Here is a 65,305-nt window from a genome sequence, read left to right on the forward strand (position 1 = left end):
CTGACACCAAGAAAAATTTCAGAAATCTCTCTGGAGACTTCTGTCGAACACTTGGTGAGCGCTACGTTACCAGAGGTCCGTGGATTTCTGAGCTTCCACACACAGTCCAATCTCTTGATGAAGAGAGGATTCCTTTTCCACGAAACTACCATAAAGCCAGGACGAAATCAACACGAAGGAGACATCACGAGTTCGTTTCGGCGATTAAAATCAGAAAACATCCCACGAAGAAACATGGTAAGCGAAATCGTTATCCCTTGAGTGACTCTAGGTTTCATGCTGAAGCTAGTGTTTTTAGACAAATGGTCGCTTCCTCGGATTATGATGCGTCACAGGAGTTTGATGATAGAGTTGATGTTAGAAGTAGATCAGGGAAAAGTCTCCGAGACAAAAACAAGGCTGAACCAACTGAGGAACTATCAAGATTCCTGAATATTCAAGAAAATTTTGGAGCTGTTTCTTGAGCTAATCCTACCCATTGTCGAGTTGGTAGTATAAGACTTCGGGGTTCAGGGCCGGTGAACAGATATGGTAGAGCATGGAATGGTTCAGTGCTATGGACAAAATCCGCAGAGGCTAGGAAACACATGGGGTTGAATCCTCTAGGGTTGAGTGTTGATGTTGATGCTACAAGAACTATTTATATTGGGTTTCAAGGATCTGTTCGACAAACGCATCATGGTGGCACACCCTCGTCAGATCAAGAAGAGAGGACAAGGCATCTCGGGATGGAGAAAGTGCAGCAAATACCGCTGGGGAAAACAAGACTTATCAGGAACCTGGGTTGTTCGAGAGCTCTAAGGAAGACTTAGTCAAGTGGATCAACAGCTTGTAGGCTCATTTTGCTGCAAGTCAGACTCCACACAATGAGTGGATGAGGATTGTGTATTCACTCTTAGAAGGAGAACCAGGTCACTGGGTCAGGAGATTATGGGAAAAGAATTCTCCGGCGAGTTGGAAAGAATTCAAGTGGATGATCAAAGAAGAAGCTATGGAGCCTGAAAGACCCCGACCCCGGCCATCTATGGCCGGAGAGGTTCTCTCGTCCCATTTTCTACTTAGACAAATTTTTGGGCCCATTCTTTAGACAAGGTTCATTCGCGCATTCTGAGATTCGATATTTAGAGTCTATATGATATAAATTTAGAGTAAAGTAAATATTCGATATTGCATTAAACATCAAAGGATTCGATACAACTTATGAGTTTGCATAATAAGCTAGTACAAGTTGTATAATCGATCCTAGCTACCCTTATCACCACCACTCATCTTCCCGGCCATGAGTCCCGCGCCTAAGCCTTTCCTTTCCCGCGATCACCCTCCTTTCCTGAAATGCAAGTAGGCATCAATAACTTTTCCCTAAGGCCGTACACTGTCATGCAATGCACGCTAAGTTCTATACATTCGTCCAGTACGGCAGTTGACCGGTAGAGAGTTATCCCGCGCATCAGTCCGACGGTGTACCGAGGAATCTGTACCGATCCCACGTCCAACCGCCGAGCCGCGTTTACTTTTCTCCGTTCGAACCGTCCATACTCGGACACCCCGGATGATACGCTGATCGGTAGGGAGGTAGCATGCGTATCAGTTCGGTCATTTCACGGCAAACCTTGCGGTTACCGATCCACTTCCGAGCCGCACCCCCTTTCCTCCGACCAACTAGACCAACCGAAGCTTATACATGCTTATGCTCGATGATGCAACTACCCAATTCCCCAGATCCCTTAGAGACGGTATTTTACCGTACCTCCATCGATCAAACCTTTCTTGGCCTTAGAAACCCTTTTTCTCGATCTTTTCTCTCGATCCGCACCAAGAGTTTCTGGGTATTTTTCCTGGTTTCTGTCTGTCCAAAATTGTGCGTCTCGCCCTTTATTTATAGGGTCTGGCCGAAGTCTAGGCCCGAAAAGGTGCCTATCGTCGAGACCCTTCGGTCACACCCGTTCGATTGCACGCGTTCCATCGCACCGATTCGGTCACCGAGTCCGATAACCGTCCGCGAGCTCCCAGCTGGCTCACTTATCGTCTACTGTCGAACAGCTGATCGAGCTTGGTCAAGCTGGTCGACAGCTGGTCGAGCTTGGTCGAGCTGGTCGACAGCTGGTCGAGCTTGGTCGAGCTGGTCGACAGCTGATCGAGCTTGGTCGAGCTGGTCGACAGCTCCCGAGAGCTGTCCGCAGCTGACCGATCCTTCTCCAATACTTGGCGCGTTTTTCCTCAATGTCCGAGCTAACGAATAGCTTTCTCTCGACTTGTCCGAGATCCCCCTTCCTTCTCGGACTAAGTCTCGGCCTACGATCCTATTCAGGATCGCGGGCGTTACAAGTCTCCCCCCCCCCCTTGAAAGGGATTCGTCCCCGAATCCGGATCAAGTTGATCTTCACCCATCTCCTTAAACAACTTAGGATAATCGGCCTTCATCTTGTTCTCGGTCTCCCAAGTAGCTTCTTCGCGTCCACCGCAGTTCCACAAGATCTTTACCATGTTAATCTTTTTCCTGTGCATCCCTTTTTCCATTCGATCAATGATCCGAATAGGTGTTGCTTCCACCGTTAAGTTTTCCTGCAACTCGGGTGGAACATCTTCGACTACCTCGTCCGCTTCACTTAGACATTTCCTTAGTTGAGATACATGGAAAACCTTGTGAAAAGCGTCTAACTTAGGTGGTAACTCCAGTTTGTACGCCACCGCACCTACTCGTTCGATCACCTTGTATGGACCAACGTACCTTGGGCTCAACTTTTTCCTCTTAGTGAACCGCCCTTTTCCCTTATAGGTCATTGCCTTAAGATACACTAGGTCGCCCACCTCAAATTCCAACTCCTTCCGACGTTTATCCCCATAACTCTTTTGTCGGTCGTGGGCCTCCTTCATCTTAATTTTCAAGAATTTTAACTTCTCGGCCGTCTCGTCCACAATCTCAGGTCCGAACAGCGTCCGTTCCCCAACCGGCGTCCAGCACAGTGGCGTCCGACATGCTCGGCCATATAGCGCTTCATAAGGCGACATTCCAATACTAGCTTGGTAGCTATTGTTGTATGCAAATTCCACCAAGTTTAAGTACTTTTCCCAGCCTCCGCCCCATTCCAATACACAAGCTCGCAACATGTCCTCGAGTGTTTGAATTGTTCTCTCGGACTGCCCATCAGTTTGTGGGTGGTAGGCCGTACTTAGGTTCACTCTTGTCCCCAGCGCTTTTTGAAACGCTTTCCAGAACTGTGCGGTGAACCGCGTATCTCGGTCTGAGACGATGCTTACCGGCACTCCGTGCAACCGGACAATTTCCTCGATATATCTGACTGCGATTACCTTGGCCCCATCGGTTTCCGCGATTGCTATAAAATGTGCGGATTTAGTCAGTCTATCCACCACGACCCATACCGCATCATGCTTCCGATTACTCATAGGCAAGCCGGTCACAAAGTCCATCGTCACATGATCCCATTTCCATTCCGGCATAGGCAGACTTTGAACTAATCCGCTCGGCACCTAATGTTCGGCCTTGACGAGTTGACAAGTTTTACACTTAGCAACCCACGCGGCAACATCTCTTTTCATTCCTTTCCAGTGATAGTATCTTTTCAGATCGCGATACATCTTGGTCGAACCAGGGTGGATCGAGAACTTAGACTGGTGCGCTTCCTTTAGGATTTCCTCCCTCAACTCCTTATTTTACGGCACACATACTCGTCCATTCACCACAATGGTACCGTTGTTCGATGTTTGGAACTCGGTCCTATTATTCTCTGCCCAACCCTAAAGTTCCTCGTCCTTTTCCTGAGCCAATCGAATCCTACTAAGTAGGTCCGCTTGATCGGCTGCTCCTAAGCCCAACGACTCAACTTCTCTCGACAATGCATTCAAATGCAAGGTCCCCATCATGAAAACCAACGCTTCTTGGTTCTTTTCCGCCTCTACATCGAAGCGTCTCCTACTCAAGTCGTCCGCGACTTGATTTGCCTTTCCTGGATGATAGGCAATATCAAGGTCGTAGTCCGCGACAAACTCCATCCACCGTCTTTGCCTTAGATTTAACTCCGGCTGGGTGAATATTTATTTTAGGCTCTTGTGATCGGTGAAGATTTGAACTTTGGCTCCATAGAGATATGAACGCCAAATCTTCAACGAGAACACCACCGCGGCCATTTCTAAGTCGTGCGTCGGCTAATTCCCTTCGTGCTTACGCAATTGCCTAGACGCATAGGCGATCACGCTTCCCTTTTGCATGAGCACACAACCTAGCCCGGTTATAGAGGCATCGGTATAAACCATATATGGCTCGTCCGCCACCGGCAACACCAGTACCAGGGCACTCGTGAGCATCGCCTTTAACTCCGAGAAACTCTTCTCGCAAGCTTTCGACCATTCGAACTTTGTATCCTTTCCCGTCAATCGTGTCATTGGCTGAGACATACTTGCAATGCCCTTGACAAATCTGCGGTAATACCTGGCCAATCCGAAAAAGCTCCTTATCTCGGTGGCATTCTTCGGACGCGGCCAGTCCTTGATCAATTTGATCTTTTCCGGATCCACGGACACTCCTTTGTCCGAGATGATGTGTCCAAGGAATCCGACACTCTTTTGCCAAAACGAGCATTTGCTCAATTTCGCGAACAGCTTTTGCTCCCTTACCGCTCCAAGACTGCCTTCAAGTGATTTTGGTGAGTTTCCCGATCCTTCGAGTAAACAAGTATGTCATCGATGAAGATGATGACAAACTCGTCCAGGAATTCTCGGAACACACCATTCATCATCTTCATAAAGGCTGCCGGTGCATTGGTCAGTCCGAACGGCATGACCACAAACTCGAAGTGGCCGTACCTGGTTCGAAAAGCTGTCTTCCGAATGTCCGATTGCTCTATCGGAATCTAATGGTACCCCAAGGCCAAGTCTATCTTCGAGAACCACTTCGCACCTCGGAGATTATCCAACAATTCGTCTATCCGGGGCAATGGGTACTTATTTTTCACCGTAACCCTATTCAGCCCCCGGTAATCGATGCATAGTCTGAAGCTACCATCCTTTTTCTTGACAAACAAGACCGGTGCACCCCATGGTGAGCTACTCGGTCTGATGAATCCTTTTTCCAACAATTTCCCCAATTTTTTCTTTAACTCCGCCATTTCCGCCGGTGCCATCCGGTAGGGCGCTTTAGATATAGGGGTCGTCCCTGGTTCTAGCTCGATGGTAAACGGATCGGACCTATCCGGCGGTACTCCCCGTACCGCTTCGAACACATCGGCAAATTCGTTAGCTATTGGAATATCATCCAATTCCACATTTTCCCCAACTTCCTTGGTTGTGATCGTGGCTAAGTAGGCCTCACAACTTTTCTCCAGCATCCTTTCCGCCTGGATTGCAGAGATAATCAAACTTCCCGAAGTTGACCTTATTCCCTGGAATCTTAACATTCCTTCCTTTCTCTCAAAAGTTACTCGCCCTCGGTGGCAGTCAATGTGCGCCTTGTACATTCCCAACCAGTCCATCCCCAAGATAACATCATGTTTCATGAGTGGAACGATGATCAGGTCAGTAGGCATGTCCACATCATTGACAATGACCGAGATCCCTCGAACCATACCGTACGAGTGCATCACCTGCCCGCCGGCTGCTCGAACCAATCCAAATCCATCGTTTGGCTCTCGACTGAACCCAACTTTCCCTATCATTTCCGGGCTCACAAAACAATGTGTGGCCCCTGAATCAAACAAGGTGTGCGTTTCCACACCACCTATACTTAATGTCCCTACACATTCCTCTAGAATGCTAAGTACCCATATCCCCCTTTTCACATGCATTATGATGCTATGTAATGCACGAATTCAACTTAGAAAAGTTTTCGCAACATACCAGTAATCGCCCTGAAATCCCCAGCGGCAGTTTCCTCGGACAGCTCATACACACGCGGTGCGACGGCCTGTCTCTTTGGTGGTGGAGGTAGAGCATTCTTGCTACGGTTCTGTCTTCCCTCATCAAGCTTCGGACACTCCCTTTTAAAATGTCCTTCTTTTCCGCACAGGAAACAAGTCCTTGGCCCATCGCCACTTTCCATTCTCGGACAGTTCTGGATAGCATGGTCCATGCTTCCGCAACGTCCACATGCACCCACGGCCTTCCAGCAAGTCCCGCTGTGGAGCTTTCCGCAAGTCTTACACTCCGCATACTTAGAGTCAGACTTTGCGTTATCCACCTTGTCCCATTTCCTTTTTCGGTCGGCGGTTTTGGCTGAGTGAGTCGAGCGCGAAGAAGTTTTCTTGCGTTTAAGCTGTTTCTCTTCCTCCAGCCCATCTTCGATCATTACCACCCTTTCCACTACTTCCACGACCGAGTTGAAGACACCGTTCACGCAATGGTTGCGGATATCGACCCTTAGTCCGCGGATAAAACGACGGATCTGTTCTTTCTCATCCTCGATTTCTTTTCCCACAAAGCGCCTAAGGCGACTGAATACAGCATCGTAAGCACGCACCGTCAGGTCCCCTTGTACCAAATTCAGGTACTCAGTTTCCAGTCTGTCCCAAGCCTCTGGTGGAAAGAATTTCTTGTTGAATTCTTTCTCAAAGTCCGCATAGGTTAGGACTTGACCACTTCTCCGTTTCTCAACCGACACCCACCAGTCATGGGCTTCCCCTTCCAGGAAATGGATGGCAATTTCTTTTTGGTACTTCTCCGGGCAGCGAGTGGAGTTGAAGTTTCTTACAAGTCGGCTCCTCCACTCGTCAGCCACGATCGGATCCGTACTTCCCGAAAAATGCTTGGTTTTCAGTCTCATGATCTGGTCCAACGCGTCCAAGTAATCCCTTCTCTTCCTTGGAGAATCTTCAGGATCCATTTCAATGGTCTCCGTAACAACTTTGCTACGTACCGCTGGTACCACAGGATCCGGTACCAACGCCCTAGTGAGCACGTCCAACTGCGCCATCATTGCCTTCATCGTTTCCCACTTTTCCTGGGGCGATGGTACGGCATTTTGTTGCCCATTTACATCCGTTGCACCACTACTTTCCGGCTTATCATTATCCGGTTGTTTATCTCCAGCCACAGGTCCGGCTGGATTCTCGGTGTCCGTGTTCCTTGCCTTCGCGTCGACTAGTGTCTCCGCGGGTTCAATGGTCTCATCGGCCACCTCCTTACCCTTTCGCTTCTTTTCCTTGCTGCTCTTACCCATCTGCAAAACTTATGCACTTTAGTCACGGTTTAAGATAAATAAACCGCTAAACAGTAAAAGCAACTACCGCGAGATCCCATAAGCCGATGAGTGGTGATACCCCAAAACCCTCACTACCGGTCCTAGAACCAAGCATGCTCTGATACCAACTTGAAAGACCCCGACCCCGGCCATCTATGGCCGGAGAGGTTCTCTCGTCCCATTTTCTACTTAGACAAATTTTAGGGCCCATTCTTTAGATAAGGTTCATTTGTGCATTCTGAGATTCGATATTTAGAGTCTATATGATATAAATTTAAAGTAAAGTAAATATTCGATATTGCATTAAACATCAAAGGATTCGATACAACTTATGAGTTTGCATAATAAGCTAGTACAAGTTGTATAATCGATCCTAGCTACCCTTATCACCACCACTCATCTTCCCGGCCATGAGTCCCGCGCCTAAGCCTTTCCTTTCCCGCGATCACCCTCCTTTCCTGAAATCCAAGTAGGCATCAATAACTTTTCCCTTAGGCCGTACAATGTCATGCAATGCACGCTAAGTTCTATACATTCGTCCAGTACGGCAGTTGACCGGTAGAGAGTTATCCCGCGCATCAGTCCGACGGTGTACCGAGGAATCTGTACTGATCCCACGTCCAACCGCCGAGCCGCGTTTACTTTTCTCCGATCAAACCGTCCGTACTCGGACACCCCGGATGATACGCTGATCGGTAGGGAGGTACCATGCGTATCAGTTTGGTCATTTCACGGCAAACCTTGCGGTTACCGATCCACTTCCGAGCCGCACCCCCTTTCCTCCGACCAACTAGACCAACCAAAGCTTATACATGCTTATGCTCGATGATGCAACTACCCAATTCCCCAGATCCCTTAGAGACGGTATTTCACCGTACCTCTGTCGATCAAACCTTTCTCGGCCTTAGAAACCCTTTTTCTCGATCTTTTCTCTCGATCCGCACCGAGAGTTTCTGGGTATTTTTCCTGGTTTCCGTCTGTCCAAAATTGTGCGTCTCGCCCTTTATTTATAGGGTCTGGCCGAAGTCTAGGCCCGAAAAGGTGCCTATCGTCGAGACCCTTCGGTCACACCCGTTCGATCGCACGCGTTTCATCGCACCGAGTCCGAAACCGTCCGCGAGCTCCCAGGTGGCTCACTTATCGTCTACTGTCAAACAGCTGGTCGAGCTTGGTCAAGCTGGTCGACAGCTGGTCGAGCTTGGTCGAGCTGGTCGACAGCTGATCGAGCTTGGTCGAGTTGGTCGACAGCTCCCGAGAGCTGTCCGCAGCTGACCGATCCTTCTCCGATATTTTGCGCGTTTTTCCTCAATGTCCGAGCTAACGAATAGCTTTCTCTCGACTTGTCCGAGATCCCCCTTCCTTCTCGGACTAAGTCTCGGCCTACGATCCTATTCAGGATCGCAGGCGTTATAGAGCCACTAAGACAGAGCTATGTACGCCGTTCATTATACTCGGGACTGCTACAAGAAGGTTATGTGGCTAGTTATTGTAGAGAGTTTGAAGCTAAGCGTCGAGAGTCAATGAGTATTCCAGAGAAATATGTGTTGCAAGTGTTTCTACGAGGTCTGGCTCAACCACTGCAGACAGAGGTCAGGAAATTGCAACCCAAGCGACTTCAAGAAGTAATGGAACTTGCTGTTTGTCTTGCGGAAATGAGTGGATATACTAGACACGAAGTTTCAGTTGATTTTGGTGAAAGGGAGGAGTTAATGAGTCTCACCATGCTACAAGAGGGTGCACAGCTAAGAATGGATAAGGAGAACAGTGATATCAAGCCACAAGTTACCAAGAGCAAGAATCTACGGTTATGGGGCTCTATATCAGGTCAAAAAGTGTTGGTAGAAATAGACTCTGGAGCGACACAGAATTATATTTCAGAGGAGTTTGCTGTTCGACTTAGGCTTTCCAAGGAAATAGCAAAGCGTATGTCCAAGGGTCCACTTGTTATTGCAAGGAGTTGAAATCATTGAGGATTTTCTCACACTTGATTTGACCAGTGCGGAAGCGGATTTGATTTTGGGTTACAGTTGGCCTTCAAAATTGGGCGAGACTAGTGTTAACTGGCAGGAACACACCTCCTCTTTCCTTAACAACCAAGAATGGATCACTCTGTCTGAAAAGGATGAGGCATTGAAGCGTTGTACTAGAGAGGTTGATAGACAAGTTTTCACCCAGGGTATCAATTCCCTATGCAGTTGTAGTACAAAGGGTTATCAATCCAAATGGTTGTCTATTGCTAGCAAGAAGGATATAATCAGTACAATACAAGTCAAGCCAAGCAGATAGGATTTTGGTTCTAACAATCCTATAATAAACAAAAGAAAATAATATAAACAGGAAACCACACGACCTAAGCACTCGATGCAAGCAATCGAGTACAGGATCGAGTGGGGTGATCGAGTATGCAAGTGAGATATGAACAGCTCGAGGTATTACACGAAACAGGTTATCGTGTACCTGATCGGGTAAGTAGTCGAGTAAGTAAAGGAAATGTAAACAATTAAAATACGAAAGTTCCTAAGGATGGGGGTAATCAAATCCTAAGTATTCTAGACCAGTACAGATGCCTTACATGCCTCAAGCAACTATTTCCTAGACAATCAACCTCTAAAACCTTGTCACCACACTCTCGCACTAGCAACAATCAACCTTGAACACATTACCACACTCTCGCACTAGCAATATGAACAAGCAGGCATTAAGATCGATTCATTATTGTCAGTAAACTTAAACTCATCTAATTTCTTACTCAGAGTCAAGTAGACCTCTAGCATTGGCTAAATCAAGCATTTCAACTACTCCTTTCGGCCTGTAGCATTGGTATACGCCCTAGATCTAATCTCAACCTCTCGGTCTGTTGACAGCATTAAGAACACCAACCTAGAAGGAAATCTATCAATCATTTACAATCAACTAAGGCATCCTAACCGATCAAGAACACAAAATCATCTATCCCATCCCTAGAAACTTTACTACACTACTCGGACATAGAAACGAATAACAAAGCAACAGAAATGAATGAAAATGACATTGTATTAAAAGATAGAGTAGAGTAGAAGGAGTACAAGATAGAAATCTAAGAAAACTACAAAATAAAAATGCAAAACAAGAAGAAAATGTTTGAGTCGCTCAGTTCTCTCACAGAAGCTCTCGCTCTCTGGTTTGAGGGTCTGCGGCGTGCTCGTTTGCGAGCTAGGGGAAGAGGGGGTTTATATATGGAAACCCTTTTGTCCTAGCTTCCCAGACCTGCCCGATGGTCTACTCGATGCGGTACACGAGGGTGTAGTCGGGTTACTCCTCGGGTGGATCTTTGGGTTGCTCTTCATGCTCTTGGATACTCCTCGATCGTGTTGGGGTTTGGACTTGTTCTGGCAGCTCGATGGCTCCTTCGGGCACATGCTCGAGTTGTCCTTGTTTTTCTCCGTTTTTGGCTCTTTAGCACCTGTTTTCATCCAAAATATGCAAATGCAGAAATGCAACACCCTAAATGGTCTAAAAGTGAATTCCTACAGTTAATGACCTAAAAATGCTAAGTTAGAGGTATGAACAATGCAAAATATGGACAAAAATGGATGCTAAAACCATATAAAATAGAGAGTTTTCAGACCCCCAAACTTAATCTTGCTAGTCCTCTAGCAAGGAAGTAAGAGGGTACGGTTTGAAAGTGGGGACTCATAACCTCAAGATGCCAAGCGAAGGATTCAAGCTATAGTCCTTAAAGATAGTTTAATGGTGCTAAGATCAATCAACATACTTACAAATATTTTTCTATGCTTATCACCATGCATCGATCTAGCTCAACCTCCAACTAAAGATAAAGAACATCTCTTTCACATTCAATTAAGTGTTTGGCGAATTCTTGCAAATGGAAGGTGTATCAAGCTCAATCGGTTTCAAGGGTAAGGCTTTTTAGTAAGGTGGTTTCAAACAAATTCTTTGGGTGGTTTTCTCTCAAAAGAAGGAATGCTAGAAAGTTGTGAAAACTATCTAAGACTGAGAACAATTTGGGCATACAAAACTTAACTCTTGATGATCTACCCTTTTCTCATTCACTCTCTTTCTTTTTTTATTTAAACCCCCTAGAATTAAACTACCCACATCCTCGACTTTAACTCTTTTTTTACTCCCTAAGGTTTAGACTTTTAGACTTTTTTTTACTTAGAGACTTAGAGCTAATTGATTCTAACCTTAGGGACTTTTTTTTTATTATTATTCCACAACCCAACCCCAAATAAACATTCTAACCACCTATCTTTTAAAACCGAATCTATTAGCTAGTTCAAATCTAACTTAGCTAAATCAAGAGGCAGTTCTTTGTCGTTCTCAATACTCTCAAGGTTTCACAACCTATAGCACAATGAAAGAGGCCTCACTCAACAATTCACAACAGGGTTTGAAAGAAAGGTTTGGGTTCATAGGTAGGACAAATGAATCGGGTTAAACGAAAAGATTGGTAAAAAGTGGAATGATAACCCGAGTTTTAGAGTTACCATGAGCAAGTATTCAAGTTCCATAAGCAAGATAATTAAAGTTCAAATTAAGTCCAATAATATAGAGATGTTCTAATGTTCAAGCAAGTGGAGAAAGCATTCAAACGACACAAAGGATCTAAGCAAAGATTTTTCATTTTTTTCCAAAGATTGATCTAGCAACAATGAACTGTGACTAAGGGCTATAGCTTCAACCCTAAGGTTTGATTTTAAACAAGGTGGTTTGAGTCATTGTCCCCTAAGATGCATATGCAACAATCCTATATGAAACAACTATACTCAATCCTAATATGTAAATGCAACTACATGAACACTCTTTTTTTTTTTTTTTTTCAAAATTTCTCAAAACTTTTTTGGGTTTTTTAATGCACATAGATGCAGACTGAAATGAATAAAACTAGCATGCAAAAAGTTGTAATAATAAAAATAAGAAAATAAAACACAATGTTAAATACATTCTAGGACCCTCCCCCAAACTTAAATTACACAGTCCATGTGTAAGTAAAAGTTGGAAAAGAATCCAAGAAGCACACAAAATGAGTTAAACTAAATGCAGTGATATATACAAGGGTGGATGAATTGGTACCTCATGGGTTGGAGAAGAAGGAGGTTGCAGCAGCCTCCATACTCGCCAACGTGTAGACAGGGTCGTCTCCGGCTTCAGCAGGTGCCGGTGTTTGCTCGTCAGAGAGCTCAGAAATGCGCACAGACGACTTACTCGGACCAGCATCCGAGGGGTTGATCGAGGTTGGGATCGCGTAGCTCATCGGGTAGGGCGAAAGGACTGAAGAGAGAAAACACCAAAAACTTGTAAATAATATTTACAGACCTGCCTTTGGGATTTCCTCCCAAGTGAGCTTGTTTATAGTCTCTAAGCTTGACTTTCAATTCATCTCATACTGGCGTGGGATCGTCGAGACGCAGAGATGATTCCTCCTCTGTGTCCTCATTTGCCATGTACCTCTTCACTCTCTGCCCATTCACAGTAAATTCATTCGTATTTTTATCAAGCAGTGTGACCGCTCCATAGGGCAGAACTTCCTTAATTTCGAAGGGTCCTAACCATCTTGACTTGAGCTTGCCAGGAAATAGCCGAAGCTTTAAGTTGAACAAAAGGACTTTGTCTCCAGCTTTTAAATCCTTGTGTCGGATCTTTTTGTCATGAAAAGCTTTGGTTCTTTCCTTGTAGATCCTCGAATTATCATAAGCCTCCAACCGTATCTCATCCAGTTCATGGAGATCCATTATTCTCTTTTCTTGGGCAGTCCTTATATCAAAATTCAGCAGCTTGATCGCCCACATTGCTTTGTATTTGACCTCGACCGGAAGGTGACAATTTTTCCGTAAAGAAGCTGGAAAGGTGTCCGCCCAATTGGCGTTTTGTAGGCGGTCCTATAAGCCCAGAGTGCATCATCTAGCTTGAATGCCCAATCCTTTTTTGTGATTCCCACGATTCGTGCCAATATCGCTTTTTTGTTGCTCACTTCCACTTGTCCACTGGTTTGTGGGTGATAAGCTGTCGCGACTTTATGCTTGACTCCGTGCTTTTTCAGGAAGCCCTCGAAAACCCTATTAATGAAGTGGGTTCCTCCATCACTGATTACTACTCTTGGGATTCCAAATCTAGGGAATATGATGCTTTTGAACATCTTCATTACGACCTTGTGATTGTTCGACGGGCTAGCGATTGCTTCTACCCATTTCGAGACATAATCTACTGCCACTAGGATGTACATGTTTCCATTCGAGGGTGGGTTGAAAGGTCCCATGAAATCTATTTCCCAAACATCAAAAATTTCGACTTCTAAGATTGGCTGTTGAGGCATTTCATTTCGTCGACCTATGTTACCCATTTTCTGGCACGAATCACATTTTGCTATGAAGAGCTGAGTGTCCTTGAACATTGTTGGCCACCAAAGACCAGCTTGGAGTATCTTTTGGACTGTTTTGAAGGTGGAAAAGTGTCCTCCATAGGCGGACCCATGATAGTGCTCCAATACTCCTTGGACTTCTTCCTCTGCTATACATCGTCTGAACATGCCATCCGTCCCTTTCTTGTAAAGATAAGGTTCGTTCCAGTAGTAGTTGTTGACATCCCTGAAGAACTTCTTCTTTCTTTGAGCGTCATAGTCTTTAGGAATTTCCCCACACACCATGTAGTTCACGAAGTCTGAGTACCATGGGAGCTTAGCCGACTCGATAGCCATGAACTCAATCGACCTGGTTGACTCGGGGATCGAGTAAGCTATTGTGTGGCTCATTTCTTCCAAGAAGGCTATGCGCATCAGTCTTTCCTCGGGCATGGAGTCGTCTATTGGGAGTGGGTCTTCGATTCTCATTCTGGACATATGGTCTGCTACACCGTTTTCAATTCCTTTTTTATCCAGGATCTCTATGTCGAATTCTTGCAGAAGAAGGATCCATCTGAGGAGCCTAGGTTTGGTGTCCTTTTTTGAGTAAATGTACCGTAGGGCGGCATGATCTGTGTAGACAATCACCTTAGAAACGACTAAGTAGCTTCTAAACTTCTCAAACGCGAAAACCACAGCAAGGAGTTCCTTTTCAGTTGTCGCATACCTCGTATGGGCATCGTCCATGGTTCTGCTGGCGTAGTAGATCACATGGAGCTTTTTATCTATTCTCTGACCTAGTACTGCTCCCACAGTGTAGTCTGACGCGTCACACATAATCTCGAAGGGATGGTCCCAGTTAGGAGCTTGAACTATGGGTGCGCTCACCAAAGCCTCCTTTATCTTGTTGAAGGAGTCTAAACAGTATTTGTCAACAATAAACTCTGCTTCCTTGCAAAGTAGCCGCGTTAACGGTCGTGCAATCTTAGAGAAGTCTTTAATGAATCGCCTATAGAACCCTGCGTGCCCTAAAAATCTTCTGACATCTCTCACTGATTTAGGAGGTTGCAGCTGAACCATTACTTCGAGCTTAGCCTTGTCGACCTCTATCCCCTTTTCTGAGATCTTGTGCCCTAAAACTATTCCCTCCTGGACCATAAAGTGGCACTTTTCCCAGTTTAGCACTAGATTGGTTTCCTCGCACCTTTTTAGCACCTTGCAGAGGTTTGACAGACATGATGAGAAAGAATCTCCATAAACCGAAAAATCGTCCATGAAAACCTCCACCATTTCTTCTATTAAATCAAAGAAGATAGATGTCATGCATCTTTGGAAAGTTGCGGGAGCATTGCATAAACCGAAAGGCATCCTCTTGTAGGAAAAAGTTCCATAAGGGCAGGTGAATGTTGTCTTCTCCTGGTCAGCAGGGTATATTGGGATTTGGAAAAATCCACTATACCCATCAAGGAAACAGTAGTAAGGGTGGTTAACTAGTCGTTCCAGCATCTGGTCTATGAAAGGCAGAGGGAAATGATCCTTCCTTGAGGCTGCGTTAAGCTTCCTATAGTCAATAAACATTCGATGACCAGTTATTGTCCTCGTGGAAATTAGCTCATCTTTCTCATTTTTTACGACGGTTATTCCTCCTTTCTTTGGAACGCAGTGCACTGGGAACACCCAAGTACTATCAGAAATAGGGTAGATAACTCCAGCATCAAGCAGCTTCACAATCTCCTTTTTCACCACTTCTTTCAGGTTCGGATTTAGGCGACGTTGAGGCTCTATACTAGAGTACGATTCATCTTCAAGGTTTATCTGGTGGGTGCACAGATCAGGGGATATACCCTTGATCATCTAAAGTATAGCCTATTGCTCTCCTATAATTTCTTAATTGAGTGCAAAGCAATTTCAATTCCTTTTCAGGCAGGCTAGAGTTAACGATTATTGGATAAGTTGAATTAGGTCTTAAGAAAGCGTACCTTAGCCCATCTGGAAGAGGTTTTAGTTCCACTTTAGGCGCCTTAGATTCTGGCCAATCATCGGTGATTTGGAGTTGCTGCTCGAGGTGGTGCTCGATCACTCTACTCGATGGGGCGATCGGGTCAGTGTCCGGGTTGGTTGGTGTCGAGCAACTGCAGGACATGACGTAGGAGTTGACCACTCACTTGTCCAGGCTTCTATTGTCGAGTACCATTCCCTCTCTTTCAGCTTCCATCATGTTCTCACTTAGCTCTGGTTCGATGACATCTAGATAAGTATCAAGCATCTCCTTGTAGAGCTCTGTTTCTTGATGCACGAATCCCTCCTTACCATCATTTGTCAGTGTTGTTTGTAAGCAATCCCCTATCGCAATCTCCTCAAATACCTCATCACGCTATTTTTCTAACTCTTCTATCCAGAAGGTTTGACCAGCTATTGTAGGTTTTTTCATAGTCTCCCGGATGTCAAACTGCATAGTGAGGTCTTCCCCGAGCTTCAGATAGATCTTCTCGTTCCTCACATCAATCATTGCTCCCGCGGTGGCTAAGAATGGTCGTCCTAAGATAAGCGGATCCCTTGGTTCCACATCCATTTCCAAAACTACGAAGTCGGTTGGTACGTCTACTAACCCTACTTTGACCGGCAAATCTTCCAAAACTCCTCTTGGCAACCTCGTAGTTTGATCGGCCAGAACCAGCTGGATGTCGTTAGGCTTGAATTTCTCGAATCCGAGACGTTTAGCTACAGTAAGTGGCATCAAGCTGACTGATGCCCCCAAATCACAAAGACATCTTCCGAACTTCAATGGTCCGATCGAGCAACGTAAAGTAAAAGATCCAGGGTCGCTCAGCTTCTTAGGCGCGGCAGTCCTCTGGATTATCGCACTGCACTCATGATTGAGTATAACCATCCCTTGTACTTGCTTGATCCGCTCCATAACTGCATCCTTCATGAATTTCTGGTAAGGGGGAATCAAAGTGAAGGCGTCCATTAGGGGCATGCAAAGTTCGAGTTCTTGCATCTGTTTTTTGAACAATGCCTTGTACTTTTCCAGGAGTTCCCTGCGAAATCGTCCAGGGAATGGCAGAGGTGGCTTGTAAGGTGGGGGAATGAATCTCCTTTCTTTCTGCTTTTCTCTTCCCGGTTTGTCTGCAGGAGGCAGAGGTACTGGTGGGTCAACTCGATCACCTGTCCTAGTAGTGTGGTCGGGTGAGGGGTCGGGTTATCCCGGGAGGTGGCTTGGTGGTTCAGCAGAAGTGGTCGGTTCACCGAGGTCCTCCCCATCTAGATCATTACTGTCCTCAGTGATGTCGATTGGTACTGTTCTAGGGGGTAATTGTCGGCCACTTCGTAAGGCGATCGTGTTTGCAGACTATGTGGGACTGTTTGAGGCGGAAGCCGAGTTATCCGTAATCACCTGAATTTGCGATCCCAAGGCATCAAATCGTTTATGCAGTTCTTTGAAATTGGCGGACAGATGACAAGCGAGATTGTCGAATCTTGCATTAATGCTAATCGTGTTTGTCTTTTGAGTGTAGAGGACTGTGTGCATTAAGGATAGCAAATCCAGCAAGGACGAACTCGATGGTGGGTTCGGGCTGTGCATCGGGGTTTGGTAGGGCACGGTTGGGTTTGGCCTGTAGTTGTTGTACCCTCTGTTGTAACCTCCTTGGTTGTTGATGTAGTCAACTTCCTCTAGCTTCATAGTCTCCCCGTCTTGTTGTAGAAACTGCTCTTCCTCTGATATAGCATGAACATGCTTCTGTTGGTTGAGGAGCTGATCGAGCTTGTCATTGAGGGCTTTTATGTCCCTCTTGTACTTGGCATCTTCCTCTCCTGTTGATCGCACAGAGCGTCATATTCCTCATTGTAGTTGCCATCAGATTGAGCCAAGTTCTCAACTAGGTCCCAACCTTCATCAACTTGTTGAGGAAGTTACCATTACTTGCGGTGTCCAGCAACATCCGTATCTTGGGGACCACTCCTCTGTAAAGTGTGCTCAGAAATGAAGCATTACTGAAGCCGTGATGTGGACATCGAGTAGTGTATCCCTTGAAACGTTCCCAAGCTTCATTGGAGAAGCCTTGAGGTTCTGGAGTTGGAGAAGAATTTGGCTAGGAATGCCTTCTTGCATGCTTCCCAAGTGGTGATGGACTCCTTAGGGAGCGATTTCTCCCAAATATGTGCTTTGTCTCCCAAAGAGAATGGGAAAAGCCGGAGCTTGTATCCATCTTCACTGACTCCATTGATCTTAGTGAGGCTACATAGCCTATCAAATTCATCCAGATGATCCAATGGATCCTCCATTGGTAATCCATGAAACTTATTGCTCTGTATCATCTGGATGAGACTATTCTTGATCTCAAAATTATTATTTTGCACAGCTGGTGGCACAATGCCATTCCTTTGAGTGTGAGTAGATGGAGCATTTCCTGCTCCTATATTGGTCCTTGCTTGAGGAGCTGGTGGACCGTTATGATTATTCATCGTCTCCTCAATGATTGTTGGTTCTGGTTGAACTTGTTGTTGTCTGAGTAGCTGAGGTCTGTCGATGTTGTCGATGAAAGGACTCAGGTTCTGGCTACCTCTGGATCGTGTTTGCATGCACAGGTAGGTGTCTGAGGGTGTACACGAGGATCAACTCGATCCAGGTGATCGAGTGACGGGTCGGGTGGGTACTCGGGTTGTACCTGAGATTCAAAACAAACAATGCGAAAGCAAACAAGTCAGTTTTCGAACCAAATATAAACAAACGAACTTGATCTAGCAAGTGCTGAAATCCTAAATGTAGCAAAATGAAATCAACCAAATGGCAACGGCGCCAAATTGATAGACAGGTTTTCACCCAGGGTATCAATTCCCTATGCAGTTGTAGTACAAAGGGTTATCAATCCAAATGGTTGTCTATTGCTAGCAGGAATGATATGATCAGTACAATACAAGTCAAGCCAAGCAGATAGGGTTTTGGTTCTAACAATACTAGAATAAACAAAAGAAAAGAATATAAACAGGAAACGACACGACCTAAGCACTCGATGCAAGCAATCGAGTACAGGATCGAGTGGGGTGATCGAGTATGCAAGAAAGATATGAACAGATCGAGGTATTACTCGATAAAGGTTATCGTGTACCTGATCGGGTTGGTAGTCGAGTAAGTAAAGGAAATGTAAACAATTAAAATACGAAAGTTCCTAAGGATGGGGGTAATTGAATCCTAAGTATTCTAGACCAGTACAAATGCCTTACATGCCTCAAGCAACTATTTCCTAGATAATGAACCTCTAAAACCTTGTCACCACACTCTCGCACTAGCAACAATCAACCTTGAACACATTACCACACTCTCGCACTAGCAATATGAACAAGCAGGCATTAAGATCGATTCATTATTGTCAGTAAACTTAAACTCATCTAATTTCTTACTCAGAGTCAAGTAAAAACCTCTTGCATTGGCTAAATCAAGCATTTCAACTACTCCTTTCGGCCTGTAGCATTGGTAAACGCCCTAGATCTAATGACAACCTCTCGGTCTGTTGACAGCATTAAGAACACCAACCTAGAAGGAAATCTATCAATCATTTACAATCAACTAAGGCATCCTAACCAATCAAGAACACAAAATCATCTATCCCATCCCTAGAAACTTTACTACACTACTCGGACATAGAAACGAATAACAAAGCAACATAAATTAATGAAAATGACATTGTATTAAAAGATAGAGTAGAGTAGAAGGAGTACAAGATAGAAATCTAAGAAAACTACAAAATAAAAATGCAAAACAAGAAGAAAATGTTTGAGTCGCTCAGTTCTCTCACAGAAGCTCTCGCTCTCTGGTTTGAGGGTCTGCGGCGTGCTCGTTTGCGAGCTAGGGGAAGAGGAGGTTTATATATGGAAACCCTTTTGACCTAGCTTCCCAGACTTGCCCGATGGTCTACTCGATGCGGTACACGAGGGTGTAGTCGGGTTACTCCTCGGGTGGATCTTCGGGTTGCTCTTCATGCTCTTGAATCCTCCTCGATCGTGTTGGGGTTCAGACTTTTGTTCTGGCAGCTCGATGGCTCCTTCGGGTACATGCTCGAGTTGTCCTTGTTTTCCCCCGTTTTTGGCTCTTTAGCACCTGTTTTCATCCAAAATATGCAAATGCAGAAATGCAACACCCTAAATGGTCTAAAAGTGAATTCCTACAGTTAATGACCTAAAAATGCTAAGTTAGAGGTATGAACAATGCAAAATATAGACATAAATGGATGCTAAAAACATATAAAATAGAGAGTTATCAGAGGTTCAGATAAGGAGTGCAGACGAGCAAGAAGGAACCAATAAGGATGAACAAAGAAGCAATGTCGAAAAGGGTGTGAACTATCTTGTGGGCAAGATAGTTTTCAAGGGAGAGAGTATGGTTAGTAAGGGCAAAAGCCTAATTGTCGCAAGACAGGAACAGCTGTTTAATGATGATGTTGAAAAGAAGAAGCTAAGCTCCAAGGTTTCCAAGGAGTTTACATTCGAGGAAAGTGAAGATCTTGGTGTTGGAGAAGAAGTTTCAAAACAGCATCGCCAAGCTCCAAAGTTTCAAGGAAGACCAGTTTGTGATGGAAGTTCAAAAATGCAGGTCTTGGTTCCTAATGATTGCAGGTTATTAGCGATTTTAGGTTCAGAAGCAGACTCAGACGAAGAGGTCCAGCCTGTGGTTAGTATACCAGCCAAAGAGATAGGGCAAAAGCGGCTAGGGGGTACCGCTGAAGAGTCTGAAGTGACACTCTCTAGCAAGAAAGAAACTGCAGTAGCAACAAGTATTGAACAAGAAGATGCTGGAACAGTCAAGGCGAACAGCAGTTTCGGAAAATTTCAATTCTATCCACCTTGAGGACAAAGTGAATCTTTGAGGGAACGGTATTGATAAGTCACGTCGTTAGTTCTTAATGGGCTGTAGTAGAATTGTTGTCTAAGCCTTTAGTCTCTCTACTTATATCTCGAAATGTTTGTTGTAGAAGGTTATCGAATCAATTAAGAAAAACAATGTTCTTCTTCTTCTTTCCAATCATCTTCCTCCTTCTCTCTTCCTCCTTCCTCTGATCTAATTCTTCACCTCAATCCCCTTTTCTTCTGTTCTCATCCCTATTTCTGTTATCTCATTGATAAGCTACTTAGGTACTTATCACAAACACATTCACAAGAGGTATCACTTTATACGAGAATGTATTGAAAGGGAGCTGGTGGATGTAGAACATGTTCCTGGAGTTGAACAGAAGGCTGACATTTTGACCAAGGCATTGGCTCGGATCAAATTCATTGAAATGAGAAGCTTGCTCGGTGTTCATGACATGACAAAGAGTAATTTAAAGCTTAAGGGGGTGATTGTTGGAGAAACTTTGAAGCTTGAAGCCCAAGATATCAGTAACAAGTCGGTTAATGATAAAATAGGCTAAAAGAAAAAGTTCTAGTTACATTAGGAATAGGTAAAAGAAGAATTCTATTCATGTTAGGATTAGTAAAGGAATTCTAGTTCTATAAATATGGTTGTTGAGTTGTGACAATCATACAAGAGAGATTAGAGAGCTTTGTGTGTTTAGTTTTGAGAGATATATTTTCTAAACATTAATAAAGAGAGTTATCTTTTATACACAAAGCTATGTTTCTATTCTAATACTCCTTTAGATGTGTTGGTCGAGTGCATCATAAGGAGGAGATGTAAATGGATGTTTTTTGCCCTCTACAATGGATATGAAACACATTGGTTATGGTTATCCACAAGTTTCGGGTTGGTATATGCAGCAGAAAGGATTGGAAGGCCTGTTCAGGCAACATCCGATGATGACAATTGTAGAGTTGGTGAGAAGACAAAATTTGGGTATGAGATTGGAATCTAAAGAGATGCAGATATGGCTAAACAAAAAGCAATCACAACAAGGCTGGAGTGGACTATGTATCACTAGTAGCTAGGCATTCTTTTTGCAATATATATTTATCAAATTTCTAGTAAACATTAATTATTTTTGTTAATTTGTTTCATTTTCATAAAATTCCAAAGTTCAGTTCGGATTAGACGACAGTCCAAAAAAAAAAAGTCGGTTCAGATTCAAATTGATGAAGAATTTCGTGTTGGTTAAGTTGGGTTGGATCTCTTATAATCTTACTGAGTAAATTTATATAAACTAGAAAATGGGCTCGACTCGAGTCAGTGGGTGTGAAGTTGAAGGGACTTTATAAACCCTAAAATGCTTTCACTCTAAAATGTTAAACCCTAAAATGTTATCACTCTTGCCTTTGTCTTAAACATTTGTCTCTCCTATTGAGCATCTCCCGCTTCATCTTCTCCATCACTTTCTTTTCCCCAATTTATTTGCCAAGTCACTTGCAGAAGAAACGAACGGACTCTTTGAACTAGTCTCTCTCTCTCTATCTCTGTCTCTGTTATGGCCGTTGTACCCAACCATGGCAGTCGTAGTCGCAATCACAACCGTAGCATCTCGTTCCGACACTCCCTAGATTCGAGAAAGAAACGCACAATCTCGGACAAACCTGTTTCTTCGTCTGCTTGTAAGAACACAACAATATCGATATTGAGTCTTAGACAGGACTTTCACACCTGTTGCAGAGGATTTCTTAGAATCAAATTGTGGGTTCGTGCTTCCCTGTTACTGAAAAAGAAAGCAGCAAGACGTCGTCATAGAGCTGATGATCTCTGTAGCAACCATAAAGATTCACAAGCCCACGTTGTTGAAGTTGTCGATGATAGGATTGAGGAACATTCTTCCACGGATGGGAGTGGTGGTAAAAAGAAGCTTGTTGAGGTGATTCAAACCATTACACTCTTCAATTTCTTGTTTCGCAAATGATATGACTTTGTTAGGAGGATAACGAAAAGATGAGGTTGTTTTAGATTTCATTATTTAAGCGCTCTCGTATTGATTTTTGTTTGAAGTTTTCTCGTGAACCTTTCCTACCGCTCAAAGAGGAGGAAGTAGCTCAAGTCAACAGTGCCTTCTCTGAGACGAATAGGTATTTTGTTGTTTTTTTCAGAAAGCATGATTCTTTCTGATTGTAAGAGAATTTAACCACAGTCCTTTTTTGTATTGCTGCTATTATCTCAGTATGAAGATCTTGGTTTCGCATAAAAAATCCTATATTCAAATCGCTGGAAATACTTTACAATGCCTAATGCCAACTCAATGGCTTAACGACGAGGTATTTTTTTTTATTATTATTATTATTCCGTCATCTGTTCCCTCATTATCTCATCTCTTCCAAACTCCTTATGTTTTTTTGCCCTTATTTTGTTTTATAAGGTCATTAATCTCTATCTCGAGCTGCTGAAAGAGAGAGAAACTAGAGATCCCCAAAAGTTCTTCTTCAAGTGTCATTTCTTCAATACCTTCTTTTACGTTAAGGTTTGCTTTCTGTTTTAGTTCTCATCATGCTTGTATGTTTCCTCATGTTAGATCGTTTTTGTGGCCATGAGGCCCATGACTAGCTTCACAGCCTATATGTATTTTTCAATTACATTTGTTCAGCTGGCACGCGACTTCGGTTACAACTACCAAGCTGTCAGGAGATGGACTGGCCATAGCAAGCTAGGATATAATCTTATTGACTGTGACATAGTGAGGTTTTCCTTTTTGTTATATGTTTTTTTTTCTCACATATTATAATCCAATTTGAATATTGATGATGATGAAACCTGTGCAGATATTTGTTCCGATCCACATAGGTATACATTGGGCCCTGGCAGTGATTAACAATAGGGAACACAAGTTCATGTATTTTGATTCATTGAAGGAAGAAGTATTTGATCCTACAATTTTGGATGCTCTGGTACGGTATAGCTTATATTGATTATTAAACTCTCTGTCCATTTTGGTACTTTGGAGATGCAATGCCATGATTATGGAACCAATATTTTATTGTTTCAGGCAAAGTACTTGGTGGATGAAGTAAAAGACAAGAATGAAAAGGATATTGACGTTAGTTCATGGAACAAAGAATACGTTACAGAATCTCCTAAGCAACAAAATACGTATGTCATACCCATTTTGCTATGTCATTGATCACTTCACTTGTAAGGAAATATTATCTTAGTTACATTATTAGCAAACCCTCCTTTTGTAGAATCTTCCAAACATTCATTGTCTATATATGAAAAAAAAAAAAAAAAAAAAAAAAAAAAAAACAATGTTTTCTCATAGTTTGCTGCTACTGTTACGTTACCTAGATTAGTTTTGTAATACCATCTTCTCCAGTTAGAAGCTTATTTGATTCCTTGTCTCTGTTATAGCACTTTTTATGTTGTGCAGTGAAGAGACCTACTGACACTAGTCTTTTGTAATAATTCCCAGGTACGACTGTGGGATGTTTATGCTTAAATACATTGATTTTTACAGTAGAGGACTGAGTCTACAATTTAGCCAGGTAAAGAAGAGATGATGTTGAGTTCTGCGGTTTGCTTATGTATCCGTGTGTATCAATATTCAGTTCTCTCTTCCGGTAAAAACTAGCTAGAACTAGAAGAAACATTTTACTTGAGCACATGATGATTGCTTAGCAAATAGCAACCCGTTTAGAGCAGATGAGAAGCAATTGGTTAGGTACTGGTGAAACGTATATATGTGTTAAGAGACTGATGACTAGAAAATATGTTGTTGTAGGGTTTTTTCCTGTTGTTTCATTTTTTTTTTTTTTTGGTCAAACTCCTGTTGTTTCATTTCCTCTTTGATTTCTATCTTTTTGCAGAAACACATGCCATACTTCAGGTTAAGAACAACAAAGGAGATACTGAGACTGCAAGCCGACTAATAATATTACCCCTTCTTGATGACATTAGCTTGCTATTTTTACAAAAAGCCAACATTATTTATTAGATAAGCCTCCTCTTACTAAAAAAAACTAATTTCCTTGGGCTGTGGAGAATGCTAGAGATATCTTTCTCAGTTGGTTCAATTTTTCAAATTTTTTTACATAAAAGAAAAAATCTTTTTTTTTTCTTTTGAACGAAACATAAAAGAAAAAATCATGTAGACTAATTGTTGAGTGGAAAGATTTTAAAAAATAAATAAAAATGCAAGTAAAATAGCGTAAATGAGTTCTAAAAAAATAAAAAATGGTAAGTGGGGAAATCATATATATAAAAGTAGAGTTTCAGTCTCTTCTTATTGGTTCACTTGGCAATGCAATTTTTAAAAAATATATATATATTAAAACATAAATTTAAAACAATTAATTTTCACATTTACCTCACATAATATAAAACTGAAATCTTTATAGCTTCTCCCTATAAATTATGCATTAACTTTATTTCTCCACTAAGTTGTATTAATCCATTGTATTAAAACAAAACAATAAGTGGGGGTTATTGGTTTAAGATTTTAATAGAGTTTTAAAGATTTTAAATGTTATATAGAATCTGTTGTTATTAGATCAATATTTTGTTAAACTCTGTTAAAGTTTAATGTTATTAGTTTGTGATTTGTAAAAAGTCATTTAAAATCTTAACAAATATGGATTATTGGATTCAGACTTTTATAAAGTCATTAAAAGTTTTGTGTTATTCAATTAAAACAAAAGAATCTAGGATTGTTAATGAATTCAATTATTATGTTATTGGTTCATGATTTTAAACACTTTTTTTACAAAATAAAGTCATGGAAAGTATCACAAAAATACAGGGATGTTTAGAGGACTTTACAAGATTTTATAAAACTAATCAACAAAACTCTCTAGCAATCTTTAACAATCTTTCACTTATTCATTTTTAATGATTTTGTTGAACTCTTCAAAAATCTTCATAAATCTCAAACCAATACCACCCCCTAAATTAGAATTGTAACTCTCATTTTTCTAAATGTAATTTTTCATCATTTCTCTTCCTATAAATACTCATTATCTTATTTTCTTAGTCTATCACTCTTTCATTCTCTCATCTTCTTCCACTACTCTCAAATCTCTTTTTTGTTTTGTTTTGTTTTGTTTTGTATTTTTTTTGTTATTCTCTTAGTCTATCACTCTTTCATTCTCTCATCTTCTTCCACTACTCTCAAATCTCCTTTTTGTTTTGTTTTGTTTTGTATTTTTTTTGTTATTGTTGTTATATGGGTTATAAAAAATCAAATCAAATATCATTGTAAAAGCTTAGTTTTAGAATTTGTATGATATGTATATCTTATATATTTATTTTAATCTTTTAAAATATTTATCTCCATTTTCTATTTTATATTAACATCTTATAAGTCATTATTTTCATACTTCATTACAATATTCACCACACAATAAGATCATAAAGTTGAAATGATCCATATGTAATTATCTATTATGTCTCTGGTTATCTCACATATTTAAAGATCAATATAATTATCCATTTATCCATTTATAAAGACTATTTTGTTTTGTGATCCAATTGTTAAATCTGCAGAGATCAATATAATATTTTTTTTTTTTTATGATTTGAGGTTTTTGAAAACAAAAAGAACATAATTAAACAATTGGTTTTTTGTGTCTTTAATAAAAATAAAAAATGATCCAAAAAACAAAACATATTCAACTGGAACTTAAATATAAAAATAAAATATAATTTTAAAAATATCATTTCACTAAATTCTCTAAAGATGAAACCATTAGTATGAAATCTAGCACTATAAATTAAATTGATGAGTGAAAACCAAAAAAGTATAAGTTATCCTTGGGATTTTAAAAATTATTGAGATTGAAGAATTCATATAATTTTATAAGAAAACTAATTTAGTTTGTCACTTAAAAAGTAATATTTTTTATTTTGAAATATTATGTGTAAGTGTTGAGTTTATATCAACAAACAACCAAATCATGTGAATTTTGATTCAGCCACATGGTATTCCTTTTATTTTAGGTTATAAAAATTTAAAATATTTATTTATAATTAAAGACATGTAACTCCATTTAACTCAAATGTAACTCCTATCCAATAATTGTACATTAATTCATTCCTCCTACTAACTTATTATCTTTCAAGAGAAATTATTCTTGGTTAAATTTTAATATTTTTTATTTATTTTGGTTGGCTAAACTTATATTCATATTTTGGTTGGCTAAATCCATTATCTAATTTGGATTACCATCTTATAGTAAACATTCTCTCCTCCTCTCCTACCAATATCAAATGTTGTTATATCTCATATGTGTTGTAACTTGTAAGAGTTTGATTCTATATTTTAATGTAGAAAGTATTATATATATTTAACATTGTTTTCAATTTTTATTTTATTTATATAAAAAAATATTTCTTTTATATTTCTTGCCTTTCTAATCTATTCATATTTATTTTTTAAATTTGCATAGTTAAATTTAAATTCACATATGTTGGTTTTAACAAAACAATCAACTTTATTTGAGAATTAGATGTTCCTATTCATTTTTAAACTATCAATGTGTAACATATAAGCATTTTGTCTTGCAATCACAAGTTCCATTTCCATTGCTTAACTCCATGGTTAAACTATAATATATGTTGTCCTATTTGTAGGAATAACAACATACTTATTTAATTTATTTAAAAGAGCAGATGATTAAACGAAATAAATATTTCTCCAAATTTTATAATTCAATCAGTGAGTGTACTTATTACTTTGAAAAACTTTTACATTGAAGTTCATAAAATCATATAAGAAAACTAAAATACTATATCACTTCAAATTTAGAAGGAAACACTTGGTATTCCTTTTTAAAAAAGTCAAGACACATATAAAAACTTATTAATATTTAACTCACTTTAAAGACATTAAATGTCATTTAACTCAAAAATAACTTCTATCCAATTATTTCATACATTCCTCCCACAAATAAAAAAAAAATATATATAAAAAAAAAAAATATGTCGTCTCTCTCCCGAGGCGATTCTGAGTGCGACAGTGGTACTCTGTCACACCGGTTCGTTTCTCCGATTACATGTGTGATCCGGAGTTCTTTTCCGACCACAAAGTTTCCGATTCCAAACTTTATTTCCTTTGTTGGCGGTTATATTCCGTCTGTTTCAATTGACGGTTTTGTGGCTCCTCCATTTGCAGGGAGTAACTGTCAACCAAAACCGCCATGGATCAACTATAAAACCTTCCCCTTCCCTCGTTTTTTTCCGATTACCCACCCGATTTCCCACTCTCAAATCTCGATAACCCAAACCATGAGTGATTATTTACGGAAAACAATCCAAGATCTCGATCTTGGAATTGATGATACACCGGTTGTTCTCCCTCCAGAGTTCACTTCCAGAGCGGCAGCCATCAATCGTTACTCTGTTGTTGTCACGCCGGTGAACCCACGCAAGCAGAACCTCCGCGCTCTCATACGACAAATGCCCAGGGTCTGGGGTCTGGCGGAAGAATGTGTGGGCCGTTTAATTGATGGAGGACGTGTCCAATTCCGCTTTCAAACTGAAGAATCAATGAACTTAGTGCTTCGTAGAGGCCCCTGGTCTTTTAACGATTGGATGCTATCCACCCACCGATGGTTCCCTAACATCAGTGAAGAAACAATGCAAATCATTCCATTTTGGGTTCAAATTCAAGGTATTCCTATCCTTTATCTTACGAATGCAATGGCTAGGTGGGTAGGGAACCGTTTAGCGTTTGTTACGGAAGTAGACTATGATGAAAATGTCAATCAAGTAGGGGCTGTCAGGGTTAAAATAGATTGGAATCCTGAAAACCCTCTTAGGTTTCAAAAGAACATCCAGTTTATTGTGGGAGAAAACACAATAGTTAAGTTTCGGTATGAGAAGTTACGCAACTTTTGCAAAAAATGTGGCTCCTTGAAACATGATGCCAAGGAGTGCCCATTGTCCTTTGATGCGAATGATGAGTCTGATCATGATGACTCGGACAATGATCATGGAGGGAATGATCATTTTGATGAAGGAAACGATATGTCTACAACTCCTACTCTGCAAACGGTGGATCCTGCGACTCTAATTCCTGGTCTACAAATGCCTCCTCCCCTTGCACCGTCTTCACCATCTGTAGGAGTTCATTCTGTATCAACTTCAACCCTACCAAGCCTGTTTGAAGATACTGAATTAACCGCAGAACGACTTCGTTATCTTCATGCTAAATACAAGGGGAAAAACATCCAGGGAACGGATGTACTGGACGCAAACAGTGACAATGCTCAATCAGAGTTTGTTTTCCTGAAGCGTAAGAGAGTGAGATTTGAGGGAGAGTTTAACAGAGCCGAAGCTGCTGAGGAGATGGCGGTCCTGAGCCAAATCCGTAAGAAAGGTAAACCAACAGTTTCAGTGGGATCTTGTTCGGCTCCTAATGGATTTGACGGACGCGCGGGGGGCCCGGTACCCCCAGATCCAATATGAGAGTCCTCTCCTGGAACTGTCAGGGCGTTGGCCCGCCGCTGACTCAATCTCGTCTTAGAAGACTATGTATAATTACTAAGTGTGATGTGCTCTTTCTTTCAGAAACTTTAAATAAGTGTGATGTATTATGTAAACTTAAGGATGATTTAGGATTCTCTAACTTAATAATTGTACCCCCTCAAGGTAGGAGTGGTGGTTTGGCTTTGATGTGGAAATATCATGTGTCTCTATCCTTAATTTCCAAGGATGAGAGACTCATTGACACCACTGTAACTATTAATAATAACTGGTTCTATTTGTCTTGTGTGTATGGGCACCCTGTCCAAAGTGAAAGACATAATTTATGGGAAAGACTCAAAGAACTGTCAACTTCGAGAGGACATTCTTGGTTTCTATTGGGAGATTTTAATGAGATAATTTCAAACCAGGAAAATATAGGTGGACCAACTCGAGCTGAATGGACTTTCAGAGAATTTAGGGATATGATATCGTCATGTGATCTTCTGGATATTCGTTCTAGAGATGACAGATTCTCATGGGTGGGGGAAAGACATAAACATACCATACATTGTTGTCTGGATCGTGCAATGAGCAATTCATCAGGACGAGCAAACTTTCCCAATGCTGAACTTAATTTTTTGGAGTATGCTGGATCTGATCATAAGCCTCTATTACTACACTTTCATAATAATCAATATAATCGTCGAAGAACTTTCCACTTTGACAAGCGAATGTGTGATATTCCTACATTTAAATCGGTGGTTGAACAAGGCTGGACAATGAGAAACGACAATATCAACATTCCAATCGGACAAAGGATTTCAAGTTGTAGACAGGCTTTGGCAAACCTGAAGCGTAGATCTCAACTCAATGCTGAATACAGAATAAGGTCAATTCAACGACAGTTAAATACAGCAATGGAAAGTTCACAAAGATCTATGCGACAAAGGATTCCACATCTTCATGATGCCCTTGTGAGAGCCTATGTGGATGAGGAAAAACACTGGCAACAGAAGAGTCGTAATCAATGGATGGTAGCGGGGGACCGAAACACTAGTTTTTTCCATGCCTCTGCCAAAAGTAGATATGCCCAAAATCGAATCATCTCTATCCTGGACTATCAAGGAAATGTTTACCGTGGTGACAAGGAAATCGGAGACCATGCACAAGACTTTTTCACCAACGTGTATGCTTCAAATGGTCATTTCGTTTCTCCATTGGAATTTTCTGATTTTAAAGCGACAGTGATAGAGGACATAAATATCAGTTTAACAAGAGAATTCAGTGACAAAGAAATTTATGATGCAGTTTGTCTAATTGGAGACGATAGATCCCCAGGACCTGATGGACTTAAAGCTCGTTTCTACAAGAGTTGTTGGGACACTGTTGGAAAACATGTAACAGAGGAGGTCAAATCTTTTTTCAGAACATCAGTTATGAAACCGAGTATCAACCATACAAATATTTGTATGATTCCGAAGATTGATAACCCCACCACTCTTTCGGATTATCGTCCTATAGCCCTTTGCAACGTACTATACAAGATAGTATCAAAGTGTTTAGTTCAACGGCTGAAACCACATCTTAATGGAATAGTATCCGAAGCGCAGGCAGCCTTTATTCCAGGACGTATCATTCAGGACAATGTACTGATTGCTCATGAAGTGATGCACTCTCTTAAAGTTCGAAAGCGGGTTTCAGAGACTTATATGGCGGTTAAAACTGATGTTAGCAAAGCTTACGATAGAGTTGAGTGGAACTTTTTAGAAACTACTATGAAGGTGTTTGGGTTTTGTGATCAGTGGATAAAATGGATAATGGCTGCAGTTAAATCAGTTAATTATTCTGTTTTAATCAATGGTGTACCACATGGTAATATTAGACCAGAAAGAGGAATACGTCAGGGAGACCCTCTTTCTCCATATCTGTTCATACTTTGTTCTGATATCTTAAGTCACCTTATAACTTCAAGAGTTGCAGATGGAGATATTAGAGGGATAAAGATAGGGAATGGTGTTCCACGTATCACTCATTTGCAGTTTGCTGACGATTCTCTTTTCTTTTGTCAAGCGAATAAACGGAATTGTTAAGCTTTAAAGGATGTGTTTGACATATATGAATATTATTTGGGTCAGCAAATTAATAAATCGAAGTCAATGATAACATTTGGATCTCGGGTTTATGGTTCAACTCAGGAGAGGCTGAAGAAAATTATTAACATACCAAACCATGGTGGAGGTGGTAAATACTTAGGACTTCCAGAACAATTCGGGAGGAAGAAAAAAGAAATGTTCACATTTATTATTGATCGAGTTAGGAAACAAACTTCACATTGGACTTCAAGACGTCTGTCACCAGCAGGAAAGGAAGTAATGCTTAAATCTGTTGCTGTCTCGATGCCTGTTTATGCGATGTCGTGTTTTAAGCTGCCCAGGGGTGTCATATCAGACATTGAGTCTCTGTTAATGAATTTCTGGTGGGATAGGAATTCTAACCAAAAAGGGATTCCATGGATATCATGGAACAGACTCAAACATTCGAAAAAAGAGGGAGGTCTGGGTTTCAGGGATTTGGAGAAGTTTAATGATGCTTTGCTTGCCAAACAAGCATGGAGATTGCTCAAATATCCTAATTCTCTGTTTGCAAAAGTCATGAAGGCTCGATATTATAAGGATGACAATCTACTAGATGCAAAGGAACAAAAAATCAGTCTTATGGATGGTCTTCTTTATTATATGGGATAGATTTAATCGAAAAAGGATCATGGTTTGTGGTTGGAGATGGTGAGTCTATTCGTTTAGGACAGGATAATGTACTTCCAGGACATCTACCTCGTTCGATCACACCAACTAACCCAACTAGTAATCTTACCACGGCGGCACTTATAAAGAAAATTGGCAATTACCGTATTTGGGACACAAATTATATTGATTCAAACATCATACTAGAGGATAAAACAGCTATTAAGGACTTGTATCTATCGCAGATTGAAAAACCAGATCGATTGATATGGCACTACACTTTTTCAGGAGAATACAGTGTTAAATCGGGATATTGGCTCCTCACTCACAATCTGGATCCTGACTTTTTACCAGCTATTCCTTATGGTTCAGTTGAACTGAAAAACAAAATATGGAAACTTAAAATTCTACCAAAGATAAAGAACTTTCTGTGGCGTGTCCTATCTAAAGCTCTCCCAACAACAGTTCGATTACGATCTAGAGGCATGACCATTCCAGCATGTTGTCCACGATGTTATCAGAATGATGAAACAATCCTCCATGCTCTTTTCACTTGCCCTTTTGCTAAAATGGCCTGGCGAATGTCTAATATTTCCACACAATACACAAATCAATTGCACACAGATGCAGAGGCTTCTATCGATTTTTTACTAACTTTAGCCACGCATACGGACAATCTACAAGAGGCCTATTTACCCTTTTGGTTACTTTGGCGAATATGGAAAGCAAGAAATAGTGTGGTTTTTGAGGGTTTCAGAGAGAGTCCTACATCTACTGTCTTGAAAGCTATTGCTGAAACGAAAGAATGGACAGACACAGTTCTTCAAAATGAAAATATGAGTCCGATACATTGCAGTCCACAAATATCTTCTTGGACTAACCCAACCTATCCGATGTTCAAATGTAATTTTGATGCAGGCTTTAATCCTCACAACCATACCACTTCCGGTGGATGGATAATTCGGAACCATCAGGGAGAAGCCATGACTTGGGGAGCAGCTAAATTAACAGTTTCAGAATCGGTATTGGAAGCAGAAGCAAAAGCCCTCTTATTGGTACTACAACATGCGTGGATACGAGGGTATACTTCCATAATTTTCGAGGGTGATAGTGAACTACTGATTAAAATATTGAATGGGCAGTATGTGAATGCGGCAATCTTGAACTTAATCTGTGATATTCAATATTGGAGGTCAAAATTTCAAACATCTCCTTGTACTTTTGTTAAGAGATCATGTAATGTTGTTGCTCATACATTAGCAAAATTTGGATGCCAAGATGTCAGTTATTATGTAGAATCTTGTACAAAGCCTGAATGGCTAATCGAACAACTATGTAATGACTATGTTTAAGTAATATAATTCTTATTTGAGTAAAAAAAAATATATATATATATATATATATATATGTTCAAGATTGTATTTAAATATTACATAATTTTTTAGTTAGCTAAATTTATAGTCACATATATACAATATATATATACATAAGAATTTATATTACTTATTAACACCATAATTCGACCCATTATTTGCTTAACTCAATATTGGTTTCAAAGCCAACTAAAGAAAAACAGAAACGATCTTATTGATATTAGACCAAAACATGGGCATACAAACATAATCACTTACACGGAGATATTTTTTAAAAAATAACTTATTATTGCAACATCAACGTATGAAGGGTTTACATAAGCAGTTAATTAGAAAATCTATAATACAATAAATGTATTGGAAACAATATCAGTCAATGATAAGATTGGATCCTCAAAAGCAAGAAAGAACATCTTCATAATTCATAAAAAATAAACGCCACAATTATACACATCTGAACGAAATGGTATAAACATATAGTGTATAAATAAAAGTGACGGCAAAGCCCGTATATGCCTAACTAAAACAAAATAATACAAAAGAGAAAATAAAAAATACCAAAAAAAACAAGAAAGTGTCAACTACACGACAACGTGGGGAAGCACCTAGTAAAATATAATAATACTCCTAAGGAATACAAGTTTTGGGGTTTGTGGCCAATATCATCTTCTCGGGGGTCTCTCTCTCTCTCCTCTGTGCTGCTCTTTTAAGCTCACATAGGAAAGAGAGATGGCGAATTCCATTTCATCAATATCTCTGCCACGATGTTTCGTCTTCAACAATGGTTGTCACAAATCAAGGCCATGGCCGAGCTCGAGCAGTCTCATCCTCAACAACTCATCAAATCATCACACACTACTCTCTCTTTCTTCTTCGCCGGCCTCCGTCATAGAAACTGGTGGTGACAACGACGACGGCGACCTCACTTTCAGGTACCCTTGTTGCTTCTCTTTCCATGGATCCCATTGGTAAAAAAACTTGAAACTATATTCCCCAGTTAAAAATCCAATTTCGTTTTGATTTTGTTAAGGATTTTAGATTAAGGGTTCTGATTCGAAAGTGATAAAAGAATCCACTCCTTTTTAGAACTCTGCTCTGTTGTTTAATGAAAGGATGATACTTCAATTTTGGAGATATATTGTAATCAAGGGCGTCTCTTAGTCTTTCAATGTGGTAACAGTGGTTGCAGAAGGTGTAATTACAAACTGCTTTTCTTGTATTTTTGTTGTTTAGTGAAAGGATGAATATATCTTTTATGTTTGTTGACTTGAGAGAGAGATTGGATATTCTTGAGTCTCTAGACTAACGAGAGAGGTGGTGGAATGAAACAGTGGTTGCAGAGGGTGTGGGAAAGAGGAGAAAGAGAGTGGCTGTAACGGTGACGGACGGATTCAAGGTGGCATTGCAACTGTCCCTGGTTTCGGTTGGTGGCCCATTAAGGCTTACCGGCCTTGTCCCGCGTTTGTCGAGTCCGGAGGTAGATACCGCCGCTTAGGACAGAGCATGGACGAGGTTGCGTTTGGTCGTGGTGGTGACTCTAAATCCGACACCGCTGATCCACCACCGATTAGGTATGTTTCATGTGTGATTTGTCAATATAGTTTGAGAACCTTGTTGTAGTAGAGTAATAAAAATGGATCATCTTCTTCTTCTTCTTCTCTCTTTTGTTTGTTTTGCAGCAATAAAAAAAAGCCAACAAGTTCTTCTACCAAGTTCAACAAGTGAGATACATCATCATCATATCCCAAAAAAACAAAAAACTTTTTTTTTTCTTGGAATGTGTAATTTGTTGGGCCTAAACATATTATCGGCCCAGTAGTTAAAAATCCCTTTTTAAAACGTTAATGAGCATTCTCTCTCTCGTCTAAGGAACGACTCCGAAAAAAAAAACAAAAAAAAACCCTATCGTATATTTGACGGCGTCGAGAAACATCATCATCATCAATGGAGGAAGAAGTGGCGAGAGAAGAGGTGGAGATCGATAAGGATCTGCAGAGGAAAATAGAGAAGACGGTGAAGAAGATCTTGAAAAAGTCGAATTTGTACAAGATGACAGAGATCAAGGCGCGAGAACAAGCTTCAGTTGAATTGGATCTCGATCTCTCTCAAGATCCTTACAAGGTCATCGTGAGAGTAGTAGTTGAAAATTTCATAGAAGAAGCAATAAAGGTGGTAGGCAATAAGATTGCGAAGCTTCCGACGAAGAAAGAGTCGAGTGTTTCAATCTAAAGGGCTTTATCTTTTTTTTGTTGACCCGAAATTGGATAAAATTAAACTGTATGGTGATTGATTTCAGTGATTATTGCCGCAAATGTTTTTTTTTTTTAAGTTTAAACTAAACCATGAGTTGTTATTTCGAATCTTGACTAATCTGAAACTAGAAAAAATAGCATCCATATCTATACAAAGTTAGCTTTTTTCTTTTCTCTTTCCTTCATATCTTATTTTTTATTAAAAATCTATTTTATATATTATATTATAATTAATATTAGTAACAATAAAGAAAAAAAACAAATTAAGTAAAACTATTTAAATTTTAAAATAGTAAACAATAATAATATAATTTTTAATAATTAATAAAAATAATAACTACATAAAATTGAATTAAGTAAAATAAATAAAAAAAATTTAAATAGTAAATTACAATAATATATCTTTGTTTGAGTAAACAATAAAAATAAATAACTATATAAAAATAAATTAAGTAAAATAAATTAAAAAAAACTTAATAGTAAAAATAATATTATTTTAGTAATAATGTTATTATTCAAATTTTACCAAAAAATGTTTGTATTCCAAAATTTAGAATAGATTTCAGAGTTAATAGAATTAAGATTTTAATGTTTGGTGGAGTAAAATTTACGTAATTGTATTTATAAAATTCTAATCATAAAAATAATATTGAAGTGAAACATTAATTCTAAGAAAGATATACTACACAGATTTATTATTAAACTTTATTTAAATAAAGAATATATTAATTAATCAATTCAATTAAAAGTTATGATCTAAAACAAAAACGTTGCAAGGGTCACACTTTTTAAAAAAGATTATGAACAAGAATCTTACAAAAAAAAAATCTGTAACACCCACCACATTATGTCTCTCTTTGATATGTCTTCACTCGTACATTCCGACAGTCACTTCTCAAACACAATTAACTCTAGAGTTCTCTCAGAATCCTTGACCTAAGTGCACTTTTATGACATAGATGACCAAGCCAATTCTTTTAAATCTTTCTGCAAACCAGAGTGTCATATAATCCATCTAAAAAAATCAATTGTCACAAAATATATAAAAAATAAAATGGAAGCCGTTACAAAAAGTGACATGTGATTTGTGTAGTATATCTCTTAAGACATATTATCAACTCAAGATACAATTCTATAACATAGTAAAAAAAATACTCCCTCCGTTTCATAATATAGGATGTTTAGAGATATATTTTTGTTTCATAATATAGGATGTTTCCAACTTTTTATGTAATTTTTAGATTAATTTTATATTTTATATTATGCAGTCTTGTTTATGATTGGTTAAAGTTTTTACAGATAACTATTTTTTAATATGTGTGTTTTAACTAAAACTTCATATATTATGAAACAGAGGGAGTATAAAACAAGCTTTAGAGTTCATCAATTTTATCAAATGCTTTTATTCGAAAACATTGGCAACAATAAGTTATTTAAAATACACTATATTTGTTTGAGCAGATGAAATTGGGGTTGCATCACAAAATTAACACTAGAATTTAGAAAAATATGTAACTTGGATTAGTGAACGAATATTTATTGTCAGGTTTAACCATTTCACCATCTAAACATTCTTGACTTGAACTGAATTTCTATTATGGCAGGTGATGAACTAAAACAACTCCGTTGAGACTCATCAAGCAAATATATATTTTTTACCTCATCACGATCTTTATTCGACTCTAGCAAAATGCTTCCTTTGTATTCCATAGATATGTGAAATGGTACAACACATCATGACAGAGTTTCAGTTAGAAAGGAAAAACTGGTTGTTCCATGAGAATGGAAAAGCATCGAAAGGTTTGGCTTCACTTATACAAGTGTTCGATTCTAGCCAACCAATCTCAATTTATTTTCCTAATGACATGAACGACTGTATGTGGCATTTTTTGTATTTTTGGTCATCATGTCTTTTTATGTACCTGTAATTTAGAAATTTAGAACTAATAGCAGAATGAATGTTGAAAAAAATAATACAGAAGTGGTCAAGTCATATATTGTTATTCTTATCTCTCTTTTTTTTCTAGCTCTAGCTTCTCTGTTATATCAGTTTTTTTTTATTCTGTACATAACACAAACTGAAAACATTGATAATTGGACATGTCAAACAAAGGCAAATAAAGAAAACGATTAGTATAAGATACATGACATCCTGCCATCTACATTGTTTAACAATATTTGAGAGTACATGCTTAAAATTTTCATGTAACCCTCAAATGAAAAGTACATGTATATTATTGGAATTCCTGACCTTTGAATCATTAATGGAGTCTTATTACCATACTAAAGAGATAACTATATATACTAGCTCACTCATTCTAAACTCCTTCTTCAACTAAACAAGACTTTAGGAATCACTATGCGACTCAAATTCAATTGCAAAGAATTGCGGGTGGTTGATATATTACTTATTTCCCCATTTTTGTTCAATATTAATTATTATCCATCTTGAAGCCTCTCAATTTAACCAAAATTTCTGGCTGGGTGGATCTGAGTGCTCGAATATTTCAATCCGAAAAAAAAAATATTTAGCAAGGTAGAGTTTTATAAAGGGTAAATTTGATGAAACTTTTGGTATATTTTACAAACTTATGGATTTTTAGTATACTTTGAAAAGAAAAAAAATTTATATATATCTAATAATAATAATTAAATAAAATTTAATCATAAAAGCTTATATTGCAAAATTTTCAATATAACAAACGAATACGAAAACTAAAACAAAATCACTAATGTGGAGTAATAAAAATTACTACAAACAAAGAAAACTACCAAATCACTTTGTTAAATAATAAAAATTTAAATTTAATAATGGTAAATATGATAACAAGTCGAATAAAAAAACAATACTATAACGCTTTGACTAACACTTAAAAGATTTAAAATATAACAAAAATAAAATATATTCCAAATACAATAAAACAAAAAGTTATCTTTCGGTGTACCACATGTTCAAATCTAGAAAAAACGTAATTTAATATAGGTGAACCATATATAAAATAGTAAGTATAAAGAAGTCAATCAATTTTGTAATATTTTTATTATAACATATAATATATAAATATATTCTGAATTATATTTATGTTTATTCCATATGGGAGTTAGAGAATTTATGTTTTCGTTCCGTCCCGTCCGGTTTTCAATTGGAAATACATATTTGTCTCATATCTAGAATGTCCCATATTGGTAATGAATTCTCTTATGCAATAGGAATTTGAGAACGAGTGTAGGTCATAATGGAATATGACAAAACGAAAAGGGATTTACGTCCACACCTAAATATTTGTATTTGTCTCAAACAAGAATTCATCATTGTTAATGATTTTATATGTTGATATTTTACAAATTTAATAGAAATCTAACCAATCATTTATCCGGTTTAGTTTGTTCCTAGTCCAACCATTATGTCGTTCCAAATTTTAAAATACTGGTGAAACGGTGAAACCATTCTTGTTTCAAATTTTCAAACATTAATAAACAAAACCAAAAATAAACTAAATTCTCAATTACTATGAGTTTGATTATAAATGTTATATCAAATAAATTTGTTTATAAACTATAACCTCGCATGTACATGCGGGTCCAATCCCTAGTCTTTAATTAATGTTGCAATATTCTGTGAATAAGAAAATCAGTTTAGCAAAATAAGATATCATACATATCTTTGAGAAGATCCGATTTTGGTAATCGGTTTTGATTTTAAAAGAAAAACCAACCCAAGTAAGGGAAAAAATGGATGTACAAAAATGTACTTACAAAATGTTAAGATATACTTCCTCTGTCTCACAAAGATTAATGTTTTGGGATATTTTTTTTGTCCCACAAAGATTGATGTTTTGTAAATTTCAAAAAGTAATCATTGAAAATATTTTATTTTGAATTGTTATTGGTTTAAAATTAAATAATATCTGTTTAGTCAAAGAAAAAATATATTTAAATTCAGTAATCATTGTTTTTTTAAAATGTGTAAAAACTTATAAACATCAATACCGGAGTAGTATATGTCATAAGCGAAACAGTTGTTAATTCATTCTTTGTAATTATGGTGAGATATTAATTATAATCATAACGTTGATGCATGTTTGCGTCTTATTTAAATGTTGAAAACAAAAAAAGTATGATTACAAATGTATGAATAGCCAATTTCTCTATACATGTATAAATATTTGTGCCAAATATCAAATTGAGGTCTACGACAATAAAGACATTTAGACATGCAAAGATTTATTAAAAACAAAACTGTAACAATCGTGAACTTGGTTACGGGTGAAAGATCTTTGTGTAGTCCAAGCTTTTGGATATGGTGATGGTAGACGGAAAGACATGATGTCGTGATGGTCGAAGACTCGAAGCTTTTGATTTTTCTTTTTTTTCAAAATTTTAGTGGGAATAAATAGAAGAATGAAAAAATGAAAATCTAGTAAATGCCAACTATACGAAGGTAGCGGAAGAGACTAAAAGATATATATACCTAATCCTAGCCCTAAATTTTTTACACAAAAACGAGATTTAATCCCAGCCGTTAAAAAGTTTTCATTTCCAAAATTGTTTGCTAATTGTAATTGATGTTAATTCTGTTTCCAATATACGGCTAAGGGTACAACTAAAACATATCACTAGAAGAACCCTAAAGCGTCACTCTCATTCTATAAAAAAACGTCAAAAGAGCAAACTAAAATTGACAGAGAGGCAAAGAGAAGTGGAAGAGTCTTGCAACCCGCGCGCAGAGATTGATCATGGCACCAAAGCAGCCCGAAAAAATTGAGAACCCTCCGGTGGCTTCTTCATCCGAAGAAGAGTCTGGTTCCGAATCTGGTTCTTCTTCTAGTGAAGAGTCTGACTCTTCTTCCGATGATGTTGTCGTGAGCAAGCATTCTGGTTCGAAGACAACCACCACACCTACTCACGTGGAGACTCTGCCGGAGAGCTCGAAGGCGAAGGCGAAGCGTCCTTTGGAGGAAACAGAGGAAGGGAGTAAGAAGAAGATGAAGACGAGTGAGGATCTGAAAAGCGATGAAAAGCCAAAGCAGAATCTGTTTGCTAGGATCTTCAGCGAAGATGATGATGTCTTTTTGCTTCATCGTATCATTGACTTCACTGCCAAGACTGGAAACCCTACTGAGAATATGGATGCTTTCTACGAATACGTGAAGAAATCACTCAGTTTCGATGCTTCTAAAGATCAGCTAGTAACCAAAGTCCGGAACTTGAGGAGAAAGTTTGATGAAAAGATTCTCAAGTCTCTTGAAAAGGGAATAACTGAAGAAGAACAGATCGTGTTTCCAAAAGTTTTTGACCAGACTTGCTTCGATTTGTCCAGAAAGATTTGGGGGACTGATGGTATCTTGCCTTGTAAGTCTAAGAAGGTGCGTCAAGAACAGCTTGAAGGAAGAATCAAGGATGAAGAAAACGAAAAGCCACAGAGACATGTCATAACCCCTTCCTTATCTTCTGCTCTAGAGATCTTCTCTCTCTACAAGTCTGTGAATCCTAATTCTTTTTTAGATGAAGTCGCTTGGATTGCTTGTTGGGATAAGGTCAAAGATGGACCAAAGAAGCTAGTGTTGGAGGAAAAAATGAAGAAAATAAAGTCCGTGGATGAGGAGCTTTGTCTTATGAAGATCGACGTACTAGCGGACGCATCTAAAACGATGTTCAAACAAGATGGTGGATCTACTTCTGGTAAGTAGATGAAAAAGCGGGTGGTTTGTTGGTGGAACGTTTTTTACCCCTTTTTAGTTTGCATTTTGCGGCTTTTAGTTTCTTGGTAACATTGTGAACTTGTTCGTTTTGGCGTTTAAGACTTTAGTCTTGCTATGTTCTATTTTGTTTTTTTTCAGTCGGATGTTGTGTGTTTGCTCCTTCTGTTGGATACTTGACTGGGTATTATAAGACCCCTTTGTCTTCCTTTTTTGTGAACTGATATTTTATGTTTTTGATATCTTGGAATGGCCTTTAAACACTCGATTCAGTAGAGTAGTTTCTGTTCTAAACATATTGAGATATAACTTTTTGAAAGCCGCACGTTCCTTTAATTTCTGTACAAAGACTCACGAATGGAAAACAAAGAGGAACCAAATTGCTACGTTTATAAAATAAATATAGGAAAGGCATATCCTAACATGAACTTGTTATGTGAGCAAGCTCTTAGCGCTTAGTTCTAAGATGCTCTACATAGTTTTCTTTATATGCTTTCAGTTGTGGTCTTATTTTTTTTCCTGTGGACTACACATTTAAAATGCTAAACTCCTCACGTAGTTTTTAAGTTTTACATAACTAGATATGATGCCTGCATTATGATATCATTCTGCATAATCATCTTGATCTCTGACTTGGATGCCGTTGTTAACTTCTTAACTTTGATATCGCTGTGCATTAGCCGGATCACAGTATGCTGCAATACTGTAATAATCTTATGATGTAAATTTGATATTGTAGTCTGTAAAATCGTATGGTGCAAAATTCGGTTATGCACTACAAAACAATCCAGACGACCATGTAATGATGATATCTATATATGGTATTACATCCGTGCAAGTTTTGCAACACTTTCCTTAACTACCCAAGTAACCTTATCAGCTTTATTCGTCAGTTCATCATGATGACTCCTACAGACACCCAAGTTATTCAACCACATGTATATTACAATCGACTTTTGGTTTGTTTTCTTTGGCTAACTATTTTGATTTGCTTCGGTCTAGTTTTCTGCTAGAGATTAAGCCTCAAGAGTAACCATTTTGCACAATGTAATATGTAAGGTACCATTTTTATAAAAATACTCTTACAGAATTAGTCTTCTATAGAACTCTTAAGCTGTAAGAGACGCTTGGTTGGTTTGGCAACTGTTTCTTGGCTTTTGAATTTATTATACTCCTCTACAAGTGATCACGAACAAACATAACAGATCCCAGTGGTGGTTCTAGCAAATATGAAATCATGGTTTAGGGATCTGCAGCTGAACAAATCGGTTTAGTTAAACGGTAGTTGTGAATTTATACCATATATCAAGTTGATAAAACATAAAGACTACTTGATACAAAAGCAAAGGTCTGCAACCTGAATATACCTATAAACAAGATCATGAAATGAATAAAGAAAAAAGATAACGAACTGGATTAACTGTAAACTAGTTCTAATGTAATCTTCAGTTATAGCTACGTTTAACGAAGTTTCAATATCACATTCTGACTTAACAAGACCCATTGTGCTTCCAGAATATGAACAAATTAAATTAATGAAATCTTGGTTCAGATATGTGAAAATAGTCTGGGAGCAGAACCAAGTTGCTTTACTTTTAACTGGTCGTTATACTAATTAATTAGTAAAAAAATGATACATTGATGGATTATGGGTTATCAATAGTAAATACATACCATTTTATTTGTTGGATAAAAACTTGAACTCGCTTTGAATCAATTTATTGTGCTGACTGACTTCAAACAAACGTCATAATGGTTGTAATCTCTGAAACTTCCGGCAACTCTAATGGCGGCGATCCAAACAAGAAACGTAAAGAAGAAGAAAAGAAACCTAGAGAAGAAGAAGAGAATAGACGAAACAAGAAACTGAAAGAAAAGTTGTCGTATATGGTTTGGTTGGTTTGATTTGATTTGATTACAGAGGCGTGTAACAGATGATATATAATTATATATATATATATATAAAATTCGCGGATCGGTTTACAAACTCTCACAGATTTGATTTGAAACGGAAAACCGAAATTGTCGGCCCGGTTTAATAGGTTTCTGCCAAACCGAATGTCACACTTTTAAGTTCTCTATTAGTCAAGGGAAGCCAAAACGTTGTTTCAGCATATATATATATATATATACGTACAAATTTGAAACGACGACGTTCGTTTCAGAGTAGTGTATCTCTTCATCTTCTCTTCTTTGCATAAAAAACAGAAATTCTAATCAGGGTTTATCGTTTACATCGCTCTTGTCTCCCCTAAGTCCACTCGAGGAGGATAGGCCTTTTTTCATCATCTGAGTCTGTTTGATTCGGTTAAGGTGAGTAACGATTGATTTTATATATGTATGGTGTGTTAGTCAGTTAATAATGCTTACCTCCTCTTAGACTCTTGTTAGCTAAGGTTTTCTTAACTTTTCCCATTAGTTTAGTAAAGTATTTGCGCATATATATATTAGGATTAGAAAGAAGGGTATCTCTTGTCTCTACCCTTGTGCAGTGAATGGTTTTACAACTCTAAATCTATGTGAATATCTTGGATGCTCTTCTTCTATTAGGATGGAGGAATTGAGCCAAATCTTGAAGAACAATAGGACGGATGATCTCACTTGGTTTTGCTCTCTCTCAGAATCTGAACTGGTAATATATTAATATATATATACAAAGCCATCAATTCTCCTTCTTTCCTCAGTCAAGCAAACATATTGATCAATGTTTTTAATTTTTCAGGATTTGCTCATCAGCTTAAAGAAGTTAGCCACTCAACGCGCCATAATAAGTGGTCACCAAGAACTAGCTGACAAATTTGATCTTAAGTTGCTCCGAGCTCTAGGTTCTCTCTTCTAACTTCCGAGACTCCCTTGTTTTTGAAAATGTCGCACTATCCAACTGAACTTTGTTACTGTCTGTTAAACACCGTGAATAGTTACTTCTTGTGAAGGTGAAGCTTTTCATCTTTGATTTAAGTATGGTACATATCGCAGGGCTTGTGCTAATGGAGAATGTAAGAAAAAAGATAGAAGATGATACTTGTCTTGCCCCAAGTGTTGTTCATCAACTCAGCCTTTTGGATAGTTGTAACTTGGTGGAAACGCATGTAGATGGTACTATAGGCACTGAGGAGATTCTGTCTGAAATCTGCAACAAGAATTCAAAAAAGAAATCACGGAAAAGGTTTTACTTAGTACAGAGTCTAAAGAGTTAACGCTTTGTGTATCCCATGCTTAATACTCATGCATTTCTTTCGTGTTTGAAGGAGGCGGTCCAAGTGAACTCGGCATCTCATGTCCACTGTTTTGCTCGGTTCTGGTCGGTGTGGCTCAGACTAGCTCGGAACAGAGATTTAGTTTCTTTAATTTTTATAAGATGATCTTCCCGATTATGCCATGCAGTGTTATCGTTTTATATAACATCTCATTGTTTCTTCTGCCTTTTTGTCTTTTGTCCATCGCCAGATATGCTTGTGCTTGACATATCGATTATGTAGATCTTTGGTGTGAGAATTTTAATTTGCCGGAACTCTTGGTTCAAATTGGTACGACATAATTGATCTTGGTACAGCAGTGTCTGGTTAGGCAGGAAATAGAGAAAAATGCTATTCTCTCAATTGTTGTTAAGAAAACAGATCACATAGTATTATCTAAATTGTTCCACGATCATATGTTTTGCCTCAGTTATTGAGGGAAATATATGTAGTGACTAGTCTAAGATCATGCATGCATATACCAAAACATATGCTATGTAGCCTAATAATCATGGAATGTGGAAAAGAAGAAGAAGAAGAAGAAGAAGAAATAATCTACTTGCACCAAATGTATTTTCTTCAAAAAGTAGGTACTTTCTTTTATTTTATTTTTATATATATTTTAAACTCATATAGGCTAGAGAAGCAAGATTTTACGGGTTGTCAAGGCTTAGACCATCCATAGTACGTCTCGGTCACTAGAAGCTCCACTATGAATCAATGAACATGTTATCATAACCAAGAATCACCCACCCTTAGAGAAGAAGAGAAACAAAATTAACATGATCAAGTCTCTCTCACACACGCTCTCATTTATAATTTCGAATAGTTTAAAATGAAAATTAAGATAGATTAGGGTGAGAAGAAGAGATCAATAATAACAGAAGAAAACACAAATGGATAACAAGAGTTCATCTCATTTCTCCGTATCTTGGGTTGTACACAATGTTTTTTTATTTAATTAATTTACACAAAACAAAGTGGAGATGTATTCTTCATCCATCCCACACAAAAATAGCATATCCTCTAATCTCCCATACGTTCTGGTTTCTGGGAAACACTTGTAGTAAAGAAACCCATAAACTAGTAGTAATACGATACCATTGCTTCAGACAATTATTAATACTCCTCCTTATAATGTAAATATATATATAATCGGGTATCTTTCTCACTCTCCCTCTCTTTCTGGATTTCAAGTAACCAACAAACCACTATTTAGTGTTCTTCATTAGTGTATACTAACTTCAAGGGTTTTGGTCAGCAAAAATGTCCAATAGAGAAAGAACCTGCCAAAACATAAAGACTTTGAATGAATGAAAACACACAAGAAGTGGCAAAAAGCCATACTAATAGATTGATTTTTTTTTTTTTTCATTACTAATAGATTTGAGTTATGAAGGAAAAAAAAAAAAAAGAGTACCTCAGGGACACTGAGTTCGAGCCGGAACTTAGGACCGTCGTAGTGGTGCAAAATGGGTCGGAAAGAATCTTCTTCCAGTGGCAAACACACTTTCCTCGTTATGGCCCTAACCTTTATTTTTTTTGAAAATAAACCCCAAAATTTTGTTAGAAATCCCTAAAACACACTTTCCTAGGCATTCGGGTTCGGTTCGAGTATTTCGGGTTTTCGGGTTTTCGGATTTAGATGTATAGGACCCGTTCGGGTATTTCTATACTTTGGGTTCGGATCGGATTCGGTTCGGATATTTTGGGTTCGGATTCGGATTACCCGAAGTTCACAAAATTCAAATTTTAAGTATCTAATTTAGTCTAAATTATTCAATAATACGTAATATATCTGAAAATGTAGAGTATTTTTTACCAAATTTACTAATATACAGTTTAAATACTTCAAATTATCGAAAATATCTAAAAATCTAAATATTTTGGATACTTATATTATTAAAATTATAAATATTACTAATATATTACTACTATATATTAATAATATGGGTATATTCGGATACCCGTTCGGAGTTTGGTTCGGATCGGGTTCAGATTCGGGTTTTCGGATTTAAAGATTTAGAACCCGTTCGGGTATTTTACAATTTTGGATACGGATTTGGATCGGGTTTTTTGGATCGGGTTTCGGATCGAATCTTCGGATTCGGATACTTTGCCCAAGCCTATAGACAAGAAGAGCTTATAGAAACGTAGCAGTAGTATGTATAGTACCTGAGCAGGGAAGCGAGATTCGCCTGGACATTTCTTGTCTTCAAAAGCATTCAACTCAATGTTTGTTCCTCCGAAGCTAGCTGCCTGAATTTTATTTGTTAATCCCATTTTTAAACCATTCTTCTATAAGTATCCAATTCGTCGGAATGTAAAAAGAAAAACACGAAAGATTGTGCTGTGCAAAAGGAAACCTCGTAGATTCCATGAAGTTGGTGAGTGGAGTAGTTGTAAAGAAACAGAGGAAGTCCCGGAGTTATCGCTCTCACCGAGTCCCTGTATCTTGGTGGCAACCCTAAACAAATTACATCCCCAAAAATAATATCAGAAACACAAATATATATATATATAGAGAGAGAGAGATTGTGAGAGAGAGAGAGAGTAAAGAGATGAGGTGAATACCGAAAAGCTGGCGTTTGAGATTCTCTTCCATGGTATCGTTGTTGCAGACAAAGATGTAACCACCAATGGTTTCGTTTCTCGGCAAAGCCTCTGCTGGAGGAAGAGTCTTAAACCTCTTGTCCAAACCATTATTAATCTTGTCGTCTTCGTTCCTCTGGCTATTGTTCTTCCTGTTCTTCTTCCCACCTTTCTGAACCTGATGATGATGATGATTAGGATGATCTTCATCGACTCCTTTGTCCTTGTTGTTGCCTTGCTTTATTAGATTCACGTTATACCCATACTTGTTCATCGACGTGTAAACCCCTTTGTTGAAGTCTCCGTTAACGGCGCCTGACGGTGGTGCGTAACCGTTAACGTTGACGTTGACTGAGTTGAATTTCCAGGTGTCGTTGAACGGGGTGTTGAATCTGTCGATTGGGTTTAAATCATCGACGGCGGATTTTGATCCCACGGGTCCGAAACCCAAACCCATGTTGTCGTTGTTTGGACCAGAAGATGACTTCCAGCTCCAGTTGGAGTCGGAACCTGTCTTCTTCTTCTGATTCTGGTTCAGATAATAGTCGATCTGGCTGTTGTTGTTCTTGTCGGCGGATGCGGCGATGTCTAAGTTTCGACGCTCTTTGAAGACGGAGTTGGTGCTCCAGATCGAGTCGTTGAGCGACAGGTTCGCTAGATTTGGTGTCTGAACTCTCAGCTGGTCGCTGAACTGCCAAAAAGATTGCTGATTATTCTCCATCTTCTTCTTCTTCTCTGTTTGATCTTTTACAAGAAGGAAAAAAAATCCTGATTTTTGCGATCTGAGATTAACAAAAAGTTGAAAGCTTTACGCGATCTTTTTGGGTGAAGGTTTTTGATGAAGTGTATTTGGAGATCAGCAGGGGTTGGTTTTTAAGTAGAGGAAATTGGTGAAAATTGGGTGAGAAAAATATTTATAAACGAAAAAAGAAGAATGAAGAAAAAAGTTGTACGCTTTTAATTGGAGCAACTGTGTCATCCAGTAGAAATTTCCAGGAACGTCACAACTCACACTACCCCTTTTCTTTAATTTTTTTTTGGGCTTTTCAAGGTTGCGTGTGAATCTGACAAAGTGGATTAGTAAAAAGTAAGTTCCTTTATTAAATATGGATAACTATTAAAATAGTACAAAGGATACTTAAGGCCATCTTTAATGGGATAACTTTTCCCCTGTTCTAAGCCCAATAAATAATAAAAATAAGAAATAGTGGGCTTAGATCAATATTTTTGATCTTGGTTCAGAACTGATCCAAAGGGTGTTCTAATATTTTTCCTCTCCTCTGATTGGTCGAAAAAATAAGGGAGAGAAGGCTAATTTTTTCATTTCTTTCATTCGCAGCAAATCGTGTCTAGGGTTTCTTTCTCTTCTGGAAAAGGCGACAGCTTCGTTCTCGCCATCCTTGCCGCCGAAGCTCCATTTTCCGGCAATATAAACACCAAAATCGAAAGGATCTTAGCTAGTTCCGTCCTATTCCTTCCTTGTCTCCGTCGTTGTCTCCGTCGTTTCCGTTGTCCGGCTTTTGGCAAATCGAAACCAAATCTCGATCGAAATCAAAATCAAAACCGACTCGCCTTTGTCTCCTCCTCTCCTTTGTCGGGCAAATCTCCGGTCATACAGAGAAGGTTTGTCACAGTCGTTTCCTCTTTCAATCTTTGAATTAGGTTTTATCGATTTAGGGTTAATCTCAAATCTGTAAGATTTCGGTTTAGGGTAAACGATTAGGTTTCAGTGTAGTACAGGATTTGGGATTAATCATTATACGATTATAGTATAGGATTTGGGATTAATCTATATCTATCTATGATTGAATTCCGAGAGTTGTATTTAGATTTTTGTATCAACAATAAAACTGATGAATTAAACTTGAAATTTCTTTGTCTCGGAGTTTGTAGGTGAGGTCAACAAGTGGAAACTACACCGGATTCTTCAAGAAATCTGCGTTTGCTCGAAAGATAAAGGTTAGTCGCAAGGTTGGATTCTTGAATTGAGTTGTGATATTAGTGTTTATTCTGTGATCATAATTGGTTATGGTTTGGTTTTGTGGTGTCGGATGTTAGACATTGTTGTTGTCAAGTAAGTGTCTCTTTGTTTTGGTCTTTATGTCTCACCATATTTGTTTTGGTTTGGTATTGGTTTCATTTTGTGGTGTCGGATGTTAGACATAGTTACTGTCAAGTAAGTGTTTCTTTGTTTTGGTATGTCTGTCTCACCATCTTTGTTTTGGTCTGTTTTTGGTTTCGTTTTGTGGTGTCGGATGTTTTATCATTTGGTTTGTTTGTATGTCTCTTAGTTTTGGTTAGATTTGACTTGTCGTTGTGATTGTAGTTTTGTTCTGTAGGTTTGAGTGTGTGTAAGGACTTGTGAAACTGTCTGCTATTTTTAAAACTGTCAAAAATTTGTAAAATTTTCAAACTTGTGAAACTGAAAAAAATATTCAAACTTGTGATAGGTTTGAAACTTATTAATGCTTCACCAAATATAGTTGAGTAGTTAACAAATCTTTGAATGATTTACTTAGAAAAAATAGTAAATGACTTTTATTTACTACTGATTTGACTGAAGTAGGTTGTTGTTATTTACAATTAAAACTCCCTAACAACTCCTAACTTTTGATTAAATGATGGCTTCTTAACTTCTCTATATTTTCGTCAAACCGCTTTGCTTCTTAAGTCCATCTTGTTATATTTCTCTTCTATCATCCTTCTTTTTGGCTCTTTCTTCCAATCTATCATAACTTTTACTTCTCTTCTAACATCCACCTTCGAACAATATCTTTTCTTTGTTTAATTCTGATTGCTATGGAATCAAACAATACTCCTAACAATCAGTCTCAACCCTACTTTAGCCTTCTTAACTTCCCATATGATAGCTTTGCTCCCAATGTAAACATTGGTTCCTCTCAAATTCCTTATTTTAGTTCACAACCAAGTTCACTTCCGAGTGAACAGCCAAGTTCACAACCAAGTTCACAGCCGAGTGAAGCTCCTAGTCAAACAGAAGAGACAGCAGAACAGCGAAGGGAGAGAAGGCTATGGTCCACCCAAGATGACTTAGTCCTAATAAGCGGCTGGTTAAACACATCGAAGGATGCAGTTGTTGGGAATGGGCAAAAGTTAGGGTCCTTTTGGATCCGTATAGGAGACTACTACGAAACAAGTAATCATGTCCGTGATGGTGCTGAGCCTAGGCGCCCTGACCATTGTAGACAAAGGTGGCAAAAAATCAGTAAGGATGTGAGCAAGTTCTGTGGAGCTTTTGCAGAGGCAGAGAGTGAGAGAGCTAGTGGGATGAACGATCTAGATGTTTTACAAAATGCTCACCAAATCTACACTAACCGGTACAAGAAGAAGTTCAGTATGGAGTATGCTTGGAATGTTCTACGCTATGAACAGAAATGGACAAGTCTTGAGGCTATGAACCCCACTCCGAAGACAACCAGTTCTAGCAAGAGAAAAGCTGATGAAGCTACACCATCTACGGGTTCTGTCGTTGGTGAGCATGAGAGCAGACCCGCGGGCATCAAGGCAACGAAAAGAGTGAGGAACAAAGGCAAAGAGAAGGCTGCACCATCTGAACAGTTTAGTCACATGTGGGAGATAAAACAGAAGGATTTAGAGGGCATGAAACAACTCCAAAAGATGTCCATTCTTGACACTCTCATTGCCAAGAATGAAACCCTAGACGAAGATGAAAAAGCATTGAAAAAGAAACTAATGGCGGAACTGTTTTAATATGCTATGTTTAGTTATGTATGCGCCCTGACTATCTTGTTTGTTGTCTAAGCGAATCTATGTTTTTACTGAATCCATTTTCTTTGTTTATGCTAAATGTTTTTCATGAATGTGTATGTTTTATATGTGATTCAATGTTTAGAATGGATCAATGTTTATGTTTGTTGTTCACTGTTTTAATATGCTGTATGCTATATGAACCCATGTTTAACTGTTTTAATATGCTATATGCTTCGGTTTCAGGTTGAACGAAGAAATGGACCGTGATTATGACTATGGTATAAACAGCCCATTAGACTATAGTACTGAGTCATCAGAGGAGGCTGAGACTTGTCACTATCCTCCAGAACCAGCTCCTGCGATTGGATTCACAAGCCTCCGGAACCAGGTCAACGTACCAGCTCCTGCGATTGATCCAGCTCAACTGAACCTGCTCAACGTACCAGCTCCTGCGATTGATCCAGCTCAACTGAATCTGCTCAACGAACAGGTGATCCAGCTCAACGACCAAATGATCCACCTCAAGGTACTTGTGATCCAGCTGAAGGATCAAGTGATCCAGCTCCAACACCAAGTGATACAGCTGACTGACCACGTGAACCAGCTCAAGTAATGTCTCGGATGTGTGGTTGTTGTTTGTTTTCGGATGTGTGGATGTTGTTTGTTTTCGGATGTGTGTATGTCTACCCGTGAATGTTGTTGTGTGGATGTTGTTTGTTTTCGGATGTGTGTATGTGAACCCGTGAATGTTGATGTGTGGATGTTGTTTGGATTTTTGTTTAGACTAGTTTGATAGTATGTGAACCCGTGAATGTTGATGTGTGTATGTGAACCCGTGATGTTTAGTATCATTTTGTTTCTTTGGATTTTAGTTTCATCACTTGTATATATGAGATGAGAAGAGCACAATGTTTTTTCATCAAAAACAAACATTTGCTCCTTGCACCAAAATAAACATTTCTTCCTTGCTCCTTCCTCCTTGCTTCTCTCTACAACAACAAATAATTCTTTTTCTTCTTTATTGCTATGGCTTCTTCTTCCAACAATTTTAACAAATTTCACTATCATTATGATCCAAATAATGATAGTATGAACCAATTTTTCCAAGAGCAATTTAATAATCAATTTGAAGCTGCTGAAGAGCAAATTCCGGAGGAAAAGACTACACGTACGCATATCGATAGACAACGGGAAGAAGGCCACGAACGTTTGTGGAACGATTATTTTAGTGATAATCCGACTTACACGACGAAGCAATTTCGCCGACGGTTTCGCATGAACAAGTCATTGTTCTTGCGTATTGTCAATCTTCTCAGTGAAGAAGTTCCATATTTTAAACCAAAAAAGGATGCAACTTTCCGGAATGGTTTCTCACCGATACAACAATGTACTGCTGCAATTTGATTACTAGCATATGGGCTTGGGGCGGACTCGGTTGACGAATATCTACGTATGTCTGAATCGACTTCTCGTAAATGTTTGGAACATTTCGTCGTCGGAATAGTTGACTTGTTTGGCGCTGAATACCTACGCCGACCCACACAAGCAGATCTTCAAAGGCTACTCTTTTACGGAGAACTGCGGGGTTTTCCGGGATGGTTGGGAGCATCGACTGTATGCATTGGAAGTGGAAAAATTGCCCAACCGCCTGGAAAGGAATGTATTCACGAGGCACCAGTAAACCAACAATAGTTTTGGAGGCGGTAGCTTCACAAGATCTCTGGATATGGCACGCATTTTTTGGAGCTCCAGGTACTTGTAACGATTTAAATGTTCTTGATCAATCACCAGTATTTAATGACATTATTTACGGTCGAGCTCCCGAAGTTACGTACTATGTCAACGGAAATGAATATAATTTGGCTTACTATCTGACGGATGGTATTTACCCGGAATGGGCGACATTTGTTAAATCCATCCCACAACCACAACATCCGAAACATCGTTTGTTTGCAGAAAAACAAGAAGGTGCACGAAAAGATGTTGAGCGTGCATTTGGAGTCCTACAATCTAGATTCGCCATGATTAAAAATCCATCTCTTTTATGGTCAAAGGGTAAGATTGCATATATTATGAGAGCATGTCTCATACTCCATAATATGATTGTCGAAGATGAACGAGATTCATACACACTCTATGACGCACATGAATTCCAACAAGAAGATGGAACCAGAAATAGTCCGGATCTTTTGTTTTCAGTTAATATGTGTACAAATCTTGAGGGTTTAGGTGATGGCCATACAATAGTTCGTGATCGACAAGCACATCAGAAATTAAAGGAGGATTTGATAGAGCATATATGGAATAAATTTGGTAATATGTAATATGTTAGTTTTTTTAACATTTTATTTTCAAGTTTATAAGTAAGCAATTTAAATGTTATTTTATAAGTTTTTATAATTTGTGAAATATTTATGAATATTATATTATTAAATCTGATGATCTTAAACATGTTCTCCCAATAACTAGTTTTTTAACAAAAGATCTTAACTACTGATCTTACATTATTTTCACTTTATATTTATTCGAAGAACACCATAATTAGTTCTCCTATTTTTTTTCTCTATGATCTTAACAACTGATCTTAGATTATTTACACAATATATTTAATCTAAAAACATGAAAAATAGTTCTCCCATTAAGGATGCCCTAACAGTTAACCCCCAAAAAAAAAACTTCTGTTCTGTCTGATGTTTTTTTCTTTTTATTTTCTTAATTAATTGTTGCATAAGAAAATCGAACGAGTGAGATCGATCACAGCGGCGGGGCAGGTAGCGAAGACGCGGTCTGGAAGAACACAATTTCGGATTTTGACGTGGCAGACTTTTAGATATGAGATTTTTTTGTCAATAATAGTGACAATTAGTATTTCTTTTTAAGATATTTTTTTTAGAAAGTAATAATTTATTGGAAAAAAAAAATAGGGTTGATTTGTCTTAGAGGCTAAGGATTGTGGACCAAACACCAAAAACGCGTTGTTGACGAGAAAGAAGAGAGTGCGAGTGTGTCAGCATCACAAGTTCACGACTTCTCTCCTGTCTAGTTAACACGTACAAAAAGAACCCGAGAAGCTTCTATTGGGCTTTATTATCATTTCAAGCCCCACTATATTTGAGATTAAACTAACGGCCCAAACAAATCTTCGTCGTCTTCTTATTTTTTTTTCTTCCTCAACTCAGCCAATTGAGTTAATTTAGTTTCACAGAGAAATTCATAGAGATAGAGAGAGAGTGAGATGGATTCGGAGGTTTCTCAGCAGTTCGAAAGGTTTTAAAGCTGCGTTTACAAGAAAAGATTTCGATTTATGTACTAATCTCTTGTCTCAGCTTAAGGTATTTGTTTCCTTTTCTAACCCTAATTCAATTATAGATATTTTTTTTGTTGGCAAACATTCAATAATAGATTAACTCGTGGATATAGCAATGTCAAAGGTGTCTGAGCTACACTATGCTCAAGTTTTGAAAATATCAGTGTCTGGTTTTGTAATTTAGTGGTTGTTTCATTTCTTTTATTCAGGTTCTTCTGACTAAGTTCACAAGTCTACCGCCTTTGTTTGAGAATACTCCTAATTCAGCTCCAGGAATTGGCTATTGCTAGTAAGCTTATCTTCTTCATTGTGAGTCAAATTTTTGGTTAGAAAGCCAAGAGACATTGCTGAAGTTCAGGGGATATATCTATAATCTATCTTCATGTTCTTGTATCACCTCTCAATTGGATGCAATGCTAAAGTGTGTTCTTTTGTTCATGTACCAGGAGACATCTTCCGCCCTCTCAGCAAGATCATCTAATTCTTGGTCTGAACCTACTGCGACTGCTTGTTCAGAACAGGATTGCTGAATAATTTCCACACGGAACTGAAATTACTTTGATAGATTTATGATATACTGAATAATACTTTGCAAATAGAATGAATAAGAGAAATACAGAGATTGTAATCTCGATATCGGAACTCTCTCAGAACAACATAGATCTCTCTCTCTCACACTAGCACATCGCTAGATTCAATCCTCCCAAGTTTCTCTCACTAAAAATCAACATAATGAATTCAAAACGATACAACGTCTCTTTATTCCAACTCTCCTCCTTCCAACTGCAAACCCTCTTCCTCCTTCCAAGTTTTTCTTCAGTCAACAGCCTTTGACCAGCTCAGCTTCTTTTCCCTCCTCCTGCTGACGTGGTCCTCTTCTACGATAATACGTTTGATGGACCGTATCAATACTCCCATTCCGGAGAACAAGCTTGTCCTCAAGCTTGAAAGCAGGAAACTGACGAACGAACTCCTTGGACAGCACCCACGAATTATCCTCAGCCGGTTTACCTTCCCACTTAACCAACAATTCACGACCATCAGTGGAATTATAACGTACTGCCATCACAGACTGAGGATAAATCACGTCCTCTTCAAGCTGCTCCGGAGGTTCACCGTCCTGAAGCAGATGATGATCACCCACCACTGCCTTCAACTGCGAAACATGGAAAACGTTATGAATCTTACAGTTATCAGGCAACTTCACACGATAGGCAACCGCTCCGACACGTTCAATAACCTCAAACGGTCCATAAAACTTGGCCGCCAGCTTCTAACAGTTCCGACGAACCACTGACATCTGACGGTAAGGTTGTAACTTCAAGTACACCCGATCACCCACAGCGAACACCACATCACGACGCTTCTTATCCGCCTGCTTCTTCATAATCTCCTGAGCCCGCACAAGGTTATCACGAATACGGTGGAGCATCAAATCACGCTCTCGCAACTGAACCTCTAGTTCCCAGTCCTCTGTAGAACCAGCCTCGAAGGGTAAGAGACGAGGAGGATCTCTACCGTACACCAATTTAAATGGGGATGACTTGATCGCAGAATGAAATGAGGTGTTATAAGAGTACTCTGCCCATGCCAAATATTTCTGCCAAGTCCGAGGGTGAGAAGACGCAAAGCAACACAAGTAAGTCTCAAGACAACGGTTCAGGACCTCCGTCTGACCGTCAGTCTGCGGGTGGTACGCCGTACTATACTTCAACTTGGTCCCTGCCACACGAAACAGAGCAGTCCAAGAAAATGCGATCCCTGTTTGAAACAATAGACTTTGGAAATCCATGCAACCTAACAACACCCTCCACAAACGCATTAGCCACATCCAAAGCCTTAAAAGGGTGTTTTAAACCCAGGAAATGTGCAGCTTTACTGAGGCGATCAACCACCACCAATATCACATTCATGCCACCTGAAGTAGGTAAGCCCTCAATAAAGTCTAAAGAAACATCCTCCCAAATCGCAGTTGGAATGGGTAAGGGCTGTAATAATCCTGCCGGTGCCAATGTGGAATACTTGTGCGTCTGACACACCGAACAGGACTGAACATAACGTTGGATATCACCATACATGCCCTCCCAATGGAAATACTCCTGAATACGTTTCAGTGTTTTAAAAATGCCCGCATGACCTCCAACCTTGCTGTCATGATATTCATGAAGAATAAGAGGTAGAAAAGACGATGATTGTGGTATGACCAACCTCCTCTTATACCACAAGCGACCATTGACCAACGAGTAATGTCCTCGATTAGTAGCAGAAGATTGTAACTGCGTGATCATGGCCTGAATCTTCTCATCTTTATCAATCTCCTTGTACAAATCCTGCAACTGTAACACCGACGGAACAGTCAAAGCCAACAAGGAGTGTGATGCTGAATGTGGAATTCGAGAAAGACCATCAGCAGCTTTGTTATCCACCCCTGGCTTGTAAACAATGTCCATATCATAACCAAGTAACTTCGTCAACCAACGTTGATACTCCATATTAACCCCACGTTGTTCCAAAAGAAACTTTAAGCTCCTATGATCCGTATGAACAACAAACGAACGTCCAAGTAAGTAGTGTTTCCATTTCAAAACCGCCAATACTATCACCATTAACTCCCTTTCATACGCCGGTTTAACTGCTCTCGAGAAGTAAGACCATGACTAAAATAAGCAATGGGACGTTTGTCCTGCAACAGAACCGCTCCCACACCAGTACCTGAAGCATCAGATTCAATAACAAACGTCTTAGTAAAGTCAGGCAAAGCTAAAACCAGAGCACTAGCCATTGCTCGTTTCAAAGCGTCAAAGGCCTGTTGAGCCGCTGAAGACCAACCAAATTGGTCCTTCTTAAGCAACTCCGTGAGAGGACGAGCTATAGACCCATAACCTTGTACAAACTTACGATAGTACCCCGTTAAGCCTAGAAACCTGCGTAGCTGTTTGATAGTGGTAGGTGTTGGCCATGAAAGCATAGCCTCTGTCTTAACCATATCCGTCGCAAGCAGGATATGATGTGACCTAAATACTCAACCTGCATCACACCAAACAGACACTTCTTATTGTTGGCAAACAACTGATGAGATGCCAAGATTTGCAAAACCACTGTCAAATGACGCACATGAGCCTCCACATTCTCGCTATATATCAATATATCATCAAAAAATACTAACACAAACTTCCTCAAATACTGCTTAAAGATCTTGTTCATCAGAGCCTGGAATGTCGCAGGGGCATTAGTCAAGCCAAAGGGCATGACAAGAAACTCGTAATGACCTTCCAGAGTTCGAAAAGCAGTCTTAGCTACATCTTCCTCACACATACGGATTTGGTGGTATCCAGACCTTAAATCAATCTTCGAATATATCACTGCTCCATGGAGTTCATCGAGAAGCTGATCAATGACAGGAATGGGGAACTTATCCGGAACCGTAGCTCTGTTCAGAGCTCAATAATGAATAAGAGAATAATAGAATGAATAATACTTTGCAAATAGAATGAATAAGAGAATATAGAGATTGTAATCTCGATATCGGAATTCTCTCAGAACAAAATAGATCTCTCTCTCTCACACTAGCACATCGCTAGATTCAATCCTCCCAAGTTTCTCTCACTAAAAATCAACATAATGAATTCAAAACGATACAACGTCTCTTTATTCCAACTCTCCTCCTTCCAACTGCAAACCCTCTTCCTCCTTCCAAGTCTTTCTTCAGTCAACAGCCTTTGACCAGCTCAGCTTCTTTTCCCTCCTCCTGCTGACGTGGCCCTCTTCTACGATAATACGTTTGATGGACCGTATCATACTTTCCTCTGCAACCTTGGAGAATCATTGCATCAAGCATGCGGTTGAGCTCGAGCAATCCTTCATGAAAGGTGCCTATAACCGTGTGTTGAGTGCTAGAACAGACCGCTCCTGATGAGACTTTTGTGTAATTTCATGGATCTCTCTTGGCAAAAACTATTAGGTAAAAAAGAAATGCATAGGTTTCATTGATGACCCTTTCTCTTATTTAGCTCATTGCCATGACTTTAAAAATCTCATTTTGTTATCTGTAGAGACGAAATAGCTGGATGCAGCGAGAAAACATATGATCATCTCTCAATCAGCGAGGTTCGTGAGATGTTACTCTTCTCTTCTGATCAAGAACTGTTAACATATATGTAAACGAGGAGCACCCGTAGTGGGAAGTCAAAGACGGGTTAGTTAGTTGTGTTCCAAAAAGCTAAAAAAACCGCACCGTGCAAGGAGGTACCCTCTCTGCAACTCATCAACCAAACCCTCAGCTACGCCAGAGAGCTCGATCGCATCGTGTAATCCCAATCCTTTATCCTTCTTCGAATTCGTTTCAATTTGGGTCATAAAACTTTTTTTTTTTACCATGTATGACTCACACTAGTATCTTCCCAAACAATTCGTGAAATATAATTTGGCCCTGTTCGTTTTTGTCGTCTGGTCATAATGCAACTTATATGAGTGAGTGTGTTATGTCACATGAATGGTTTCTAGACTCATAAAGGCAACTCCATAAAATGAGTCCGTGATTGAATTTTGATGTTTAGTGTCCCACTTCTTGTAAATACTAATATATAGTATGTGTATGCATTTTCTTTAGATTTTTTTTTTTTTTTTTTTTTTTTTTTTAAATTTCAAGAAAGAGACAAGAGTATCAAGATTGTTGAGAAGTTGTTTTCTCTTTAATTAAACAAAATGTTGAATAATCATGCTTCTTTACTTTCTGCTCCATTAATTTTTCCAACTACAAATCTTCCTTCCGATTTTTCTTTTTGACTTAAGTATTTTATAATTGATGCAATCATTAATTATTAATCAATTTCATAAAAACCATTTTAATAATTGAAAAGTGTGGCCTAAATGCATTTCTCCGGGTCATAATGTTTGATTTGTTTAATCAATTTCATAAAAACCATTTTAATAATTGAAAAGTGTGGCCTAAATGCATTTCTCCGGGTCATAATGTTTGATTTGTCGACTGCTTTTTACATTTTTGTTTTAACTCTCCTAGTAATTAATTTAATATATTCTTTTTTTATCCTTTAATGACAATTTAATTTGATATTATTTTTAGTTACAAAAATTTAAAAGAAAATATTAACTTGTTAAGAACGTATGGAATGTATTAAAGAGTCAACACAGAGTGTATAATAGTGTTGTCTCCACTTGGATCTTTCTTACTTACTCCATTATCTTCGCCTTCTCTCTCTCTCTCTCTCCCTCATCTCATTAATGGCGAGCTCTACATCTTTAGCGATAGTTCTTCACCAGTCTTCCAATAATGACGAACTCTTCATGAAGCAAACTCTTCAATTCTCAGAAACTCTCAAGGTTTGTTTTGATCCTTCTCTCTCTCCCGCTCTCTCTCTTTCTCGCCTCAAACACAGATTGATCAATAGGATTGTGATTTTTTTGTCTTCATTCAAGATTCATCTTCTGTTCTGTTGTTCTTTTGGTGTTTTAAGGATTTGAAGAATTTGCGGAAACAGTTGTACTCAGCTGCTGAGTATTTCGAAACCTCTTACGGCAAAGAAGAACACAAAGAAACGTAATTTTTCTTGTCTTTCTTGATAGTAACGAGAGTATTTTACAAGTCCATGTGTTGTTGAATCTGATGAATGATGATGGCAGAGTCATAGAGACGTTGAAAGAGTATGCAGCAAAGGCAGTAGTGAACACAGTGGATCATCTCGGTTCTGTTTCCGACAAATTCAACTCTTTTCTCTCTGATAACTCGACCCATTTCTCCACCACTCATCTTCGTTTATCTTCTCTTGAACAAGTAAAACACTCAATCTCGAATCTTGAATCCTGAATCTTGAAACTATCTCACATTCTGTGTGTGTGTATGTGTTGTTCATGTAGAGGATGAGACTATGCAGAGAGTACATGGGGAAGAGTGGGACTCATCAGCATTTGCTTCTATTTCAATATCCTCGCCATCATAAGCGTTACTTCTTCCCTCGTATAACCTCTTTTCCCTCTCGACACAATTGATCCGTTCCATCATTATTCGCCATATCTCTCTGATCATCTTATTCTTTCTTTTTTTTTATCACAGAACAAGGAAGAGGCACAAGTTTCTCTGCAGGAGATGACTCACACCGGTTCAAGAGTGGTAACTAAATCCGTTATATCCGACTGTTTGGTTCGTTTATGTTGTTTATATGATATCTGAATGTTTCTACTGATCTGCTTTGAAGCTGTTCGATCAACAATACTAGAAAACCCCCCAAATACTGCAAGGTAGAAAATCTTGATTTTCTTAAACTACTATTCTTCTTCTTGTTTCTCGCTTTGTTGTTTGTAATGTGAATGAAAATGCAGGAAAGCTAACAAGGCAGGGAGTTTCTCTTTTGCACCCATCGTACACAACAACATCAACAGCAGAACACCAAGTACTAACTACATCAACTAAACTAATGAATGATACTTCTTTCCTTGGCTTTTGTCAGATTCATTTCAGTCATGTAAGTGTGTTTGAATGTTGCAGGTAAAAGAACAAACTCTCCTATGAGATTCCCTCTCTTACGTTCAGGATCTCTACTGAAACGTTCAAGCTCCCCAAGCCAACCAAAGAAACCGGTATACATATATAGAGATACAAAGATTACTTTTCTTCAACTTTCAATATCTTTGTTTAGTTATTTACCCTTTCTGCTACCTTGTGTGTATTATAAAGCCCTTACCAGAACCACAAAGAGCAATACCCGTGTCGAGAAGTACAGAGATCGTGGAGATAAAGCAATCTTCATCGCGAAAAGGGAAGAAGATTCTGATGCTCAAGGCATTGATGAGTATGACCAAGTCCAGAAACTAAACCTCTTGTATTTTGGTTATCAAAGATTTGTACAAAATTGATCTGAAATAAGAGAGTTATGCTCATTGTTCCAAATATTGGTTGCAATTACACATAAACATACGAAAACTATGTTCACTGTTAGTTTCTTCACTTTCTTCTACACTCTGTCTTTGACTTAAGATAGTCAAAATCAATCCTACTATATTAATTGGGAAGTACAAATATGAAACTAACCTTAAAATATGTAAAAAATTACATTCAATTGCCATTAAAAAATTTTAATTAAGCTTAATTAATTAATTTAAATAAATATAATTAATTAAAAAATAAAAAATACTTACAGATCAAATAGAAAAAAATCTAGAAAAAAAATATTTTCTCTCTCTAATAAATTATGGACGAAATTACAAAATAATTTTTAAAAAAAAATATAAACCAGTCAGAATTTCAAAAACTAAGATTTTATATCCAAATATACAATATAATTATTTTTAATAGCTAAATTTCGAAAATTTTGTTAGGATTTCAAATTATGATTCTCCTATCATCTTTATTTTATTTTATATACAACTAGTAATGGATCCGCGCTACGCGCGGTAGTTGGATTAAAGTGTATTATCAGTTTTGTTGTATATACTATTATGTTGGTATTGTATATTTATTTTATACTTTCGTTTTTTTGTTAGATTTTGGTTCCATTGAAATCCTCTCTGTATTGATAGCAATGATTCCTTTTTTTTTGTTTTTCTTTTAAAAAACAATCAAATAAAGAAATTTAATACTAACAAAATTAAGAAACTCAATACAATAAAAAATTACATATGTTTAAAATCGGTTCACCAAAAGAGAAGATCGAGAACCTAAAAATGATAAGAGAAGATCTATTACAATAAATTGACCAAAAGAGTTAAAAAAATATAAACCTGGTACATGAGATTTCTATTGAACAAAGAAGGAAACTATAAGATTTGTAGAGTCAAAACCTGAAAAGGAGAAGAGAAGCAAAAGAGAAATGAGGAAATCGTAAGAGTTGGAACAGTCAAGAAACGTATTACCCTTTTTTCCTTTGGCAGTGATTGTGAAAAAACGAACTAAACCTTTTGGATCTGGCACACAAGCGTCGAAGATTAAAAACCTGATGGAAAATAATAGAATTTAAATTTTTCGACATGTTATAAAATAAGAGAAGAAGGGTTAGGTAAGTGTTGATTTTCGACCATTAGATTGCATCTAATCAACGGTAGATATGTAAAATTTGGTGACTCATAGCTTAATGAATTAGCCAATGATAATTACAGAATGGCAATGTTGTTTTTTTTTTTTGAGAAGATTGTTTTATATATGTTGTTAATATTTTGGTTGTTTTAAGCTTCGCTGGCTTGTGGTTGTTTTAAATAATATTATAGTATGATGTAAGAAGTAATATATAATATATGAATTTGGAAGATGAAGCATTGAATCTGAAAACCAAAGAACCGGATTATTTAAGCTATTTTTTTGAATATTAATTGTACCATTGTTCATAAACTGTTTGCTATTTTAAATCCAACTGATTTCTCTCTTGATCCCGTATCAACGGATTTCTTTGCTTCATTCGATTAGTTATTATTTTGAGGCATTTGTTTTGGATTTTGGTGTGCTTATTATTTTTTTGGTTTTTGTATTTGATTTTGGTTGCTTATGTTGTTTTGTTTGATATTTGTAATACAGATATGTTTTGCGTTAAGTATAATTTATTTTCCTTTTTAAAAATAAAATATTAAAATAGGATTATTTGTATAACAAATTGCTCAATATGAAAATTAGTTATACTAAAGTCTAGAAAAATTCGAATGAGTTGGTATTTTGTCAAAATATGTAAATTGTTTTTTTTTTGGATAAAACTAAATTAAATTTTAATGTGGGTATATGTATAATTTGACTAATTACAGTTAGTATTGTGTCGAAACTGTTTTTATTCAAAAATGTGTAAGAATTTTATTTTTTTCTACCGTATATATGCATGTTGCTTTCTTTTTCTCCCAGGATCTTTTCAGCAATAGACCTTCATAGTGTACACGCTTTACTTTTATCCTTTTGAAAAAATTGCATTTCAGTAGAATAAACTGTTATTGAGCTGTGTTATAGTGCCGTATGTGTTATGTTTTATTAAATCTAAATTGCTATATGTATAGAATAAAATTATACATGTTTGAAATAAAATTACTTATTTTACTTTGATGGCAAGACGTTACGTTTAAAACAGGTGAAGAATGCACAAGAAAGCAGGTGAAGAAGATATCGCTTTGCCTTGTACGATCTACAAAATCATGGCGGGGATGAACAATCTTGTCCTGTGGGAATCAATTTCGGTTCAGTGTGCCGATTACGTTAAGAACAACGTCATGGGTCAAAGCTACGCCACGGCTGTGTAGAGAGTCTCTGACGAAGCTTTGATCTTTGCCAAGACCGTGAAATTCTCCAGCAACTGTAAAGATATTTGGGTTCTTGATATCGAGGAGACCTTTTTGTCTGCATAAGATTGAGCTTTTGTTTCCGTGATCTAGATGTCGGTAGATATATGTTCAATCTTCGAAATACCATGGATTGGTGCAATATAGTTGGTGTCTTTTTCCTGTTTCCCCTTTAGCCTGCTTGTTAATGGACGAAAATATGGTTAAGGGACATGTCGAAGTTAGTGTGAATTAGTATTTTAAAACGTTACAGGATAAAACATATCACTACCTATCGGCAAACTGAGCAGTTGTTGTGAAGTCTAAATCTGAATAAAATTTGGTCCCAGAAGTAGCATTGAGGTAAAGTTCACCTGGTGAATAGCTTATCGTTAGTGGACATCCTAGTTTAAGATGCAGTAAAGGAAACAGTCTGAATTGTTGTGGGGATTTTAAATATGACATACCTCCAAATAACTTTGGGTTGAAATTAGTAGCCAACAATATGTTAGCCCCGCCTTCTTTTTCCCTCAAAACCTTCTCAAGTGAAGTTGCGTGATCGTCAAAAGCAATGAGACGAACTTTCTCCCCGCTTCCAAACAAAAAATACAAGTGTAAAAGCAATAAAAAGGGTTAATGTAAGAACTGTATTCAGCGTACACGGAAGTAGGTGTAAGTCAGAGAGGGTCAAACCTTTCAAGGGACATGACTACTAACATCCTCTCCAAGGTCTCTGTGATTCTATTTCTATATGCCATGCTTGAACATACTTGGCCCATGACATCTAATGAGGGAGCAGAGAGGGAAAGTTAAGACGCAACCATGAGGGGGGACAACTGGTTAACTTGACAAAACAACAGAAGTGATTTTTGGTCTACAAAGGAAATTGAAGACGCCCACTCTTAATATTGTCTACATTTTTTTAGGTTGACCCATCTAAAAGCAGCGAGCTCACAGACTATCGATTATGGAACTGAGCTTCAAGAGATCTAATTAATATTGGAAGCAGGAAACATTGAAAGGTTTAAAAATAAGACAGACTTGGAAGATCAGTATTGGTGTTGGCAAGAGAAATCAACTACTCATGAGTACGGAACCTGAAAAACTCTTGTGGGAAAATCCCAAAAGACTCATCAAATTTTTCAAAAACAGTAGTTGATATGAAACATATTGAAGTAAGCTTGAAACATGAGTTGCTTATGATGACTTCAAAGTCTAACATAATATATAGGCCCCCATCACGCAGCGAGTCTTCAAATTTTGCAAGGTGGGTAACATTGATCGAACCTTGGATGACACAACTCTAGAGGAAAAACACACAAATTAGATAACTATTCCTTAATCGAGGGAGTGATAAATGAAATAGAGATGGAAGAAACCTTTTCGTCTATTGAAAACGATATTGATAAAAGGGTTTATTTTGGCCGTGTAATATCATATGCATAGTACTGTAGTACTTAGTACGCTGAATGATAACAGATGTGTAGGCTTAGCTTAACTCCTATAAAAAGTATGAATTACTCCTTAAATTAAATTTTTGTTTGTAACGATTAAAGTAGATGATATAGTGTTTGTTTGAAAACCATTTAAATGGATAATATTAAATCACAGTACTAATCTATTACAACGCCACGACAAAATGTTTATTGATTTTCTTTTTATATCGACTATTATAGATTGATTATGTTAAATTGCTAATACGCAACCAATTTATCTGTTACACATGTTTCTGTTGCCAAATCATAGTCATCTATTTTGAAAAGTTTATGGATTTAGCAACAAAGTAGCGACAATTTTTTCAGGTCTTTTTTATCCGCCACAATTTCTTTCTAAGTTTTTATCATTGACATGGACAATTTATAGTCTTATCATTGGTTATATATACAACATTTGTGTGTGTGTGTAATATATATCTATAAAGCATAAAAATAACTTTTGGAATTGCAGTTTCTTAACCAATCCATTATTTAAAAAAAAAATCTAGATCCACACTTTGTACGTTGTTTTCCAGTTAATTTATTTTATTATCATTGTATTCCATATCGGTATTGTGTTATTGTGAAGTGTGAATCGTTGCCACTTGCCAAAACCGTAGCCACAAAGTGACAATATTGTTTCAACTATACTCGATTAGTGAACTTCCCGACTATGACGCAACGATCCCTTTCATTTATTGGACGTTTGACTAATTTAACTGTTTGACTTGGACGTTTGAGTCAAACATAAAAGTAAGCCAAAACCGAGTTTTGAGGAAGATCGCATATGGCTAAGGCTAACTTATGGATCTATACCTC

At 38.2% G+C, this 65,305-nt stretch overlaps 9 protein-coding genes, 1 long non-coding RNA gene and 4 pseudogenes across 12 annotated transcripts; 11 read left to right on the forward strand and 3 right to left on the reverse strand.

Annotated features, from left to right (window-relative positions):
• Positions 1-12,573: 12,573 nt before the first annotated feature.
• LOC104754195 (uncharacterized) lies at positions 12,574-12,924 on the reverse strand. The gene has a single exon (XM_010476338.1). It carries the CDS (start codon positions 12,922-12,924, stop codon positions 12,574-12,576), a length of 351 nt encoding a protein of 116 aa, XP_010474640.1.
• Positions 12,925-15,903: 2,979 nt separating this feature from the next.
• LOC147933183 (uncharacterized) lies at positions 15,904-16,500 on the reverse strand. Its single transcript, XM_087477326.1, has one exon. It carries the CDS (start codon positions 16,498-16,500, stop codon positions 15,904-15,906), a length of 597 nt encoding a protein of 198 aa, XP_087333452.1.
• A 1,028-nt stretch (positions 16,501-17,528) lies between these two features.
• Positions 17,529-17,601, forward strand: LOC147933184 (small nucleolar RNA R71; annotated as a pseudogene).
• A 4,289-nt stretch (positions 17,602-21,890) lies between these two features.
• LOC104754190 (putative ubiquitin-like-specific protease 1B) lies at positions 21,891-24,302 on the forward strand. Of its 2 annotated transcripts, none has more exons than XM_019230950.2 (9): positions 21,891-22,303; positions 22,435-22,511; positions 22,604-22,697; positions 22,799-22,900; positions 23,024-23,113; positions 23,199-23,324; positions 23,423-23,526; positions 23,846-23,918; positions 24,240-24,302. In XM_019230950.2, the coding sequence occupies exons 1-9, from the start codon at positions 21,926-21,928 to the stop codon at positions 24,300-24,302; spliced, it is 1,107 nt and encodes a 368-aa protein (XP_019086495.1). In that variant the 5' UTR covers positions 21,891-21,925. The 2 variants fall into 2 exon arrangements, with proteins under 2 accessions (XP_019086495.1, XP_087336062.1); XM_087479936.1 differs by having other exon boundaries at positions 21,891-22,297; positions 22,393-22,511.
• A 3,352-nt stretch (positions 24,303-27,654) lies between these two features.
• LOC147933185 (uncharacterized) lies at positions 27,655-32,929 on the forward strand (annotated as a pseudogene).
• Positions 32,930-33,543: 614 nt separating this feature from the next.
• Positions 33,544-34,795, forward strand: LOC104729766 (uncharacterized). Its single transcript, XM_010448769.3, has 3 exons — positions 33,544-33,882; positions 34,282-34,521; positions 34,630-34,795. The coding sequence occupies exons 1-3, from the start codon at positions 33,680-33,682 to the stop codon at positions 34,673-34,675; spliced, it is 489 nt and encodes a 162-aa protein (XP_010447071.1). The 5' UTR covers positions 33,544-33,679; the 3' UTR covers positions 34,676-34,795.
• Positions 34,796-34,894: 99 nt separating this feature from the next.
• Positions 34,895-35,310, forward strand: LOC147933186 (mediator-associated protein 3 pseudogene; annotated as a pseudogene). The gene has a single exon (XR_015574870.1). The product of XR_015574870.1 is annotated as a mediator-associated protein 3 pseudogene (transcript).
• Positions 35,311-39,938: 4,628 nt separating this feature from the next.
• Positions 39,939-41,162, forward strand: LOC104754189 (DNA-binding storekeeper protein-related transcriptional regulator). The gene has a single exon (XM_010476326.2). The coding sequence runs from the start codon at positions 39,939-39,941 to the stop codon at positions 40,890-40,892; it is 954 nt and encodes a 317-aa protein (XP_010474628.1). The 3' UTR covers positions 40,893-41,162.
• A 1,890-nt stretch (positions 41,163-43,052) lies between these two features.
• On the forward strand, positions 43,053-44,451 carry LOC104729747 (uncharacterized). The gene is made up of 5 exons (XM_010448747.3): positions 43,053-43,214; positions 43,452-43,533; positions 43,624-43,726; positions 43,878-44,067; positions 44,150-44,451. Exons 2-5 carry the CDS (start codon positions 43,453-43,455, stop codon positions 44,163-44,165), a joined length of 390 nt encoding a protein of 129 aa, XP_010447049.1. The 5' UTR covers positions 43,053-43,214; position 43,452; the 3' UTR covers positions 44,166-44,451.
• Positions 44,452-45,034: 583 nt separating this feature from the next.
• Positions 45,035-47,815, reverse strand: LOC104729757 (DCD domain-containing protein NRP). The gene is made up of 5 exons (XM_010448758.3): positions 46,712-47,815; positions 46,504-46,604; positions 46,313-46,396; positions 45,558-45,668; positions 45,035-45,423 (listed from the first exon to the last, which is right to left on the reverse strand). The coding sequence occupies exons 1-5, from the start codon at positions 47,448-47,450 to the stop codon at positions 45,382-45,384; spliced, it is 1,077 nt and encodes a 358-aa protein (XP_010447060.1). The 5' UTR covers positions 47,451-47,815; the 3' UTR covers positions 45,035-45,381.
• Positions 47,780-51,323, forward strand: LOC147933187 (uncharacterized). Its single transcript, XR_015574873.1, has 3 exons — positions 47,780-48,352; positions 48,623-48,688; positions 50,705-51,323. It is a non-coding gene; the product is annotated as an uncharacterized LOC147933187 (long non-coding RNA).
• Positions 51,324-51,550: 227 nt separating this feature from the next.
• Positions 51,551-52,153, forward strand: LOC147933188 (uncharacterized). The gene is made up of 2 exons (XM_087477327.1): positions 51,551-51,827; positions 51,873-52,153. Exons 1-2 carry the CDS (start codon positions 51,551-51,553, stop codon positions 52,151-52,153), a joined length of 558 nt encoding a protein of 185 aa, XP_087333453.1.
• Positions 52,154-54,150: 1,997 nt separating this feature from the next.
• LOC147933189 (putative 26S proteasome non-ATPase regulatory subunit 8 homolog B) lies at positions 54,151-58,203 on the forward strand (annotated as a pseudogene).
• A 180-nt stretch (positions 58,204-58,383) lies between these two features.
• LOC104729730 (protein ABIL4) lies at positions 58,384-60,672 on the forward strand. The gene is made up of 9 exons (XM_010448727.3): positions 58,384-59,108; positions 59,243-59,325; positions 59,409-59,559; positions 59,643-59,742; positions 59,839-59,895; positions 59,981-60,023; positions 60,105-60,175; positions 60,271-60,362; positions 60,460-60,672. The coding sequence occupies exons 1-9, from the start codon at positions 59,010-59,012 to the stop codon at positions 60,595-60,597; spliced, it is 834 nt and encodes a 277-aa protein (XP_010447029.1). The 5' UTR covers positions 58,384-59,009; the 3' UTR covers positions 60,598-60,672.
• Positions 60,673-65,305: the final 4,633 nt, after the last annotated feature.

The sequence above is a fragment of the Camelina sativa genome, chromosome 12 (assembly GCF_030686135.1).
Source record: "Camelina sativa cultivar CO46 ecotype springtype chromosome 12, ASM3068613v1".
Taxonomy (NCBI): domain Eukaryota; kingdom Viridiplantae; phylum Streptophyta; class Magnoliopsida; order Brassicales; family Brassicaceae; genus Camelina; species Camelina sativa.

Bases quoted from the DNA above. Each gene is read 5' to 3' on its own strand.
- LOC104754190 (XM_087479936.1), top strand. From the start codon at position 21,926: ATGGCCGTTGTACCCAACCATGGCAGTCGTAGTCGCAATCACAACCGT. The intron at 23,325-23,422 runs GTACGGTATAGC...TTATTGTTTCAG, and splicing joins CTACAATTTTGGATGCTCTG to GCAAAGTACTTGGTGGATGA. The intron at 23,527-23,845 runs GTATGTCATACC...AATAATTCCCAG, and splicing joins TCTCCTAAGCAACAAAATAC to GTACGACTGTGGGATGTTTA.
- LOC104729730 (XM_010448727.3), top strand. From the start codon at position 59,010: ATGGCGAGCTCTACATCTTTAGCGATAGTTCTTCACCAGTCTTCCAAT. The intron at 59,560-59,642 runs GTAAAACACTCA...TTGTTCATGTAG, and splicing joins GTTTATCTTCTCTTGAACAA to AGGATGAGACTATGCAGAGA. The intron at 59,743-59,838 runs GTATAACCTCTT...TTTTTATCACAG, and splicing joins TAAGCGTTACTTCTTCCCTC to AACAAGGAAGAGGCACAAGT.
- LOC147933183 (XM_087477326.1), bottom strand. From the start codon at position 16,500: ATGGACGCCTTCACTTTGATTCCCCCTTACCAGAAATTCATGAAGGAT.
- LOC104754189 (XM_010476326.2), top strand. From the start codon at position 39,939: ATGGCACCAAAGCAGCCCGAAAAAATTGAGAACCCTCCGGTGGCTTCT.
- LOC104729747 (XM_010448747.3), top strand. From the start codon at position 43,453: ATGGAGGAATTGAGCCAAATCTTGAAGAACAATAGGACGGATGATCTC. The intron at 43,534-43,623 runs GTAATATATTAA...TTAATTTTTCAG, and splicing joins CTCTCTCAGAATCTGAACTG to GATTTGCTCATCAGCTTAAA. The intron at 43,727-43,877 runs GTTCTCTCTTCT...TACATATCGCAG, and splicing joins TAAGTTGCTCCGAGCTCTAG to GGCTTGTGCTAATGGAGAAT.
- LOC104729757 (XM_010448758.3), bottom strand. From the start codon at position 47,450: ATGGAGAATAATCAGCAATCTTTTTGGCAGTTCAGCGACCAGCTGAGA. The intron at 45,669-46,312 runs GTACTATACATA...AAAAAAATAAAG, and splicing joins AATCTCGCTTCCCTGCTCAG to GTTAGGGCCATAACGAGGAA. The intron at 45,424-45,557 runs GTACTCTTTTTT...ATGTTTTGGCAG, and splicing joins TCGAACTCAGTGTCCCTGAG to GTTCTTTCTCTATTGGACAT.
- LOC147933188 (XM_087477327.1), top strand. From the start codon at position 51,551: ATGAACCAATTTTTCCAAGAGCAATTTAATAATCAATTTGAAGCTGCT. The intron at 51,828-51,872 runs GTTTCTCACCGA...TTTGATTACTAG, and splicing joins GGATGCAACTTTCCGGAATG to CATATGGGCTTGGGGCGGAC.
- LOC104754195 (XM_010476338.1), bottom strand. From the start codon at position 12,924: ATGGATCTCCATGAACTGGATGAGATACGGTTGGAGGCTTATGATAAT.
- LOC104729766 (XM_010448769.3), top strand. From the start codon at position 33,680: ATGGCGAATTCCATTTCATCAATATCTCTGCCACGATGTTTCGTCTTC. The intron at 33,883-34,281 runs GTACCCTTGTTG...GGAATGAAACAG, and splicing joins GACGGCGACCTCACTTTCAG to TGGTTGCAGAGGGTGTGGGA. The intron at 34,522-34,629 runs GTATGTTTCATG...TTTGTTTTGCAG, and splicing joins GCTGATCCACCACCGATTAG to CAATAAAAAAAAGCCAACAA.